The sequence below is a fragment of the Macaca nemestrina genome, chromosome 11 (assembly GCF_043159975.1).
Source record: "Macaca nemestrina isolate mMacNem1 chromosome 11, mMacNem.hap1, whole genome shotgun sequence".
In the NCBI taxonomy this organism is placed as follows: domain Eukaryota; kingdom Metazoa; phylum Chordata; class Mammalia; order Primates; family Cercopithecidae; genus Macaca; species Macaca nemestrina.
Window position 1 is genome coordinate 71,340,875 of NC_092135.1, and position 72,089 is coordinate 71,412,963.

At 41.0% G+C, this 72,089-nt stretch overlaps 1 long non-coding RNA gene and 2 pseudogenes across 1 annotated transcript in view; all 3 read right to left on the minus strand.

Moving 5' to 3' along the window:
• Positions 1-4,606, minus strand: part of LOC139356981 (uncharacterized) — a 5,530-nt gene extending 924 nt beyond the window's left edge. The window contains exon 1 of the long non-coding RNA XR_011609579.1: positions 4,468-4,606. This is a non-coding gene — a long non-coding RNA (uncharacterized lncRNA). The remainder of the gene's footprint in view (positions 1-4,467) is intronic.
• A 21,104-nt stretch (positions 4,607-25,710) lies between these two features.
• On the minus strand, positions 25,711-26,124 carry LOC105483364 (protein chibby homolog 1 pseudogene; annotated as a pseudogene).
• A 7,471-nt stretch (positions 26,125-33,595) lies between these two features.
• Positions 33,596-34,090, minus strand: LOC105483222 (peptidyl-prolyl cis-trans isomerase A pseudogene; annotated as a pseudogene).
• Between the last annotated feature and the right edge of the window lie 37,999 nt (positions 34,091-72,089).

The following is a 72,089-nucleotide window of genomic DNA, read 5'->3' on the forward strand; positions in this document are numbered from 1 at the left end:
TGGGGATAAGTGGAAAGAATGGGTAGGAAAATGAAGGTTGTGAGTGTACATGTGTTCAAGAGAATTGGCTGTTTCTTTGGTAGAGGGGGATGGTGAGAAGAGGGAGATTTGGAAAAGAAAAGCCGTGTTTAAGAAGAATAAAAAATGTTCAAATAGCAAAAGAACAATTTTTTTTTTTTTTTTTTTTTTTTTTTTGGCTGGGCACGGTGGCTCATGCCTGTGATCCCAGCTCTTTGGGAGGCCAAGGTGTGAGGATTGCTTGAGACCAGGAGTTCAAGACAAGCCTGGGCAACAAAGGGAGACCCTGTCTCTACAAAAAATAAAAAAATTAGCTGGGCATGGTATCGGGCACCTGAGGTCTCAGCTAGGCAGGAGGATAGCTTGAGCCCAGGAGTCTGAGGTTGCAGTGAGCTGTGATCACACCACTGCACTCTAGCCTCGGTGATAGCACTAAACCCTGCCCCCCCAAAAAAAAAAAAATTAAGAAAATAGCTGGGCGCAGTGGCTCAAGCCTGTAATCCCAGCACTTTGGAAGGCCGAGACGGGCGGATCACGAGGTCAGGAGATCGAGACCATCCTGGCTAACACGGTGAAACCTCGTCTCTACTAAAAATACAAAAAAACTAGCCAGGTGAGGTGGCGGGCGCCTGTAGTCCCAGCTACTCGGGAGGCTGAGGCAGGAGAATGGCGTAAACCCGGGAGGCGGAGCTTGCAGTCAGCTGAGATCCCGCCACTGCACTCCAGCCTGGGCGACAGAGCGAGACTCCGTCTCAAAAAAAAAAAAAAAAAAAAAAAGATTTCTTTTTCTGCGTGTGCTTGTTTCTAACTTGCTGCTCTCTTTCAACAAATCATCTGCTCATTTAACATTTATAAAGAACTTCCATGAAGAAAGGAAGCTGTTTATGCTCACACAGTATATTGGGAAGGCATTTGTAGACATAGCATTATGTATAATTTTGCTCATGATATTTTAATGAAAAACATTTAACACTGGAAATAATAGTAAAAATGACGGTAACTCTCCCCAGATATGCAACTTAATATGAGCACCTCAAAGTCCCTTTGGGGACTACTGAACTGTCATAATAGATAAAACAGACTGTTTTTTATCATTTAGTTATTATTTTTTGAGATGGGGTCTCACTGTGTCACCCAGGCTGGAGTACAGTGGCACAATCTCAGCTTACCACAGCCTCAACCTCCCAGGCTCAAGTGATCCTCCCACCTCAGCCTCCAGAGTAGCTGAGACTACAGGCACATGCCACCATACCTGGCTAATTTTTTTTAATTTCTTGTAGAGATGAACCCTTCCTATGTTACCCAGGCTAGTCTCAAACTCCTCAGCTCAAGCGATCCTCTTGCCTTGGCCTCCCAAAGTGCTGGGATTACAGGTGTGAGTGGCCACACCTGGGCTCCATCAGTCTGTTTTATATCTAGGGAAACTGAGGCGAAGTACCTGACAGGAAATGGGAAATAATTGTTTACGGAACTGAGGAAAGAAATTAAGTCAGTATTCCTTGGGTGTGTAGAATTATTTTTCAGGCTGGCCCTGATCTAGCCACCACTTAAAATTCCTCAAGCAGTTAACCAGGCCCCCTCCAACCCTCCGCAGTTTCTACACCCCTCCCTTCTCCCCAGACAGCTGGTTCTTAGTTATGCCCCCCAGAGCTGACCTAGACCATTAAACCAAATTAGGATGAAGGACCAGATACTGCAAAGTCTATCTAATATGTCTTCAAACTGCATTGATGGCAGCACGTCTGGCAAGGTGGGCAATCTTTCACCAAGAAGAACATCCTTCTCCTTCTAGAACCTTCTGATTAAACAATCTATTAGACAAATAGGCTGCTGTATTCCTCTGCAAGGCTGCATAACAAAGTACCACAAACTGGGCAGCTTCAACAGCAGAGACCTAATTGTCTCACGGTTCTGGAAGGTTACAAGTCCAAGATCAGGGTGTTGGCAGGGCTGGTTGCTTTTGAGGCCCGTGAGGGAGAATCTGCTTAAGGCCTCTCCTGAGCTGCTGGGGGTTTGCTGACAAGCACTGCTGTTCCTTAACTTGTAGAAGCATCACCTGACCTCTGCCTTCATCTTCACGAGGCGTTCTCCCTAGAGAGACTGTGCGCGTCTTCTCAAAATTCCCCCTTTTCATAAGGACACGAGTCATATTGGATCAGGGCTCATCCTAAGGACTTCATTTTAACTTCTGCTAAAATGTAAAGGTCTATATAAACCCTCCCTACAAATACTGTTATATTTTGAGATACTAGGGGTTAGGACTTCAACACAGAATTTTGAGGGAACACAATTCAACTCCTAACAGCTACCAAGAGCTGGACACAATGCTATAAACCTGAAGGAGAGGGTGGTAAAAAGATGGATAAGATGGCCCCTGATCTCACACCCTCACAGTTCAGTGAAGAGGTGGGTTGATGTGTACATGAGGGCAAAGAATATCAGTATCACGGGACTCATGGCTCACTGGGGCTGTACTGAGCCTGAGGGACCGAGAAGCCCAGATAATTTGTTCCTAGGAAGAGGGGAGGAGAGTGTAGTGAGCCAGGCCTTTATTTCAATCCTTCCTGGAATAATGGCCCTGAAGGGACAGTGGTCCCCATTCCTCCTGGAAGTTGTTTCTGTGGGTGCCCTGCCAGAGAATGGGGCTTCAATTCTTAATGCCTCACTGTCAGCCAGTGGGGGTGTGTATTCGTCTGTTCTTGCATTGCTGTAAAGAAATATCCGAGACTGGGTAATTCATAAAGAAAAGAGGTTTAGGTGGCTCATGGTTCCACAGGCTGTACAGGAGGCATGATGCCTTCTGGGGAGGCCACGGGAAACTTTCAATCAGGCAGAAGGCAAAGGAGAAGCAGGCACATCTTACGTGGCCAGAGGAAGAGGTGTGGGGAGAGAGGTGCCATATACTTTTAAACAACCGGATCTCATGAGAACTCACTCACTAGACAGTAGTACCAAGAGGGGATGGTGCTTAACCATTATGAAGGATCCACCCCGTGATCCAATCACCTCCCATCAGGCTTCACCTCCAACACTGGGGATTACAATTGAACATGAGATTTGGATGGGGAGCCAGATCCAAATCTTACCAGAGTGACACCTGATTTGGCAACTAAGGTGGGCCGGTGTACAGGGCACCTGATACTTGGGGTCAGAAGGAAGGGAGAGCACCAAGGGCAGCCACTATGTGGATGAGGGTCCTGGATTCAGCCCAGGTGCCCTGGGAGCCCATGGGGAACCCATGCTGGGGGCAGGGGACAGGGGTCTCCCTCAGCAGTCTCCATGGCTCTGTAGCCCTTGGGGAAGACGGGGCCCAGATGTTTCATGTTTCTCTCTCTCTTTCTTTCCTTCCTTCCTTCCTTCCTTCCTTCCTTCCTTCCTTCCTTCCTTCCTTCCTTCCTTCCTTCCTTCCTTCCTTCCTTCCTTCCTTCCTTTCTTTCTTTCTTTCTTTCTTTCTTTCTTTCTTTCTTTCTTTCTTTCTTTCTTTCTTTCTTTCTTTCTTTCTTTCTTTCTTTCTTTCTTTCTTTCCTTCTCTCTCTCTCTCTCTCTCTCTCTCTTTCTCTTTTTCAGATGAAGTCTTTCACTGTTGCCCAGGCTGGAGTGTAGTGGTGTGATCTCGCCTCACTGCAACCTCCACCTCCCAGGTTCAAGCGAGCCTCCTGAGTAGCTGGGACTACAGGCGTCTCCCACCACGCCCAGCTAATTTTTTGTATTTTTAGTAGAGATGGGGTTTCACCATGTTGGCCAGGATGGTCTTGCTCTCTTGACCTCGTGATCCACCTGCCTCAGTCTCCCAAAGTGCTGGGATTACAGGTGTGAGCCACAGCACCCGGCCTGGCCCAGATGTTTCTTCAACTGTCTTCCTACTCTCTAACCAAAGTCCTTACTGCTGGGCCATTCCCTCCTACCCTCTCCCCAGTGCAAATGGAGAAGAGCAGGGAACTCGCTGGAACTGCAGGATGCTCTGGAGACTTGAACCTCTTTACTGACTGTTACCAAATTTCAAAGATTTTTGTTCAAAAATTCTTTGGAAGATTATTTGAGTTTATTTCGGAGGGAAAGGGAAAAGGTGGGAATGGAAAAGATAAAGGAAAGAAAGAACACAGAAATTCAGGAATGCAAGGGGTTGGGATGGCCACAAAAGAGAGGGGAGGTGGAGGGGGGGCTTGTACAAGAGCCGCTGAAATCTGAAATCCCTTTCTAGACTTTCGCTATTCTTTTCTCATTCAAATCTGTTCCTCACACCAGTGATCGGGATTACACTTCCAAAACACAGGCCGATCCTCCAGCCAGTCCTCTTCCACCCTCCCCGGCCTCTCTGGGAGAGCCCTCGGACGTCTTGGCTGGCCACCCTGGAACCTCTGCGGGCTGGCTCCTGTCTATCCCTCCAGCTTCGCTCCCCATCTTCCCTACCCTACCTCTACCCCTGCTTCGCAGAATTACTTTCCATACCGAACCTAAGTCATGCTAGTTCACACCCGAGAATCTTGCAAATGCCGTTTTCTCTATTTAACTTTCTGGGCTTCCAAAGTAGCTCCTCATTTGAGCATGCCACCTCCTTCGCAAACGCTTCTCAGAACCCCAGGCAAGGTCGTCACATCTCTACCCTCCACTGAGTGGCACAGCCTTGTTGCTCATCAGTACAGTACAAACAGCATTATGCTGTCATGACATACTTCTCTCCTGTCTCCCCTGTGGGACTCCTGTGGGAGGGAAGCTGTCTTAGGCATCTTGGAGGCCCCTGTGCCCAGCACCAGGCCTGGCCACATAGCAGATGCAGAGTAAACCAATGCTGAGTGGATGAATATTTGCAAGGCTTAGAAGAGAGAGGGAAAGGAAGAAAAAACTGAGACAGAAGGCAGAAAGACTAGGTGAGGGGAAGGGAAAGACAGGTGAGGAAGAGCAGGAGCTTCTAATTCTCCACTCTGAGCGTCTGCCCTCCTCCCACCCCCACTCACTGAATAACTGTGGCCCTCTTAGCCACGAGGCACCCCTCTGGGAAGGGGGGATATGGACATGTAGGATGTAGTGTCCGTGGTAAAGGGGCCCCCAGTCTGGGTGGTATTGCAGGGGTGGCGTGAGGAGATGATGAGTAAAAGGGCAACCAATGAGCAAATCAGTCACAAGGGGAGAGAGGCGGAGGGTGCAAACACCAAGCCTGCAGGAGTGGAGAGAGTTTGATAATTGAACAGGTTTGTTGACCAAGGATAAGGAGTAGAAAGCAAAGAAACAACAGTATGGCTGGGCGCGGTGGCTCACTCCTGTAATCCCAGCACTTTGGGAGGCCGAGGCGGGTGGATCACGAGGCCAAGAGATCAAGACCATACTGGCTAACACGGTGAAACCTCGTTTCTACGAAAAATGCAAAAAATCAGACTGGCGTGGTGGCAGGCGCCTATAGTCCCAGCTACTTGGGAGGATGAGGCAGGAGAATGACATGAACCCGGGAGGTGGAGCTTGCAGTGGGCCGAGATTGCACCACTGCACTCCAGCCTGGGTGACAGAGCGAGACTCTGTCTCAAAAAAAAGAAAAAGAAAAAAAAAAAAAGAAAAAGAAAAAAAAAAAAGAAACAACAGTAGGCCAGGCGCGGTGGCTCATACCTGAAATCTCAGCACTTCAGGGGACTGAGGCGAGGCAGTGTGTTGAGACCCCCATCTCCACAAAAAATAAAACAAAATTTAAAAAAGAAGAAACAATAGTAACTGTTAATTTTTTAAAATTTTAATTCAGAGTGCCAGAATTCTAGTAACTATTCATGTTTGATTTGTAGAGGAAAGTCTTTTAAAATAAGTATTCTAACAATTTTTCTCTACATTTGAAACTAACAGAACTTGCAGAGTATTTCTTGAGATATAAATTTTCTGATTCTTTCTAGAATATTTATAAAGATAGTTGAGGTATTTGAGATTGGCCAAGAAATATAGGAATTAGGCCCATGAGCAATTTCCTAAGGTTGGATAGTGTTCATTTTATTGTTTATAAAGCTTTTACAGAAAAGGTTTATAATTTTATTTTGGAAACTCACTTTCTTTTGTTTTTCATCCTCCTCAATTAATTTGGGTTTTTGTAAGTGAAGCAAAGGAAGAGAGAGAAAGATAATCATTTTGAATCCTGTCTTCCACACTCACTTACGCCCAGGGTCTGTGTCCCCTGGGGAGAGCTGAACTCTAGGGGCAGAGATACCCACTCTCCCAGTAAAGGCAGCAGCAGCGGCTTTCCCAGCATAGGGAATAGCGCCGCGAGCCCACATCACACTGCAGTTTCTTTAGAAGGATTGGAGATTTCAAGCTGGCATGATTTGCTTTTAGGCTCTCTCTTTTGAGTCTGTTTCGTGTGACTATAGTCTTTTTTGACACTCTGAAAAAAGCTGTACTAAACTGATAAAAGATAATGCCATTATTCCCCCATTTTTCCATGTGGCTGATAACAAGACATACCCCTTCCCTTACAGGATGTGCATATCAATGTGATTAATATGAAAAAAAATTAAGAGTCTAAGCCCCTTTCTTTTCCAGCTCCCCTCTCTTTTTTTTTCCTTCCTTCTTTCTTTCCTTTTTTTTTTTTTTTTTTTAAAGCATTGCCCTTTTCAAAACAAGGGGAGATTCAGTATCGTTCCCGTGCCACAGTGATCCAGTGGTGTCACATCACTATGGCAATTGCTGCCCAGGGCAGGAATGCAGAGCAGCTGTAATTGTGCAACGCCTTATTGCTGGTGCATGTCAATCAGAACCTATGAATTGAGAAAAATTTGCTCTGTTCATTCTGTTAAATGATGTATCCAATTAAACCTGTTAGAATTCATGATCTTCAGTCAAGGTTAAATGAAAGTAGTTACTCCTGTCAGCTAGGTGATTAAATGCTGCCTACATCAGGCACATTTATGTGCAAAATTAAAATTTTGGTATAAAGCATGAATCTTTATGCATGCCAGTTAATTATCTTGCGGTTCCTCCACTTATTAAATGCCCACTGCATTTCTTCTTAATCATCAGCTTCCTTTCAAAACTTATTTCATACTTCACATTACACCAGATTTCAATGTTGAAATGAAATGCCTTACCAGTGAAAACTTCCTCTTTTTGAGGGCTTGGCTGTACTATGCTACTGAAAATAATCACGACGAACAGTTTCTCATTATTATATACAAGTATTTCTAGAAGCCAGGTTGACTAATGCCAAGGCATTCTGAAAGTGATTCTGTTCAGGCTGGACCAAGGCTTGATTTTGACCTGGGATTCAGCTTCCTGCATGCCCCTTTACTTCACCACTGCAGGTGGCCACTGCGCAGTGACTCATGCTGATTGTAAGGCACTGCTTCTTTTTCCTGTCTCACATACTTTGAGTACATATGAAATGAATAATGATTCATTTTTTAATAATAACAAAATGATTTACATCCAAAATACATTAGGGCTGGGTGCAGTGGCTCAAGCCTGTCATCCCAGAACTTTGAGAGGCTGAGGTGGGAGGATCGCTTGAGGCCTGGAGTCTAAACAGCTTGGACAATATAGTGAGACCCCGCTGTCTCTACAAAACAGTTTTTAAAAATTGGTCAGGTGTGGTGATGTGCACCTATAGTCCCAGCTACTTGGGAGGTCGAGGCAGGAGCCCAGGAGGTCAAGTCTGTAGTGAACCAAAATAGCACCACTGCGTTTCTGCCTGAGTGACAGAACAAGATCTTATCTCTAAAACAAGTAAACAAAATACATTAGAAATAGATGGGGAAAAAATACTGCTTTTCTAAAAAATGAGACAAAGACCTGACCGTGTCAAGTCTCAGGCATACACAAATGTTGCTTCTTCTGTTGGGTATAAAAATGAATGAAAACTACAAAGTAGAAATGACACAATTCTATAGTACCCGTGGTTCCCAAATGCTGCATTATCAGAGCAGTTAAGACGCCATGAAACACTCCATCAAATACTTCTCTTAGAAGCATTGCACACTACAGAATCCACCTTTTTTTTGACCTTTTATTTATTTTCACTAAGAAAAACTCAATCATAGTTGTATAGAATTAAAAATTTTGCAACACGATTTCCCCTGCTGATGTTATTATTCCAGACATTTATTTCTTTCTGTATGAGGCAGATGAAAAGCTTACACGTTTTCAAATGTAAAAATAAATTCCTACTATTTAATTGATTTATAATAAATAATACCAATGGAGCCAATGGAGCTGAAATTAATTTCCTTTTTGTTTAATTCTCTGTGTCATGTTTAATAGTTTCACAATCTTTTATACACACAAAGCATTCACAAACCACAAGGAAAATACCTTTAAAGATGAAAGGTTTAAGTCCTCCATTTAGTTGTAGCAAATATTTAAATAAAAATACTTCCCACACTATAAAGTTATGAAATATTCCTCTTAAATGGACTTGAAAGGGACTGATTTCCATAAAAATGAAAATAAATTTAATAACAAATGAAATGGAAGAAATGTTTTTTGCTGAATAATATTAATGTATTAGCCAGGGGTTGGTGACGCTGAGCAACTGCCTATAAGAAAATGTGTTGGAAATTAATCTTCACTGCAAATACGCCCTCAGACACACCCTGTGTCAATAAGGATGTCCTATTATCCTTCCTGATTTTATAGCTCTCGATAATACATACTAATATTCAAATGTCGACATTTAAAAAAAATGGAACTCAAACCAAAGCGTTCAAGAAATGATGAAACTTGAGCTCAAGTGAATATACATCCTTTCATTTGTTGCAAAGACCAGACTTACATGGGTGGGTGGGTGACTCTCTTCCTAGGGAGGGAGTGGGGCAGTCTGTGTGGCAGAGGTGATTCAGGGAGTCTTAGGGAGCAAGACTACCTCAGAGCCCTCCAGTGACTGTAACCCTTATCCCAGCCTCAAGAGAAGTGCAGGGTTTAGGTGGCTGCTCAGCTTGCTAATGCTCTTTGCTTCTGATACTAGTGCCCTCTCCTCACTTGCTCCTCAATTGTTACTGCTTGGATCCCTCAGTTCTTCCCCATGGAATCAACCCCTGTGTCAGATCTCAGATCTATTCAGAGCTGAGGTGGGATAGAACATTAGAATTGGAATGAGGGTTGAACTGGGCAGGTGGTACTGGAGACATCCACTTTTAAGGACTTTTAAACAGAGTAGAAATGGAAGGGATGGAGAAAATTGTATTTAGGATGCATTTCAGGGAGAATAGTGTGTCCTGTTGGAAGGAATCTGTTGATATACCCTTTAGGGTAGGGAGAAGGTTTGGAGAACTCTCTGGTGCGAGGAGCATACTTGAGTTAACCACAAGTAGTGAACAAAGTGCCCCCGAGAAGGGGAGGGCCAGCTAAGTTCAGGGCTTTGGTATTATGCAAAGGACTGTCACGGTGTCCTCTTATGCTCTTCTCCTATGCAGCACTCTCTTTTTTTCACTATATGAATGCTGAGTGATTCTTTAAAGGACATTGACTTAAAATGGTACCAAATCATGACCCAGGAAACCCACATGTCTCATTCTGGCTCTGCGGAGGTGGGTTGGGGGGGGGTTCTGGCAAACAGAGGTGTAAGCTGGAGCTCGCCTGAGTTCTGTCTGGAGGGCTGAGAGGCCAGGGGAGCGAATGCAATACAACTGTTGGACAAAAACAGTGTGTGGGGTGACGCCAGCGGCCAGTGAAGAGCAGAGTGAGCAGATACCTCTTTAAGTTAATCTTATAAACTGGCCTTTTTTTGTGTGTGTCACCATATGTGTATATTATGGATTAAATGTCAGAAAAGCAATATATTTCCTGAGAGACTCTTTCTTTCTTTCTTTCTTTCTTTCTTTCTTTCTTTCTTTCTTTCTTTCTTTCTTTCTTTCTTTCTTTCTTTCTTTCTTTCTTTCTTTCTTTCTTTTTCTTTCTTTCTTTTCGTTTCTTTCTTTCTAAATCATTTAGAAACAGGAACAATTTTCTGTTCAAATGGTTGCTGTCCCTAAGTGGCTTAAAAACTCCCAGTGGGAAGGACAACAGCCTCTCAGAGGCAGAGTGGCCTCTGTCTGTGAGAAATATTCACCTACGGGTATGCTTTTCTGGCTTGCTTTATCGCTGGCTTTGCAACTTGGAGATGTAACGTAGCTTGAAATCAACCGTGTGTTTAGCCCTGCTTTGGTCAGCCCACCTAGTGACAGATTGGGCTGTTTTGTAGCCCTGCTGTTTTCCCGGGTCACACAATGCCATGGCAAGTAGAAGGACTGGGTCCGATTTAATCAAAGGCTTTTGATTGTACAAAGCTTAGAGCCTCGTTCCAACAGGGAAGCCTCTTCTGGGACAGGGGAAGAAAGGGCTCGGTGTGTAGCACATACACACTGGTTTAAAGCTCCATGCAGAGAGATTGATTCACCTAAATCTGCCTGGCAGCAACATCAGCAGACCATCACCACTGCACACGGGTCACCCTGGGAATGGCAGGAAGCCAGAGGAAGGGCCACCACTTCCTTTCAGGGAGCAACTGTCCGGACAGCGTGGTCTGCAGCTCTCACGATCTCACACTGCCGCCATCAGGCTAGTTAACCTCCAGGTGAGGGTGAATTAAACAAGAACAGGTAGCATCACCCCTCAGAGCTGATACGCAGGTTGGCATACACTGGCTGGCGCACCCTTTTGCACTGCATATCAGAAGGGGAACAACTTCAAAGGTACGTACTGGCAGCAGGGAGATCTGTGTTTCTAGCCTGACAGCCTCTTGACCTGAGGTCAGAAAGGAGAGTCAACCAATAGATGCCTCCCCCCCCAACCTAACTTTTTGTTTTTGTTTAAATTGAGATAAAAATAATTTCCTTTCCAGTCCCTTCGGGTGTACGTCGGATGGCTTATGTAATGCCTGCAAAATAAAAACCCTGAGACTCTCATTGTCTTTATTGATGTGCTATGAATAATTTTCCAGTGAATGAGACGTTGACGTTGAATGTTAAGTAAAGAAGAAAAAAGCAAAGTCCACACATAACAAAGCAGACACTGTAAAATGGACAGCTAGCAACTTTCTCTGGTGGTCTTTGATTCATCTCATGAACTCACGGTAACCTGCGATGATATGTGTGTGGGGTTATATGGCTTTATGGGCAGATAATCAGTTATTTTAAGACAGGAGGTGCTCAATCTTTATTTATGAGTGAGACAATTCTTAGTGCTCTTGAGTTCGCAGTACTCGAGGGTGCTACAGAAAGAGAACAGAAAACAGTTAAATGTGGGTGTGGTTTGAAATAATTTGTGTTTTGCCATAAAGATATTTACTAAAATATCTTTTTCATTTAAAATGTGTACAGCATGGCAGTGGGTACATCCAAATTGCATTTATTTATTTATTTATTGAGACAGAGTCTTGCTCTGTCATCCAGGCTGGAGTGCAGTGGTAGGATCTCAGCTCTCTGCAGCCTCCGCCTCCTGGTTTCAAGAGATTCTCCTGCCTCAGCCTCCTGAGTAGCTGGGATTACAGGCGCCTGCCACCAGGCCAGGCTAATTTTTGTATTTTTAGTAGAGACAGCGTTTCACCGTGTTGGCCAGGCTAGTCTCGAACTCCTGACCTCAGGTGATCTGCTCACCTCAGCCTCCCAAAGTGCTGGGATTACAGGCAGGAGCCACCGCGCCCAGACCTCAAATTGCATTTAAACTCAAGAAAATGACACTAGATCGCTATAGTTTCTTGATGTATTTCTAAAAGGTTTTCTGTCACTTCCACCAGGCATGACCTGGTGTAGGGTAGTTTGTACTGTTTCTGTAGGTTTGAAGAAATATCAGCATTGGGAAACTAGAAAACAAATTGAATACAGAAGAAAAGGTAGAAAAGGGTTTTAAAGAAAGAGAAGAAGCCAGTGCACTGTGACGACTAATACACACTAGAAAGGACAAAGAATCCACTTCCTGGCTGTTTGCTAGACTAGAAGAGCTCGGCGACACACTCAATTAAAGATCTGGTTGCTGCTTTCCCTGTGACAGGGATAATAGAACAGCGTTTTCCCCTCCAGTTTTCTCACACCCATTTATGCCATTAGGCAGGAGGTGGTGTTTTGGCCCTAGGAGGTGATGGGGTGGGTTTGAAGGTTTCATGAAGATCTAAGCTGGGGTTCATGTATGAGACAGGAAGTATTTGGTAGAATACACGATATGGTAGAAGCAGCCTATCTGCTACCACCTGTACTCCCCCAAAAGAGTTAAAGAAGAACAAAATAGTTAGAAGTTAGTGACCGTCTCTCCCACAGGGGTTCTACGCTGTTCCTGTGTCCCATACACGCAAGTGACAGACCCTCAGGTAAGTTAGCAGCTCTGCTTGCCTGGCCTGCAAGGCAGTGCAGAGCTGCGGGTGTAGGCAGAGTGGCCTCTTACTCCTGTGCAGCGTGCGGGCAGCTGGGGCTGAGACCGCCTCCCAGAGCATTTTCAGGTCCTGAGAGGACACAGAGGCCTGAAACCCTTTCCTGCATGGCCCGCAGCCGTTTAGACCTGTGTCAAGAGCTGGCAGAACTGGGGTGTCCTACAACTGGTGTGGGGGAAGGCAGCCACAGGTGCAGGGTGAGGAGCATGGCTGGAGGCCAGATGAGAACATCACCATGCTGGTGGGAACCCGCATGAAGAGATGAGGACAGCAAAGAACCCGGCAGGATCCCTACGTTTCTGAAGATGCCCAGTGGACAGATAGAGGCTGAGGACCCGAGGCTTCCCCCAAGGGGAGGAAGCACAGTTGATATATCTCCTCTGGGTGAAGGGGAGACTCTACGTTGACCAAATTTACCGTGAATCCATTAGACAAGCTCTGATCTGACTATGTTTCTATGAATTGGAAAACATTTTCCTTTAGAGGACAGAAGGGAGACTGAAGTTTCTATTGAGACAGATTCTCAGTTCAGTTGCAGAAAAGTAAAGAGAGCTACAGTTTCGGAAAACCTGAGTGTGGAGTAAGAAATATTAAGAAATATCATATCCGTTTTAATACCCACTCAATACTGAATTTTAAACAGGTATTTGGAGTAGAAGAGACACAGCCAAATGCTTGAACTTCATATGAAAACCTTTAAGATACATGATTAGCATAGCCTCACAATTGTAATCTGTGTGAGGCCGAATTTATCTCATTTTCCTTTGAACCCCAAATTTTAAAAATTTATTTATTGGTTAAAATGCCTATTAATGGTTGCTGTCCCTAAGTGGTTTGAAAACTCCTAGTGGGAAGGACAACAGCCCTCTCAGAGCCAGAGTGGCCTCTGTCTGCGAGAAATATCCACCTATAGGTATGCTTTTCTGTCTTGCTTTATCACTGGCTTTGCAACTTGGAGATGTAACATAGCTTGAAATCTACTGTATGTGTATTGTATTTATATACATGTACAGATACAGGGAGGATAAAGTCACATAAAATGTCTTCTTTGACCTCAAAGAGCTTAAAGTTTATTGTTTTGCAAATAGTGTATAGATGTTTCACTCAACACATTTATGCCACTAGAGTAAAATTAAAGCAAAATGACAAAAAGATCATTGAATGTAAGTAAAATCAGAATCCTAGCTTAGACTTCATGCATATTTAATGTACTACCATTAAATGAAGAAGTTCATTAGGAGTTATAAATACAAGAGGCAGCATGGCAGAATTAAGTCCACGAGCTCTGGAGTCAGGCTCCCTGGGCCTGGATCCACATACTCACTAGCTATGTGGTTTTGGGCAAGATACTTAACCTCTCTGTCTTTCTGTTACCTCAGTTGTAAAATGGAAATAATAGGATTATGACCTCATAGGGATTATTATGAGATTAAATGAGTTATCATATATAAAGCACTTTTTACAGATAGAAAGAACACTAGATATATGTATGTATTTATGCATCTGTATAATACATAGCAATGCATGTATTTCTTTTAACATGCTCTTTCTTTGCTGTAACCTAAAAAACTATTCTATTCAGTTGATGCTGTACTGCAGAATATAAATACATCTTTGGAAAGTCTTTTTATTTAATTTAGCAAATGAATTATATTAATCCCATACATTAAAAGAAAGGTGAACCAAATCATCCTCTTAATATTGTTTTTGCAGTTATGCATCCAATATGAAGTCCCACTATTTGGAAACTGCCACAACATTAAGAAACATACATAGTAAAATACTTTTAAAATGAAGCACCGGATTTAGTTAAATATATGTCTTTTTGAATTAGCTGTGTGATAAGAAGGAGCTGGTTGATAAAGGACAAGAGAAATGCTAAATATGCATCATGACAAACAGTGAAAAATTAAGGATTGTAACTAACATTAATTACATTCCAGTAAGATGAATAGGCTGCTCATCATTAATGAGAACATACACCTTTGTCTAAGTTTCACATCCACCTGTGATGAATGTGCTAATGGGGATAAAATACATCATAGTAACATTTGAATTAACAGCACACTAATAGATTGACATATGAGTATGAATAAAGCATTTAATCATATAAACTATACCACACCCAAGAGCAAATTTTTCTATCTTGCCTACATCACATCCAAGTGAGTGTAGAAAACATTAGAGACTTATTTTAAATTATATATTTAAGACACCATCCACATTTTGTAATATTACAGAAAAAAGAATTTACTTATTGCATTCCAATGAACTTAACTAAGGTGAATAAAAAGATTCAATCTAACTCTGATCAGATAAAGGGATGTCAAATCCTGTGTTACGCAAGCTATAGCATTGTGTCTTGTGTATGTGCTGCTGATGAAATGTTATAAGCTTAATACCAAACATAAAGTGTACTGAGCTAAGGTCAGCCTTCTGTTTTGGGGCGAGTTCTATGAGAAGTCAAATCTATCCTTTTTGTTGCTATCTGATATCATTTCTATAGCAGTAGACTAGTACCTCATAAATAAGGCAGTGCCACATTATTTTGATGGATGTTGGATTTCTAATATATTAAGTAATATTATTTAAAGCTGCACCTACTGTGATTAAATATTCTTGGAGGAGAGCAATTATGCATATATCACAACAATGGGGATAACAAGCATATGTGTATAATCTAAATCCATTTGTGGTGAAGAAAATAAGTATGCTATATGATATTTTCAAGCAATCCCAAGATCATGTATAAATCACACCAGTCTTTATTCTTATTTAAAAGTTATGAGTTAAAACCATTTGATTGCATAACAATAATAGCTAGAAGCCCTTTGAAAGGTATTATAAGCCATCAATCATTTATTCAGCCACTGAACTCCTATTAGGTCATGTACAATGGCAGTTCTCGGATAGGTATGTGGACACTGAAGACAAGGTTTTGCCCCTTGAGGAGCAAATATACTCATTGTGGAGGACAGAAGTACCAGCAAGTGTGCAGAAGATCTCAATCACAGACCTAAGCTGTGTGAATCCTAGCATGGAGGGAGGACATTGCTTGGAGGTAGGGTAATCACTTACAAGAGGATAGAAGGATCTCCTGGGGGAAAGAAGATAATTAAAAATTTTTTAATTGACAAACATTTTATAGATGTATGTACAACATGATGTTTTAAAATATGTATACATTGTGAAATGGTTAACTCAAGCTATTAACATGTATTACCTCACATACTTAACCATTTTTTGTGGTGAGAACACTTAAAATCCACTCTCCGCATTTTCAAGAATATAATACATTGTTATGAACTACAGTTACCATGTTGCATGATAGATCTCTTGAACATATTCCTCCTATCTAACTGAAATGTTGCATCCTCTGACCAACATCTCTCCAACCACCTCCTGCTCCCAGACTCTGGTAATAACACCATCTGTTCTCTACTTCTGTGAGTCTGACCTTTTTTTTTTTTTTGAGATGGAGTCTCGCTCTGTCACCCAGGCTGGTGAAACCTCGGCTCACTGAAACCTCCGCCTCCCGGGTTCAAGCAATTCTCCTGCCTCAGCCTCCTGAGAAGCTGGGATTACAGGTGCACGCCACCAAGCCAGGCTAATTTTTGTATTTTTAGTAGAGATGGGGTTTTACCATGTTGGTCAGACTGGTCTCGAACTCCTGACCTTGTGATCTGCCCCCTTCGGCCTCTCAAAGTGCTGGGATTACAGGCATGAGCCACTATGCCTGGCCTGAGTTTGATGTTTTTAGATTCCACGTATAAGTGAGATCATGCAGTATTGGCCTTTCTGCTCATGGCATATTTCATCTAACAAAATGTCCTCACAGTTCATCTGTGCTGATGCAAATGTCAGGCCTTCCTTATTTTGTTTTATTATTATTTTTTTTAAACTACTCCCTTGAAACAGCATGAAACTTCCTTATTTTTTTTTAAGGTTGGATAGTATTTCATTGTACATAAATACTACATTTTCTTTATGTATTCATCCACTGCCGAACATTTAGGTTAGTTTGATATCTTGGCTATTGTGAATAATGCTGCAATAAATATGAAGGTACAGGTATCTCTTGGAGATACTGATTTCATATCCTGTGAATACATTCCCAGTAGTGTGATCACTGGATCACATTGTAGTTGTACTTTGAATTTTTTGAGGAACCTCCATACTATTCTCCATAATGGCTGCACTAACTTACATTCCTATCAACAGTGTGTGAGGGTTCTCTTTGCTTCACATCCTTGCCAAATCTTTCATCTTTTTGATAATAGCCATTCTAACAGGTGTGAGGTGGTATGTTATTGTGGCTTTAATTTGCATTTCTCTGATGACTAGTCATGTCGAACATTTTTTCCTACACCTTCATCAATTTATGAGTCTTTTGAGAATTGTCTATTCTCCTTTACCCATTTTTTAATTGAGTTACTCAGTTTCTTGCTATTGACTTGTTTGAGTTCCTTATATATTTTGGATATTAAGCGTTTGTATTAGTCCGTTTTCATGCTACTGATAAAGACATACCTGAGACTGGGAAATTTATAAAAGAAAGAGATTTACTGGACTTACAGTTCCACATGCGTGGGGAGACCTCACAATCATGGTAGAAGGCAAGGAGGAGCAAGTTACATCTAACATGGATGGCAGCAGGCAAAGAGAGAGCGTGTGCAGAGAAACTCCCATTTTTAAAACCATCAGATCTTGTGAGACCCATTCATTATCCCAAAAACAGCCTGGGAAAGACCAGCCCCCATGATTCAATCATCTCCCTCTCGGTCCCTCCCACAACATGTGGGAATTATGGGAGTTACAAGATGAGATTTGGGTGGGGACACAGAGACAAGCCATATCAGTTTTTATCAGATGTATAGTTTGAAAATATTTTCCCCATTCTATAAGTTGTCTTTTCACTCTGTTGACTGTTTTCTTGATTGTACAGAAGAATTTTAGTTTGATACAATCCCATTTATCTATTTTCACTTTTGTTACCCATGCTTTTGAAGTCATATAAAAAAAATAATAGGCTGGGTGCAGTGGCTCATGCTTGTAATCCCAGCACTTTGAGAGGCCGAGGCAGGTGGATCACTTGAAGCCAGGAGTTTGAGACCAGCCTGGCCAACATAGTGAAACTCCGTCTCTACTAAAAATGCAAAAATTAGCTGGGCATGGTGGTGCACACCTGTAATCCCAGCTATTCGGTGACTGAGGCATGAGAATCACTTGAAGTTGGGAGGCAGAGGTTGCAGTGAGCCGAGATCACACCACTGCACTCCAACCCAGGCAACAGAGTGAGGCTCTATTTTAAAAAACAAAACAAAACAAAACAAAACACCAAAACGTCATTGCCCAGACCAATGTCATTGAGATTTTCTGTTTTTCTTTTTCTTTTTTTGAGACAGGGTCTCACTCTGTGAAGCCAGCGCAGGCTGGAGTGCAGTGGTATGATTTTGGCTCACTGCTGCCTCAGCTTCCTAGGCTCAAGTAATTCTCCTGCTTCAGACTCCTGAGTAGCTGGGATTACAGGCGTGCACCACCATGCCATGCCAATTTTTGTAGAGACAGGGTTTCACCATGTTGCCCAGGCTGGTCTTGAATTCCTGGGCTCAAAGAATCTGCCTGCCTTGGCATCCCAAAGTGCTGGAATTAGCGACATGAGCCACCACACCTGGCTGGAGCTTTTATTTTTATTTTTATTTTATTTTTATTTATTTATTTATTTTTTGAGACGGAGTCTGGCTCTGTGGCCCAGGCTGGAGTGCAGTGGCGCGATCTCGGCTTATTGCAAGCTCCGCCTCCCCGGGTTCACGCCATTCTCCTGCCTCAGCCTCCCGAGTAGCTGGGACTACAGGCGCCCGCCACCACGCCCGGCTAGTTTTCTGTATTTTTTTACTAGAGACGGGGTTTCACCGGGTTAGCCAGGATGGTCTCGATCTCCTGACGTCGTGATCCGCTGGCTGGAGCTTTTCTAAAAGGGAAAATTGGAGTTCATCATGCAGCTTTTCCTTTTGGCCTCCTTCCTGAGACTTATGCTCAAGGGACTGAACAAAGACCAACATTAAAGTAGTCTCCTAAAATGTCTTGACCTAGAGGAGCTCAACAGTGTAGCCTAAAAACAGAGTGCATCTGAAGTCCTTCATCCACTAGGGGTTACAGGTGGAGTCCATGGGAGTGTGGAATAGACAGAGTGGGAAATTGGATATGAAAATCAAATATACACAAATAATTACAGTGAATATATTACAGTAACAGAGGTAAATACAACATGCTATAGGTAGACAGAAGATACCAAAGAATCCTGTTCTTAACATTTGTAGACATTTTCACAAAGGAGGTAATATAAGTTGCATCTTGAAAAAAGGATAGGAGTTCTTCAGATAGAGGAAAGAGGAGAATTCCTAGTAATAGAAGAGAAGGCACAAGGCCAAGGCCATGGATATGTAGAAGAGGGCAAAGAGTTTGATATGATTGGCATATAGGCTGCATGAAGCTTGAAGTGAAAGAGATAGGACTGGCTATAAATGTAGAGTATATTATTAAAAAATATATGTTCTTGTTTTTGAGAGAAAATATTCATCTCCATATCTATAGGAAGACATTTGAGGAAAAACAAAGCAGACTAATTTATTTACCTATTGCATAGTGCTTTCATTTTTTTTTCCAACAAATATATGGAATATTTTCAGCAAATGTATCAGATTTGAGCTAGTTGCTGAGAATTATCATAGGAAACAAGGGACAATAGGGACAATGTCTATTCTCCAGAAGCCTGAAGTCTACTGTGGATCAGAAGAAAATAAACAAGGAGAGTCAGTCAAAGGAAAAACTTGCCAAAGCTATGATGTGGTAGGCCTAGGTGTTATAAGCTACAGTAAGAGAACTTAAGAAGTCTGAAAGTGAATGGCATATAAGGTAAACTTTCTAGAGGAGGAAACATTTAAGTTGACATAAGAAGGATGGTGAAATTGGATAGGTAAAAGTATAGAATTAGGTCGGGCACGATGGCTCACGCCTGTAATCCCAGCACTTTGGAAGGCTGAGGTGGGCGGATTACGAGGTCAGGAGACAGAGACATTCCTGGCCAACATGGTGAAACCCCTTCTTCACCAAAAATACAAAAAAAAAAAAAATTAGCTGGGCATGGTGGCATGCGCCTATCCCAGCTACTCAGGAGGCTGAGGCAGGAGAATCACTTGAATGAATCCAGGAGGCGGAGGTTGCAGTGAGCTGAGATTGTGCCACTGCACTTCAGCCTGATGGCAGAATGAGACTCTGTCTCAAAAAAAAAAAAAAAAAAAAAAAAAAAAAAAAAAAAAAGAAGACGAAAAAGTATGGAACTAAAACAATACATCTTTGAGGTCTTAATTATCTTTCTACATCTTTGAGGTCTTAATTATCTTTCTACTCTCCACCTCATTAATCCCAGTGCCTTACACACAGTGGGCACATGCCTACTAGTCGCAACTGCTATTGTTGCATGAACGAACCCCTCCAAAACCTAGCCATTTTATTTATGGATTCTGTGATTAGATATTTGACACAGCAGGAACAACTTGTTTCCATTCCCTGATATCTGGGGCCTCCATGATATTTGAGAAGGAGCCAGGTGTGACCAGATGTCTAGGGGCTGCAATCATCTAACGGTGTCTTCACTCATACGACTGGGTGATGCTGGCTGTTGGCTGAGGCTTTAGCTGGACAGTCAGCCAGAATATTCACACATTAACTAGCTATTGGAATACCCAGAGGTGCCCACTGGGTGGCATCCACCCATGTGTTTATTGATTGGTGTTGGCTATTGGTCAGAGCCTTGGTTGGACTGTCAGCCAAGATAGCTACATGTGATCCTCCCACATGATCTCTCCACATGGGCTAGCTGGGCTTGCTCATCACACGGCAGCTGGGCTCCAAGAGCAAGCCTCTCAAGATAGCAAGACAAAGTGCTTGGCATTTTAATGATCTAGCTTGAGAAGTCACACAACAGTCGTTTCACAGTACTCTCTTGTTCAGGAAGTCACACTCACTCTGATTCTCAGAAAAGGGACATAGACCCCTCCGCTTGACGGAGGAGTGTCAAGGTCACACTGGACACAGGCTGTGTGGGATGGGAGGTATTGCTCTGGCTGCCTTCGGAAAACATGATCTATTCTAGCACTCAACAAGTATCTGTTGAATGAATGAATAACTTGTAAAAATTGTGTTTGAAACTAATGGCAGATCATGAAAGACTAATAGACCTTTTAAAAAGGACATTTCTGAGGCCATAGCCATCACTTTTTAAGAAGTTGTCTCGCCGTGATTTAGACATGTCCATCATGTTAACTACTTAGATCAGCATTTCCCAGAATCTGTTAGGTAGAATAGTCTTACAGAGAAAAATTTCATAATCAAATAAAATGCACAGAATACTGCATCTATTTGCCCCTGTATCAGTTGTCTATTGCTGTGTGACAAACTATCCCCCAAATTACTGGCTCAAAGTAGCAACCATTTTACAGTTCATGTTTCTGTGCATCTGGAATTTGGGTGGGGCTAAACAGAGACAGTTCATCCCTGCTCCTTGGGCTACTAGGTGGGGTGGCTTCACGGGGCTAGGCATCTCAGATGGTCTCACACTCAGATTTAAAAATTTTTACTTTACCTTTTCTTCCTGCCCCCTCCCCCAGCCCAGAGTTCCTTTATAGCCTTATTTAAAATCAGTGCTCCAGAGACTACAGAAATGGCATGTATTTAAATTCTGCTCCAATTGTATTTGTCTGGGCATCAGAGGCAAGAAATCACCCATGGCAGAGTTAGCTGTGTAATATCAGTCAGTGTTGAGACAATTGTCTCAACTTTAGTTTAAAACTGAAGTCTGCAAAAATGGTGTACAGGGTGTGCAGTGCTGGTCATGCCTTTGCATATGCGTGTGGGTGTGTGTGCACCCCTTCTTCCCCCCATACTCATGAGGCTTTCTTAGAATGATGTGATCTCCCCAATCCTTTTGTTTTCTTCCTGTGAAGGGAACTCAGAGAATGTAACTTGTGGCCTCTCTATGCCCTTTTACCAACTCTGCCCTACAGAGGTGGGATGGCTTATTTGATTGGTCAATTTGAGAAGAAGCTGGCCTTGCTTGGTTCCTTCTTCCCTTTTGGGCATATTGCTCTTCTCCCTCATTGATGTAAGCCCCTCTGGCAGGACCCCTCCATACTGCTTCCCAGGGCTGAGAGCACAGGATGGCCAGATCTGGGGTTTAATGTTAATGTCTATTTTCCTGAAAGGCCTAATACTCAATGTCTTCCAACTCGGCCTCCATCAATTATAAAGATAGCACTTCCATCCCCATTATTGTTCTTTTGTTTTATTTCTCAAATTGTTCAGAGCTGGGCTGAAAAGAGGGTGAATATTGAGGCGACCCCTTTATAGACTGATCGTGGTTTCTGGGTTCAAAGTCTAGTCCCTTTTCTTGCTAGAATGATGACTTTGAGCAAGTAACTTAACTTCTCTGGGGCTCACTTTCCTCCTCTATAAAATGGGAATAATAATAGTGCTTATCAGGTTATTTTGAATATTAAATAAAAAGTACTGATATACTGTAAAACAGTCAATACATTTAGCTATTATGTTTTCATGTATTCATCCACTGATCAAATTATATTTTAGGTGGATTTTTCTGCATGCTATGGATAATAAGACAGAGAGGGTGGCTACATTTGTATCATTTAGAGTTTAGTAGGGAGAGAGGCAGTGAACAAGAAAATTTCAGAGAGTGATAGATGTTATGGAGTAAAATGCTGGGGGATTGGGTGGGGTGTGGAAAAGGAGTGCTCTAGCTGGGGTGGTCAGGGAAGGTCTTTCTGTGATTCTCATGCAGTAGCTGTGAGTGAGGGCCTCAGAGGAGAATGGATGGTTAGTAGCGAAAAGCACAACTACCCCTGCAAAGGCAATCTGCAAAGCCTGTAACAGAACATTCTTTTGCTTTCCTCATGAAATTAAATGCTGTCAGTTATCTCAAAACAGCTGTGGGTGGTTTTGTGCAAAAATTTTTAGGTTAGTCTCTGGGTTCCTCAGATGGTTTCCTTTGCCTAAGACTGATTTTAGGGGTGTGGGGATTAGCTCCTTATCAAGATTAACAAGACATCAAGGGCTATCATATAGCCAGAAAAGGAAGTGCAGAGGGTTTAGTGAACCTTTCAGAGCTCTTCCAAGGACCACAAATAGTAACCTAGTAGCACGAATTGGAGCCTTGGGAGAGTGGCCTCATACTCATATAGGTCAGCACAGAGGTTAACAAAGACTTGAAGCTAAAATCTCCACAAGAGGAAGCCGGAGAGGAACATCTTGCTCACCAACCTGTCCACCTCCCCACTCAATGGAGGGTAACTCCTGACTGGCTGAGGTTTAATATGTCCTGCTGGGTGTTTACAGTAGAAATTTCTTGCTCGGCATATGAGCATATGGGTCTGCTTACTTAGACTCTGGCTACTGGGTTTGTTGGGGATACATACCAGTTCCTTGATATGATAGTGCCCCCTACTCTACCTATTATGGTGTTTCGCCAATTTACAAAGCACACTGGCAGATTCTTCTTTAAAGAACATATTAGCAGCATGTGGATAAATGAAAATCTAAATGACCAATACAAATTCTTTAACAAGAGGGCTGATAAAGGATATCTACCTCCAAAATATCCAGGTAATATCCAAATAAGAAAAATGACAAGTAACTCAAGAATATGTACTAGAAAGGGCACAGATCTGGGTATTAGCACCTTAGTTCTAGCTCTGCCACCTGTTAGTGGAGCAAGTAAATTGGGAAGAAAAAAAGATTTATTGGGTGCCTACTATATGACAGATTTTGTGCTAGTAACTTTATATATAAAATATTGCATTTAATCTTGATAACACCTTATAAAATAAGTATTAATCCTCCTATTTTATAGATGAAGAAACTGAGGCATGGTGAAATTAAGTGTTCACACAATGAGGAATGGGAGGCCAAGTTTGAAGCTTAGGGCTGTCACATCCACAAGTGGGCTCTTCCTAGGATACTATGTTTTCATTAGACTCAATACTGCCTGTGGTTACTTTTACATTTTCCCATTGGGCCATAATGTACACTCTCTAATGCTTTCTTCTAGTTCTAAAGTTTACTCATGGCTGGCTGAGGTTTTAGTTGAACCTAGAACTACTAGCTCTAAAAATACTCAGAGTATTTTAAAAGTGTTTATAATCTGTTGGTTTAAAACATATTCACAAGTTCTTTGACAATCTCTTAAAAGATAGAGCCTTATTTACCTCCCCTTGAATGCAGCTGGGCTTAGCAACTTGCTTCTAATGAATGGAACAAGGTAGAAGTGGCGGCATGTGACCTTTAAAACTAGGTCATAAAAGGCAATACTATAGATTCTTCCTTGCTTTTTCTTAGATTTCTTGCTCTGGGAAAGCAGGCCATGCTGTAAGGACACTCAAGCTGCCTAATGAGAGGTGCCCTTGGTGGGGAACCCAGGCCTCTTGTCAACAGCTATGTAAAGGAACCCCAATTAAGCCCTCACATGAGACTGCATCCTCGGCCAGTGTCTTAACCGTGACCTCATGAATTTCTGACCCACAGAAAATGTGAGCTAATAAGTAATTGTTTTCTTAATCCACTAAGTTTAGGGTATTTTGTTACACAGCAACAAATAACTAATACAATAATAAAGGGGCCAGGTATAAAGTCAAACATGGCCTTTAAAAAGTGTTATATACTCATTGAAGATATATTAAGGAAATCTGAATGGATTAGTCAAAAAATACAAGAAAAATGAGAAGGAGAAGTTTATAAGGTCATCTTATACTTTTAACAGCACCAGTCCCTTAAGTCTAAAGTTGTGGCCCAACAATATTCATGCCTTTTTTGCTGAAAGGCATCAGTATGGTAAGAGAAGATTTGGTATAAGTACTTGGGTGAATTCTATCTATTTGTGATTGTCTTTAGTGCTCTGCTCATAAAATACAAATCTCTGGATAAGATGGGAGGAGAGAAAACGCGATAGTGTTGACTTTCTACCCCACTGTATTCATAAAATCTAGCTAGATTGTGTCTACAATATAGAATATCAGTGTTGGGAGCAACCTCAAGAATCATTTAATATTTTCATTTAAGAGATTTAGGAATGGGAGCACTAAAGCGTAGTGGTTGCCCATAGTCACAGGGCAGGTGGGTGTTCTTCCTGAGACTCCAGGTGACTGAATTCCAGAGCCGTGCTTGTGCTTCTACTGGAGGCTGCTTAGGGTCCGTTTGCTGAAGTGACTTCTGTAGGTATATTTATCTGAGCAGAGGTGACAATGTGGCTCCCAGTGCTTCTACAGATTCTCCATACTTCTCTTCTCACACACCTTGCCATGTGTCTTGGGTAGTAGGATTTGCATTTTGTTGGGAAGCCTCTCCTTTGATCATAGGGAAGCCTGGAAGATCACTGATGGAAGCTAAAACCAACTCAGATGGGCGTTGATGAAAGCAATTCAAATGTTGGAGAAACATAGCATTGCTCAACAAAATGCTCCAGAGTCACTGATTTTAATGATTATTTCCTTAGAGCTAGTGGCCTTCTTACTACTGGAGGACTGACTAGTGACATTCCTAAGAAAGACATTTCTAGAGAAATTCTGAAACTGACTCAAAGAAACACAAGACTTCATTTTCATGGACTTAAAAATAATTTTAACATCAATTATTTAATGAAAAAGAAGTAGTGCCAACAGGAAGTAGCACAAAATACAGTGTTGCAGTGGAAGATTGGTGCATGCTGCTGGGAAGAGGAAGCTGAGGAGGTTGTGGATGTGGGGAACAAGTACTCTGTAAGGACAGGGAGAGAGTGGTCAGAGGGGCAGAGAACCAACAGAGCCACCCATCCAAGCAGCCCAAATACAGGCTCTTTTGAACTGGCGTCGTGCCCCAAACACTAAACGCGCTGAGATGATGAGCTCCAGCTGCTTCTCCCAATGGTGTCTGTCCAACATGGTGATTCTGGGACATAGACATTTGCATGCTTACATGTGTGGAGGGCACCCCAAGGCTTATCACCACCCCCAGACCTCCCTGAGGTTTTCTTTACAGGCTAGCATCCCTAGCAGTGCATCTGGAGCGCTTTCCTAGTTACTGCCCTGGCCTGGAGGCCTGGTTTCCTCCATTAAATTTCACCATCTTATTGCCAACCCAAGGGTATCAGTGCCTGTTGTCCCCATTATATGATACTGTCTCCAGGACCTAATTCGCTAGTGTGGCTAAAAAGTAAAAACAAACAACCCCTCCCCCCGCAAAAAAACAAAACAAAACAAAACAAAACAAATTTAAAAAATCTGCTTAGCCATATCCTACTCCCCTGATCGGTGGCTTTCTCCCTGTTCTCCTAATGAATGTCTTTAGGGTCTTCCTTTTCTCCTCTGGCAGACACTCTTCCATTCATCCAATTCCTTCTCCATTAAAAGAGATTTAGCAGTGGTCTCTGAAAACATGTCTAGCAGGATGTCCACTTTCAGCTGCAAGAGACTGTTCTCTTCCTCCAGTTGCTGGTTCTGCCTGTGAAGGCACTGGGCCTCCCTCCGGTCCACACCTCCACTAACCCCTGTCTCTGCTATCCACTGGTCATTCTCAAACTTCAGGCTTTGTGTTTGCTTTTGTTTTATGAACCTTTTCCAGGTTCATAGTGGGAATTCCATAGTCCAGGCCCAGCTCCATCTCCTGGGTTGACTGATCCAAGGATTCAGGTTGGAGAGAGAAGCAGAATTCCAAGGAGGCATCTTCTTGGGACTAAACATATTCCCAAAGAGGGGCATCTTTGGCTTGATGATGGAAAAGCCAGTGCTCCCTTCTCCTGACATGTCCCAGAAGCCAGGGATACCTTAAGACTTCCTGCAAGGACCCTGTCCACGTCCCCATCACCCACTGTGACCATAGTCTGCCAGCCTTCCTCATGGATTATTCTAATTATTAATTGGGAAGAAGTAAAGTGAATACAAAAGGTCTCCAGAAATGCTGGAGACACTGTTGTTGACTCTTCTTTTACTCTCATACCCACTTTTGGTCTCTCAGCAACTCTTACTAGCTCTAACTGAAGATTATGTTTATGTATGTGTGTGTGTGTATGTATATATATACAAAAAATAGTGATAAGAGCTATTATATATATAAGAACTAATACATATATATCCAAAATTCTGGCACTTTTCGCTACACCTTACCCCACTGCCACCTTCTTGGTCAAAGCCACATTTCTCACCTGGATTACTGTAGAATACATTATAGCAATACTGCAATTACTAGGTTACTTTCTGTAACAGATTATTTTCAACTGACCGCCCACTTGCACTTTTGCTGTCTGTAATCTATTCTCAACACCACAGCAGAATGATCGTGTTGAAAGGAAGCCATTTCTCTGTTCAAAACTTTTCAAAGGCTCCCCACCTCACTCAAAGTGAAAGCCCAAGTCCCTTCCGTGACCCACCAGGCTCTGTCCTGGCCACTGGGCTGCCTCACACCCCTGTCATTCATGACCGTTCTGAGCTAATCTCCTGCCTCTCCCACCCTTTAACTGCCCCAGCCACAGGTGTCTTCTACTGGTGCTTGAATGAGCAGGCATATTCCCATCTTAAAGCCTGAGACCCCCATAGCTGCGCTGGCTCAAATGTCAACCCCTTCAATCCAACACTTTCTACCCGGACTCCTTGTTTTACTTTTTCTCCTTAGCTCTTATCACCATGAAACACACTATATATCTAACTTATTTTTCTTGTTTGTTGCTCTTCTTGTGGTTCAAGGGAGAGAAGACAATAGTGTAGATTGAACAGATTGCAGTGGAGATGACAAGAAGAGTCTGGATTCAGGGTAAATTTTGAAGGTCATGCTGACAGGACTTGCTGTGGGGTTGAATGTGGAGTTGAGAGAAAGAAATCCAAGGAGATGACTCTGGTTTTGACCTGAGAAATTGGGTGTATGGTGGTACTAAGATAGGAAAATAATTTAGGATGATTTTTTTTGATAGGGAAGATCAATAGCTCAGTTTCAACCATGTTAATTGAAGTCACCTATTAAATGTACAGAGATGTAATAAAGATGTGTTTATACATGCAAATCTAAACCTCAGGAAAGAGGTCTGGACTAGTAAAATGAACTTGGGTATCATCAACATTTGGATGATATTTGAAGACATGGGGGTTTTTGTAACCACTAAAGAAAAAAGTGTAGCCAGAGAAGAGACTTACAAAAAAATTGCTGGAGGAGCTAGTGCTTAAAGATTTAGTTTAGGAAGGAATAGATGACACAGAAAAGAAGAAACTGTTTCAGGAGCCCAGCTCACGAGAAGGACAGAAAACTGGGAAACAGGGCACACGTTTACCAGAGCATGTGACTACAGATATAAATAAGTTTGTGGAATGAAGGTGGGAAGTTGAAATGGTTTTCACATGATTGCATCTATATTTCTGCATGAAATATACGACAAGGTCTTTGGCTGAAGTTGGGTGGGAGGAGATGTTGGAGACTTGAGGATTGAGAAGAAAGTGTCTAATAGTCATCTTGAGAGTAGGTTAATGAATTTACTAGGGAAGTTTAGTTGTCAGATAGTGTTGAGTGCTCACTGAAGATTTTTGGTCATAAATTCGAAATGGGTCCTGATAGCGTTGGTTGTGTGATTTTTCCCCAGCAACATTTGGCTGCTTGCGTATGGGGGTACAGTAAGCGATTAGTTGAGTTGAAGAAGCGTTGGAGTGGGGAGAGGGAGAAATGGAGAGAGTTGCTATTTAACGGGTGTAGCTGTCATTACGCAAGGTGATTAAGATTGAGAGACCTGCTGTACAACGTCGTGCCTGTGGTTAACATTATTACATTGTATACTTAAAATTTGTTAATAGGGTAGATTTCATGTTAAGTGTTCTTACCACAATTAAAAAAATATATAAAAAGACAGGTTCCATACAATATCAAATAACATTAGATTTGGTTGCAGAGCTCAGAGAAAATTTCTAACTCTGGATATGCATATTAAAACATAAAAGTAAAAAGCTAAAGAGTAAAATAAATAAATAAACCTTCAAATAAAGGTTCAGAAAAATAAAGTTCTGGAAAGCAGATTTGGATAAATGAACTTTATAAATTAGGAAATAGAATAAAATGTACAACAGACAACTGGGTGCCATGGCTCACACCTGTAATCACAGCACTTTGGAAGGCAGAGGTAGGTGGATTGCCTGAGCTCAGGAGTTTGAGACCAGCCTGGGCAACACCATGAAACCCCATCTCTACTAAATACAAAAAAAATTAGCCAGGCGTGGCAGGGTGCACCTGTACCCCAGCTACACGGGAGGCTGATGCAGGACAATTGCTTGAATCTGGGACGTGGAGGTTGCAGTGAGCTGAGATAGCTCCACTGCACTCCAGCCTGGTCTGGATATTTGAGCAAAGGTTGGAAGGAAGGGACTGGAACTGACATACAGATGTCTCAGGAAGAGCAGTCCAGGCGGAATGACAACAGATGCAAGGTAGGCCTGTGGCTAAAGCGAGGTGCCCTGGATATCTCGGAGGGCTCATACTCTGCAAGGGAAGAGTAGTAGGAGAGGAGGTCAGAGACATGATGGGGGGAAGGGATCAGATTGCATGTAACATGTGCCAGCTTGAGGAGGGCTTTGCAGGCCATTGCAAAGATTTGGCTTTTACCTTGTGTAAGATGGGAAGCCACTGGAGGGTTTGGAACAGAGATGAGACATACACTTAGAAGGACCACTATGCCTGCTGTGTTGAGAGGAGACAGAAGAGGGACAAGACCGAGGGAGGGAGGCCAGCTGGGAAGCTCTTACAATAATCCAGGTGAAAGCAGATAGTGACCTACACCTGGCTAGTAGCGCTGGCGATGGAGAAGAGAATCTGGCCAGAGTTTGGATGCGTTGTGAAGGAAGAAGAAAAAGGGTTTGCCAGTGGGCTGGAAGTGGGACATGAGGCAGAAGGGAGACAAAGGAGAGTCTAAGAACTTTGTCCTGAGCAACTGGAAGGTTGGAATAAATATTTACTCAGATGGAGAAAACTGAGGGGGAGTTAGATTTGGTTTCAAATCAGGTTTTGGTTTTGTTCATGTCAGGGTTGAGATTCCTTTTAGACTTGAAAGCAGAGGTGTGGAATAAGCAGTTGGCTGTATAAGACTAGAATTCAGGGTTCTGAGTTCTAGCTCAGTTCTATTTTATACTGAAGATAAAAATTTGAAACTCATCTTAAGCCATGAGACTGCATGAGATCTTTACAGGAATGTGTGTGGATAGAGTACAGAAAAGGCCGAGAATACAAGAGGCATACCAATGTTCAGAGGTCAGGAGAGGAGAAGGAACCAGCAAAGGTTGATGAGTGGAAAACAAGGAGAATGTGGTGTCTGGGAGCCAAAGGCTGCAGTTATTGGCAATGGCAGGGTCTAGGTTTCACATGGTCTACGTCTGGTGAAATGGTGGAACACTATTTTGAAGATGATATTTCGCTAGACCTAGACCAACGACCATGTGAGTGGATGGCTAAGGTGGGCTGGAGGAAAAGGTCATTGGAGCAAAGAAGGACAAGGAGTTGAGTCTCAGGATGTTGGTTGACTCCAAAGTCAATGATGGGGTTTGTGGTAAGAGAAAGGCAGTGAGTAATAAGCTGACACCACCCATGACTCCATGAACCAGGAGGCCGCCAGCACACAGCGATGAGAGGCTTGTGAGGCTGCATAGTTTGGTGATTGGCTTCAAAAAAGCTGGGGTTTTTGGAGGAGAAGGTCAGACATTTGAGAAGTTACGAGGGTCACCAGATGAGCATTTGCCCCTCTCCCAGCTTTCAGGTGCTTGGGGAAGAGGAGAGGCAGTCTTTAGCTGAGAGGGCTGCTGGAAGTAGAATCCTCAGAGGACAGCCTGGCTTCCCTGGGCAGGAAGATACATTTATTTTTAAATTTATTTTTATTTTAAATTTGTTATTTTAAAATTTTATGGGTACTTAGTAGGTGCATATATTTATGGAGTACATGAGATATTTTGATATAGGCGTGTAATGCATGATAATCACATCAGACTAAACGGGGTTTCCATCCTTCAAGCATTTATCGTTTCTTTGTGTTATAAACAATCCAATTACACTCTTTTAGCGATTTTAAAATGTACGATAAGTTATTGTTGACTGTAGTTATCAAATCCTAGACCTTATTCATTCTATCTAACTACATTTTTGTACTCATTAACCATCCCCACTCCCCTGCTCCACTATACTTCCCAGCCTCTGTAACCATCATTCTGTCTCCCTGTGTTCCATTGTTTTAAGTTTTAGCTCCCATGAATGAGTGAGGACATGTGAAGTTTGTCTTTCTGTGCCTGGCTTATTTTGCTTAACAGAATGTCCTCCAGTTCCATCATGTTGTAAATGACAGGCTCTCATAGGAAGACACATTTAGAAGTGGAAAAAGGTGTAGGAGAGTTTGCTGATCAGTGAGTTCCTAAGGGTGCAGTGGAAAAGCTTGGGAAGAGAGGAGGGTTTGTATTAGATTAGATAATACCTGTCTGCTGAGGGATGATCTGCTGGTGACCCAGGTTAAAGTGTGTGTTGGGAAGGTGGGTGGCAGGAAGGAGCCACAAATGGCTGGTATTGGTATGAAGCATTTGGGATTAGTCCAGAGCAGCGAGGGGCAAGATCTCCAGGCAGCTGGTCTAGCCTGAGGCTGGAGACATCATGGCAGGAGGAAGACAAGATGATTGAAGACCCTCCTGAGGCTGATCACACCCCATGTGTAGGGTGGTGGAGAGTAGAGTAAATCTCTCTATGATAGCTAATTATAATATTGCTATAGTCATCATGGTTGAGGGAAATTTATCAGCAACTAGGCCATAGGCTGAGAGAAGTTTATCTGCAACTAGGCCAAAGACAGATGAATTGCTCTTTGTCCCCACCCACTGACTATCCTAATAAGTGTTGACAAACATGAACCAAACTTTTGCTGATAAAAAGAAGAGATATTCAAGGAAACCTGGAGAAAGAAAGAGGTGAGCCTTTTACAAACTTCAGGAAATGGCCAGACCACTCTTACCTTTAGTTTTCATGGCAACTGTTGGCCAGTAAAGTAGAGCTGCCCTGGGCTTCTGCGTCTGTCTCATCCCCATCAAGGGTCTACTGAGGAGAGAGATTCTAAAGGCTCATTTGACAACAAAAGGTTGGGATGGCCAAGAGTTGCTTCTTTTCCATTTATTTCCATTTGCTTTCATTTTCAAGCCTCATTCATTGTGACTGTGGGACTCTATTGCTCATGAAGGGCAAACGGGTCCTTCTCTGTATTCATCATGTGGGTTTTCAGAAGGGCCCCTGGCCTGGCAATTAGGAGACAGGACCCAGTTCTGACTCTTTTCCTTACCTCCCTTGTGACCTGAGCCAGGTAACTCATCCTCTCTAGAACTCAATCTTTTCACCTGAGGTCCTTTTCACCTCTCATATCTTATGTCTTAAAGTTACTTGAGTCAGCAGGAAGTGAAAGTAGAATCTGCAATGTCTTGGTACAAACTAAGGAGAGAGCCCAGGATTTTGATTCAGAATAAGAAACTCATTATTCACTCTAGGGTTAATCACTTTATAGCAGCTTGACTAAGGGACATCACTTCTCTGAATCCATTTAAAAATTGTATTAAGCAGATTGATATTTGCACTTTTCTTGGCTTCTTAAGAGAGATTTTGATACTATAAATAAGATTATTGGTAGGGACAAATATGGAAATGATAAAGATGCTTCCAAAATTCTTACAGGTACCATTAACTGGCATAATATCATTGATTGTTGATTGAATTGGCAACCAATCAATCAGTAGTAAGCATCTATTTTTTCCATCAAAGTGTATCTATTGAGGGGCAGGATCATGCTGGGGGAATATAGATAAAGTAGAATCACATAGTAGTACCTCACAGCTGGGGTCACTGAAATGAGATAACTTCTTTAAGGTCATACACTACTAAGAAGTAAGTTAGGATTTGAACCTCGATTTGTCCGCCCCAAGGTTGATGATCTTTCTAGCCAACCCCTAGCCCCTTCTCATATTTATACGTCAAGTACGTGGCAGGCACTGTGCTAGGAATTAGTGTTGTCCTGACAGCATTTGGCACTGGAAATGGGATCTTATTTCAGTCAATCATTAGTTGTCCCATTAATTAAAACAGGCTGTATTATTTTGATTCTTGGCTTAGTCTTAGAGTCTTATGATAATAATTAGAAGCTGACATGACCAACTACAAGGGTTCTTCAGTGAACATTCATTTTCTGCAATAAAATGAGCATCTCGGATGGTCTTTTCTCAGTGGGTGAGTGGTATTCCACATGTTCCTCTCACTGATAGCCTATGGGAGAATGGAAGTTAGAGCGTGAAGTAAAAAATCAGGACAGCTAGAGAAAGCCTTGTCTGACCCAAATCTAGCCTTATATGGGATACGTGGATATAAATATTCCACATAAATAATGTGCTTGTGTCATTTACTTACATTTTGCTTTTTAAGAGAACCAGAATCACTGTGATTCATACTGAAACATAGACACACAGGTATCCACACACAAACCCACACTATCATCTGGCTAAATTACCAACTGCCCAACCTTCATCTAACAGTTGTGGAAAGAGAAATGCAAAGAGTTTACTGCCTTGTAGAGAGTTCCCAACTGAAAGAGTCAATTGGTGTAAATACGGGCTTCATGACCTCAAATTCCTGGGATTTATTTCAGGCAGAATTGTCTCTTTTTTATCATTCAAGAAAGTAGAGAACAGTACAGTGTATCTGTTTAGATTCTGGCGTCTGAGGTCTTTGTGGACTTGAATGCTGATAGGGCGATAATGCACCTAAACATTTAACTCAAGGGCTGCCAGAGAGTAAAATTGTAATTAGTTTATTAATTTAATAACTTCTTGCATCTTCAAGTAGAATAAATGGCTTAATGACTTGGAGTAAACCAACTTAAGAAATTAGTGTATTCTACTAACCATGTAGTTTTGGGACAAGGATTCATCTTTCTATCTTCAGTGCCTAGAGGAATGCCTGGAAGTGAATGTTATTTTTTGTTGTTGTTGTTATTTAGTTTTCATTTCATAATCATAAGCATAACTCTGCAGTTCAGCTAGGCATGGAAGGGAAAAAGGAAAACCCGGAACCCAAAGGGAACTGCAGCGAGAGCACAAAGATTCTAGGATACTGCAAGCAGATGGGGTGGAGGGTGCTCTCCTGAGCTGCAGAAGGAATGGTCCGGTGGTTAAGATAAAACACAAGTCAAACCTTTTAGAGCTGTCCACAGTCAGCAATGGTGATCTTCTTGCTGGTCTTGCCATTCCTGGACCCGAAGTGCTCCATGGCCTCCACAATATTCATGCCTTCTTTCATCTTGCCAAAGACCACATGCTTGCCATCCGACCATTTATTCTTGGCAGTGCAGATGAAGAACTGGGAACCATTAGTGTTGGGTCCAACATTTGCCATGGACAAGATGCCAGGACCTGTATGCTTCGGGATGAAGTTCTCATCATCAAATTTCTCCCCGTAGATTGACTTGCTGCCAGTGCCATTATGGCGTGTGTAGTCACCACCCTGACACATAAACCCTGGAATAATTCTGTGAAAGCAGGAACGCTTGTAACCAAGTCCTTTCTCTCCAGTGCTCAGAGCACAAAAGTTTTCTGCTGTCTTTGGAAACTTGTCTGCAAACAGCTCAAAACAGATGTGGCCCAAGGACTCACCGTTGACAGAGATGTGGAAGAACACAGTGGGGTAATACATGGCTGGTAATACAGAGCTCCTGACAGCTGCATCTGCAAAGTACTCAATGACTGTTTATGGAATAAGGTGGAGTCCTGTTCCCTCAACCTTGCTACTACTGTTTCCCACACTCACTTTCCAGATAAATTCCCAGGCAAGTTAGGGAGGGATCCTATGGAGAAATATATATTTCTCCAAATCCATTGGTAGTAGAAAATAACCTTGGACATAGGTCTTCAATGAATTGGTATGTAATTATTCAGCATCTGAGTCAAAATGCAAACAGTAGCTCCAGTCTACACAGAGTTATCCAAATTAAATATAGTCATATTTGCTGTGCTGACATCCATGTTGTTGAGAACATGCATATATATGATGCAGCTCAAATAGCATAGGGAGAACAATGGTTAAACACGAAGGCTCTTGGCTGCCCTAATGAGATGGGGAATGGGGAGTCTGGGCATGGAGGTGCTCATTATGTGAAAGATAATATTTCTATTCAGCATCCCATAGAGCATTCATTTCAGCTGAGATCTCACTCTGGGAGCTCCTTTTCCATGCAAAATGTAGAACATTCAGAGAGAATGCTTAGAGAGAGAGGGGAAAGCTCTAAGCCTGTAACGGTGGGAAAAAAGGTCTTTCCTAGCTATAAGTAACTGGCAGCAATGTCCAGTAGAGAGCATTAGAGCAAATCTTATGTTATAAATACAGTTGATAAGTAGACTGCCCTTTACTTGGACTTGAAGCTATTCCAGTCAGAGACTGAGAATTTCCTCTAAATCCTAATGAGGGCCATGGTGCAAGGAAGCTTTGAGGGCTGAGAGCAGTAAAGGGTGCATAAGAGCACTTCACGTGAGCCTAAACGACAGATACAATAGAGGCCTTGGGTGGGAATCAGACAAGATTATTTCACAGATGCTTAGGATTTCCATTTGTAGGAAACTGGGAACAATGAGCAGAATCCCACCATTCAGCCTTGCTGTATATACTTAGGCTCAAAACTTGGTGACTTAGAGTTCTTATTTATTGTATCAGTAATTCCCCAACAATTCTATTCTTTAATTTTGTTTTCTTAAATTTTCATTGAAGAACAATCAGCTCATGTATTCATACGCTTAAGAGATAAATGCTGAAGTAGTTAGAGGCAAAGTGTCAGATGTTTGTAGATGACTATCAAGTTGTACACACACAGAGACAAAGCAAGTATGATTGCCATCTTTTGAACTGTAATTCTTCTTCTAACTTTTTATATGTTAAAAAAATCTCATACTAAAAAGTAGAAAGAGAAAGCCATATCTGATATTGGTACAGACAGATATCTAGACTAAGTGCAGCCCACTTGTCTATTTTCATCAAGATTTGACTGCCCACAGTGATCAATCCAAATGGCAACAACTTTTTTTTTTTTTTTTTTTTTTGAGACGGAGTCTCGCTCTGTCGCCCAGGCTGGAGTGCAGTGGCCGGATCTCAGCTCACTGCAAGCTCCGCCTCCCGGGTTTACGCCATTCTCCTGTCTCAGCCTCCCGAGTAGCTGGGACTACAGGCGCCCGCCACCTCGCCCGGCTAGTTTTTTGTATTTTTTTTAGTAGAGACGAGGTTTCACCGTGTTAACCAGGATGGTCTCGATCTTCTGACCTCGTGATCCGCCTGTCTCGGCCTCCCAAAGTGCTGGGATTACAGGCTTGAGCCACCGCGCCCGGCCGCAACAACTTTTATAGAACATTCCTCTACAAAGGCTTATTTCTGTCAGTTCCATTCATTAATTCATTTATGTATTGTTGAATGTCTACTATATACTGGGCACAATTCTAAGTCCTGGTTATATAGCAGGGAGCTTAATCCTCTACACTTATATTAACTATTATTTAACAAAAATACCCTTTAGAGAAAGTAAGTCTTTTGGAAGGTATATAGGTTTATTTTTAATAATGTCTTCCTTTTAAAATACCAGTTCCTTTAAATGTCCTTACTAAACCTATGTATTACAAGAAAAATGACTTGAGTTTCGCTGGAAAAGCACTTGTAAAATGTACTTTATTTCTCTCTTTATCGTTTTCTGGCTGCTGTAACTTAAAATATTGCCCTGGGGAGACAGGAAGACCAAAAATTCCAATCCTGTAAGAATCAGAGGCAGGAAACTAGGAAAAGTTGTTAGTTTAGTCAAGTTAAAATGAGAAGGAACACAAAGGTTAGGCTGGTAATTATTTTAACCAGAAGGGATAATCTGAGAGTAAAATGAACCTGTTTACATTTCATATCAAACTTATAAAAAATCCCGACGTACTCAGGAGGCTGAATTGGGAGAATCACTTGAACCTGAGAGGTGGAGATTGCAGTGAGATCCCGCCACTGCACCCCAGCATGGGTGACAGAGTGAGACTCTGTCTACAAACAAACAAACAAACAAACAGACAAACCCCATGCACAGAGGTGCATAGTGTTTCTAGGCACATTTGAGGTATCCAGGGCAAGCTCTTCACGGCAAGGGCGTTTTTAGATACTTGTGACTGTTTTATCACTTACTCCTGAAGATCAGCAATTCATAAAACTTAATACCTGCCGATTTCAGCCTGCTGTAATGTCACCACCCCAGGGCATACAATACCATTTCAAATGATGTCTTTGGTTTGCCAGGTTTCATATGCCAAAGAACTTTCAAATGGTGCATCCTACCCTCCACACTGCCTTTTACGCACTCTTCCTATAGTGGACCAGCAGGGGATCTACTCCTTACCATGAGCAGGAGCGTTTTAATAGCAGAATATGGGAAATAATGATTGCTATTTTGGGTTTATATGTTTTGTTTGCAAAATAATGGGTTTTAGGTTAAATTGAGGCAGGTGTGCAAATGTTCTGGTGAAGTCCATGCAACCTCCTTCCAAAACAGCAAACTATAAAAAGACTGTCATAATAGTGGTCACCAGCATCAATAATTGTAACAAGGGGCTGGAATATCAATCACAGGAAAGACAAGCATTTTGATAGCATTAATCAGAGCTGGTTTTCTCCTGCAAATCATGCCAAAGCTCTTGGATTGCTGCCTGTTTCCATTGTTTTCTGTCTGCTGGTTTGTACACAGATTCCTCTCCCCTTCCCCAGTGTGGCCATAATGAAATTGGGGAATTAACTCAGAGCAGAGTTGTTCTAGTTTGGATGTGAAGGTAAACACAAATGGAGAAAGTTCAAATTTTTGAGAAGAACAAACAGCCCTTGTTACTAAACATTAGCTGGCAAATGTAACAGACATGTACAATGGGCAGATATCATGGATGATTTCTCATACTGGCCAAGAGGAAAGATGGTCACAGGCTATAAGGCCTATGTGTAGTATCTGCAGAAAGAGTTTTTTAGGTATTTTCATTTTCAGCAGCCAAGGCAATATATTTAGTCTTCTGATTTTGAGTAACACTCTGCCATCACTAACAAAAAGAGATGAGGGGAAACTCACGTGCTTGAATCTCTTCTATTATCATCCTGCATTTAGTTCTATGCAATGCTTAGAGATTCCATGGGGACTGATCCAATCTTTTTGCTTCCCCTTATTGCTCATTAGACCCTCCTCCAGATATGAAATCTGTACAGGTCTATTTACTTATTTTGGGTCCCAGTCGGACCAGTTACAAATGACAGCCAAGAGCATGACTTGGAAATTTAAGCACTGCAAGACTGGAATTTCCCTAAATCATAAACAGCTTAAATATTGCTTGAACAGAAGTAATGATTAATTTTATGATAAAAGGAGAATATGGCATAAGAGGGAGGACTTTTCAAAGAAATACACATCAGTGAAAGAAGATGAGTTAAAATAGAAAAATCTGCCCTTTCCATTGGAGCCTTCATTCCAAGTCTCTCTGTCAAAGTGATACTTCCTTTGGATTCATTCAAAGGAGGTATTTTATTTTATTTTTTTGAGACAGAGTTTCACTCTGTTGCCCAGGCTGGAGTGCAGTGGTGCGATCTGGACTCACTGCAACCTCCGCCTTGCAGGTTCAAGTGATTCTCTTGCCTCAGCCTCGCAAGTAGCTGGAATTACAGGCACCTGCCACCATGCCTGGCTAATTTTTGTATTTTTAGTAGAGATGGGGTTTCACCATGTTGGCCAGCCTGGTGTTGAACTCCTGACCTCAGGTGATCTGCTCACCTTGGCCTCCCAAAGTGCTGGGATTACAGGCATGAGCCACTGAGCCTGGCCCAAAGGAGGTATTTTTAAAAGTCCTTGAAGACAAGAAGCAAGAGCAAGGCCTTTTACCTGCACATATATCAAGTATACTGTGTATAAATAATAGTAGAATTATATATCTTTCTATAGGATTAAAGCCATTGAAATGAGAAAAAAATCCATGTATCATAAGTGCAAATGTATGTACATTTCTATGCCTACACAAAACCAAAATAATTGTTAAAAATGAGATTCAATAACTCAAACAATCATTTTGATTAATATTTTTTTCACTGAATTGACTGATATTTTGTAGTGACGAGAATGAATTGTGACTTTGTATAGACATTTCATATATGGAACTTGTCCTTGAAAAATTAATTGGTCAGATTTTGCTATAATGGAAGAACAACCTATGTTAGACATACCGCACATGAACAAATTATTATTCTTTATAGCATACATTGACTAATCAATTTTCCAGGGAGCTACAAAAGTCCTAGATAATATTATTAACTAGTGGTAAATGAAAATGTGTTTGTTTCCAGCTACCAGGGAGGCTGAGCAGGAAGATTGATTGGGTCCAGGAGGTCAGGGCTGCAGTGAACTATGATTGCACCACTGCATTCCAGCCAGGGCAACAGAGTGAGATGTTGTTTCAAAAAAAAAAAAAGAAAGAAAGAAAGAAAGAAAGAAAATAAAATGTGTTCAAATGTCAAATGCTCGAGTTTCTTATGCTTTTTATTTCATAATAAGGAGTCCATTTTTTCTAAGTGCCAATAAATTACTGTCTTTAAAAATGGAGTATATATTGGACGCTAGCTCCTGACTTTGTTCACTGTTCTTTTCCACATTAACATAAGTTGATCTTTAGATATGAAACACACACACACACACACACACACACACACATTCTAGATAGACTTTCGAAAGAGTAATTAAATTGTTATGAAAAGAATGTTGCCCTGAAATTATACTGACCTTAATTTGAAAAAGACAAGGAAAATATGGAAAATGAAAGAGGGAGAAATGGTTAATTTGGTTTATAATCTACAATGATAATAATATGTAATCTTGTGCTTCCAAGAAATTAAAGATTAAAATAATTAACATGGCTAATATATTAATATTAATGTTTTTTCTCAGAGGGCCTCTTTGTCTCAGTGCCCAACATAGCTCCATCCTGACAGAATTTTTTCTGTTGTCCTATTCGGGCAATCAGTGCCTCAATGTCTTTGTTTGTCTGATGAGGTTCTGTTTTCTGAATGGCAAGTTTAGACTTTATATCTTCCACCTGAATTATTACAAGAGAGATTTGGTAATTAAGTTCTAACAAGATTTAAATGATATTAAAAACAGTCAGTTAAAAGGAAACACAGCCTTGGGCTTTGTTGTAAATTTGTATAATTATTTTTAGTCCTCTAGAGGATGCATAATTATGTTTCTGTATTTATAAAAATACTGCCTTGGAGGCACCAAAATGAATTTTACTGTTTGCTAATTTACATATTAATGTTACTCTTTGTATGTCAAAATTTCTTTGGGTGGATAAAAAGAGATTTTCTAAGGAAATTTGCAAAGTAATCATGAAGAGTGTAAAGTCTTTTGATTGGTAAGTCTGGAAAAACCACTGTTCAGGGAGAAAGTCTGACAGTCCAAGAAAAAAGGAAACTTAAGAAGGCAGACATATAACCTTAAACTTCAAGTTTAATTTTATCTTAACTTGGAATGGGGCATGGTGGCACAGCCAGGAATAATACCCAGTGACTCACCAGGTGCTAAGTGAGACCTGGTCACTTCACCTGCTTCATGCAAGGATCATAGAGGTAGGTACTAGTGCTTATTGTTCCCATTTCAAACATGGGAAGACTGAGGTACAGAGAGATCAAGTTAATGGCTCCAGATCGCACAGTTAGCATTTTAACCTAGGCAGTTTGATGCCAGTGCCTCAACCTCATGATTAATTAATAGTTGACCAATTTTCTGTGTTGTTTTCCGAACAGAATCATAGGGAAGCACCAAGGGCCTCTTTGTGCTGTGATGGAGAAACCGTTTTCCCATGAAACCCACACGAGATGGCCGCTAGGTCCGAGTGCAGTACTGGAAACACCAAACAATCCCAGGGCGTGGGCTCAGCTTTCCCTGCATGGACTCTCTTCACTATGTTACAAGCAAGTGAGCTCTCTGCACCAGATTTAAGCTCCTCCGGAGCTGGAACTGTTCTTTGCTTCCTTCTATACTTCTCCCTTAGGGTTCAGAGTTGGCCTGGCTGTTCATTGAAATGGAATTTGGGAGTGAGTCTCAGGAAACGCCTGTGGTCTTTCTATGATAGGTTAATTTTTTGTTGTTTTTGGTGGTAAAATATACATAACATAAAATTTACCATTTTAACCATATTTAAGTGTGTAGTTCAATGGCATTAAATACATTCACATTACCATGTGACCATCACTACCATCCCCTTCCAGAATGTTTTGTGATTCTCCTGCCTCAGCCTCCCGAGTAGCTGAGACTACAGGCACGCGCCACCACACCTGGCTAATTTTGTGTATTTTTAGTAGAGATGGGGTTTCACTGTGTTAGCCAGGATGATCTCCATCTCCTGACCTCATGATCTGCCTGCCTTGGCCTCCCAAAGTGCTGGGATTACAGGCGTGAGCCACCGCGTCCAGCCTGTTTTTTCCCAAAGTAAAACTTGGTACCCATTATATACAACAACTCCCCATTCTCCTCTCCCCACAGTCCCTGGCAACCACCATCCTACTTTCTGTTTCTAGGAATTTGACGACTCCAGTGGAATGGTTAGTATTAAATTGAAGGTAATTTTTACATTTGATGGGATCTCCAGTATTTTTATGCAGGAGACAAGTTCTTCTGTTGGCTTGAACTGTGTTCCAACCATGTAAAGGAAATTGGTGGAGCTAGGAAAGATCAGAAGGCGCGGCTGAGGGTCAATTTCCCTTCCCCTGTTGTTAGAGTCGAAGGATCAGAAGGATTGGTGACAGCCATTGACCATGACGGCACAGTGATGGGCAACTGGGACATCATTGTGGAGGCCAGAGAGGGAAGCCAAGGTGAAGGGTCATCTGGGGCTTGTTTCTGCACCCAGGTGAGGCTGCCTACAGGGTGCTGGAAATAACTGGGAAGTCCTATGTGAGGGGCATTTCACAGTGAAACAGCTACACACTACACAGCCTTGTGCCATTGTCACTTGGGTTATGCATGTGCTTCTTCATTTAATGCTCCCAACACAACTACCAGTTGGTTGGTTCATTGCTATTTTGTAGGTGAATGTAACGTGATTTAAAAAAAGAGGTCAGGAAACTTGCCCAAAGTTACAGCTTCAAATGGTAGAGCAAGGATCTCAACCCAGATCTGACTCCAAACCCCACGTTCTTTCCACTCTGGCACTCTGCTGCTTCTGGGATTAGTAAGGAGGCTGCAAATCCTGTGTGTATCCTGCCAACTTTTAAGGTCAAGGTGAGAACTAGAATATTGGCCTCTGAGAAAGTGCTCTGACAAACCTACCACATTGCTCTAGAAGTCTACAGCTTTAGATTGGAAGGGAATGCTCAGAACCATTGTTTGGCCCAACTCCCTCAGGTTGTGGTTGAGGAACCCAGGCTGCCAAGGCCACTCAGAGGTTGGGTCACTGAGGTTGGTGCAAAAGTAACTGCAGTGTCTGCCGTTGAAAGTAATGGTAAAAACCGCAATTCCTTTTGCACCAACCTAATATAACCAGAACTCTATTGCAAGATCCTAGTCTGTGCCTTTGATTATATAACAAAAGAAGAGCATTCAGTATTGGATTCATCTATCTTTGAGGCCCTCTGCTTGCATTTCAACACTCCATCCACAGGAGGCTACTCTGCAGCATCCTGCTTTCAGCTGGTTGTCATTTAACATCTCTAAGATTAGCCAACAAGAAAAATGTTACCTTATAATACTTTCAACCCCTTCAAATTCCCTACAAGGAAAAAGTTTCCTACAAGGAACTTTTGCCTTTTAACTGAAGCCTATTAACATATTCCGGATGAAAGAAAACACATTTTATGAGGAGAGAATTACAGGCAGTCGAGTAGCCTATTTTGGGCAGGACTCTTTCTGTAATTGTACTATGTCTGTCTACTTCTTTTTTGTTAGTTTGTTGTTTTTGTTTTAAGACAGGGTCTCCGTCTGTTGCCCAGGCTGGAGTGCAGTGGCCTGATCAAAGCTCACTGTAGCCTCAACACCCCCGGGCTCAAGTGATACTCCTGCCTCAGCCTACTGAGTAGCTGGAACTACAGGGGTGTGCCACCATGCCTGGCTAATTTTTAATTTTTTGCAGAGATGGGGTCTGCCAATGTTGCCCAGGTTGGTCTCAAACTCCTGGTCTCAAGCGATCCTCCTGCCTCAGCTCTCAAACTGTTGAGATTACAGGTGTGAGTGACTGGGCTTGGCTTCTGTCTACTTCCAAAGCTGTGCTAAGGAGTAGGAAGGCCTTTGCTGAAATCTCTAATTCACCACTCACTCATTACTTATATGACCTTAGGCTTCTCTGAGTCTCAGTAATCTGCTTTATAAAACATATTATTAATAGCACTTACTTTGGGGGTGGTAAGAATTATATGAATGTGATAGGTAAAGTGACTAAAATAGCTGCTTAATAAATGTTACATCCCTTTCTTTTCTCTCTTGGAATCTATGTGAAGGCCCTTTGTGAAGAGGTGCACCTATTACAAACCCATTGCTTAACCTAGTTCCCATTGTATCTTTCACCACATTGCATTTTATTTCTATTTGCACAGGAGGAAATAGAAGTCTAGGCGTTAGACAGAATGGCCTGGTTTTTGGCTTAGTTACACTGCCCCCAAGTGTGAGTTCCTAAGGACCTACTGCTAGGGTGACCGAACGTCCTAGTTTGCCCAGGACGGAGGGATTTCCAGGACAAGAGAATGCAGGCCTAAAACTAGGAAACTCTCAAGCAAAGTGGGACAAATTGGTCACCCTCCCTACTATATCCATATCTAGATAAAGCCTTCATTACTTTCCTAAAGATAAATGCCTCTGAAATCCCATGCTCATTTCATGATGGAGAAGTAAGAACAGTGATCGTTCTGTGCCTGCATAAAAAGGGAGACCTTAATTCAACTGGCAGGGACAGGGAGAATAAATCTAATAAGAAATTGCTGGTAACCATTTTAATTCCATTGAAGTGCCAACAATATTATTTGGGGATGTTTTATTTATGGAAATATTAATCACGATTATTTTTTGGCTGTGTAGAGTGTAGTGAAGAATGAACGATTCCTGAATCGAACTTTTCTGTACTATTTGGTTAACTCTCCTATTTATGCAAAATTGAAATTTTGTTGCTAAGATATACAGGATTGTTATGTCACCAAAAAGATCTGATTGCCTGTGCTGCCTCACCACCCCTGCAATTCTAGGAAATCCTATTTTTTCGTTCACTACAGTTGTCAATAATTTCTCATGTTGCCGATGGGAGATTTAGGTACAAAAGTGTCCATTTCGTGCCATTGGAGTCACAGCCAGGGAAATGGTTTCACTAGACTTGTGGCTTCTTAAAGATGCTGGAGAAACTGTGGAATTGCTTATAAGCACTTGGTCTCTTGATAAATGAGGTAGACAAGTATCTGAGAGTTAAGAACTCTTTTCATATTTCATTTTCAAATCTTCTCATTTTCTGGGTCAATTCCCTCTTCAGACATGTAAGTACTGGTAAGGCTGGATAAATGCGAGTACCTGAATGAGGAATAGTTATACTTTCCTATGTATTTTATGTCAGTGCTTTAGGTGACTTCATTTATGCTCTTCTGTGCCAAGGCAATGTAGACACTAGTGAAAGTCTTCACTTGAGCAACGAAAAGCAATCTGGGAGTACATGATTTCAGCAAATTCTCAGCAGCCAATATTTAAACAGTTCTTATTTACACATACTGGGGGCCTTGATGATGGACTAGTGGCCTATATCATTTGCTGACTTGAAAGATTTGTGTAAAGACAATTCTAGTCATCAACAGTAAAGATTAAGATATATAAAATGCTGTTGGGGATGGATTTGATTTTTCAGAAGTATATTAGTAAGAAATTGATGCCCTGAGTTTGATCAATAACAGCAATACATGTGCATGCCTGTGTACTCCCTTATTAAACCTGCTGAACTGGGTCTGGAAAACCAATATCTATTTCAAACCACTCAGTGTTAGAAAAGTCTTTCTCAGCCCTGAGTAGGTCTCTGTCAAGCCTGCACAAAGCTCCATATGCCCCAGGATTATCTCTATTCTGGACAGAGCCATCTTGGGGTAATAGATCGTTGGAGCCCTAGGCTTGGTTGATGCATTACTCCAATGTGTCAGAACAACATCTGGCTCAGTTTCTCTCTCCTGAAAGCCTAGCAATAGCTAACTACTGTGATGGATTACATGTGTGGTATAGCCTATCGCAGTAATACATCAAGATATGGCACTCATTTGAAGGTGAATTAGTCAAAAGATGGAGTTCTTGTAAGCTCCAAACCCAACAAAAGGAATACTGTTTAATTACAGAATGAAAGACAAAGTAACTGGCATGAGGGCTACAACTGCCAAATGTGGGGCAGTTTCTAAGATACGATCCACATTAAGTGTGCATCATTACCAGATGAGGTTTTATTGTTGCTCTGCTTTCTTGAGGTGTGATTCATTTCTTCCATCAGTACTCCCACTCCCACCAGAGCAGCTGGACTGCAGTTTGGGCATACTTTTTTCATGTGTCTTTGTAAGGACTTTCTAAATCCATCCCTACTATAAATAACCAGATTCCCTCTGTCCTAAGTTCAAGTGCTCTTTCAGTTTCTTTTTCTTCCCTTATACCCCTTTGCTCTAAATCCCTATAGAATAAAATGAAACTATAAAATGAAGAAGGCTGTGCCCTTCTGTCTCTCATGATGTGGTTGAGCTCTTTGGCATCAATTCGTTCAGTTATTCATTTAATAGGACTGATTGTGCATTGAACTTGTTAAGATGTTTCAGTTTCATGTAATAAAAAATTGATTGGTTAAAAAGTAAGGATATTTATTATTTCACATGATAAGATGTACAGAAAAAGCAGTTCCACGGTTCAGTGGCTCAGTGAAATCATCAAAGATTCAGGTTCTTTCTGTCTTTACGTTCTGTGGTTTTTGTCTTTAGGCGTTATTACTTCATGGTTGCAGGATGGCTGCTGCAGTTCCAGCCATCACATGTAGACATAATAACACGGATCAAAGGAAGACACAGAAGAAGGAACATTCTCTTATATTCTTAAGAGTGAGAAAAGCATTCTTAGAAACTCATAGCAGACTTCCCCTCAAGTCTCACTGGCCAGAATTGTGTCCTTTACCATGTCCAAATCACCACTATAAGGAGAATGAGACCCTACTCCCTGAAGTACATGGCTGCTTGGCAAAGCGTGGATAAAATGGAGATTTTTGGAAACAAGGAAGAAGAGGAGTGGTCATTTGCTGTTCAAAAATTAATGATGTCTGGTTGTTCTGCCTATGGAGTAGCCATTCTTTATTCCTTTACTTTCTTAATAAACTTGCTTTCACTTTACTGTACGGATTCGCCTGGAATTCTTTCTTGTGAGAGATTCAAGAACCCTGTCTTGGGGTCTGGATTGGGACTCCTTTCCGGTAACATCTTTTGGGTGACCATGGAAGGGACAACACTGAGGAAACCCCTGAGCCAAAAGCTAACTTTGGATAAGTGGTGGGGTCTGGTAACATCTTTCTGGTGAACCCCAAAGGGACAATACTGAGGAGACCCCCAATCCAAAGGAAAAACATCTGGGTGCACCAATTGCCTGACTTTGGGTAAGTGGGGTGCATTTACCCACGTAAAGGATGGGATTGGGTTAGAGGCCCAACTTAAGGAGGTTTGAGCTAGTCCTAAGACAGAGTGGGTTAAAGGCCCCACTTAATAAAAGGCAAGGACGCTTGACCGAACTTGGGTTCGAGGCTCAGCTTAGGAAGGTTAGAGTCCTTCCTAAGACTTAGGGGGTTAGACGCCCCTCTCAGTAAAGTCCCTCTTGACTAAGAACTAGTTTGGCAGTACAGGATGTAAACTGCTATTCTCTTTGGATTAATCTGCCCTGCACTCTTTGCTTATAGCTATGGGTGACAGGATTAGGCATGTACATGGGACATGGAGAGCTTTTTCTCCCCAAAGGAAAACTTGAGAGCCGATGTGGCTACTGGGAAAGACCCCTTTGTGACTGACAAGTGGCTGCCTGAGCTTTTCAGTGTCGCTGGGATGGTTGGCCCTTTCTCCGGTCTCCGTGAGCTGCTAGCCATCCCCATCCTGCCGAAGGTAATGCTTTTCTCTATCTCTTTTCTACCTTTTCTGTTAATCAGGGCGACCATCTTGCCCGGAGACCACAAGTTGAAACTCCTGGTCGGAGATTGGATTAACAAAGACAGGGCCCAACCGGGGCAAGTTTGAGCCTTACCAGTTTCATATTGGGTCCTAAGCAATTGGGTCCTAAGCAGAGTGGCTAACGTCTATGTTTTGTCACATGTATTTTGCTCCGGCCAGCATGGAAAGGAAAAATTTTCCTTTGAGTTGTGGCTTGGTCCCGAGAGCTGTGGTGCAGCCAGCTGGGTCACTAAGGCTGTTCAGGTAAAGGGAACCCAGAAACCTGGCATGCTGGCAAAAGGGTAAGAATTTCTTTCTTTCTTTCTTTCTTTTTTTTTTTTTGAGATGGAGTCTTGCTCTGTCACCCAGGCTGGAGTGCAGTGGCACAACCTCGGCTCACTTGTAACCTCCACCTCTGGGTTCAAGTGATTCTCCTGCCTCAGCCTCCCGAGTAGCTGGGATTACAGGCACGTGTCACCACGCCCAGCTAATTGTTGCATTATTATTATTATTATTATTTTTTAGTAGAGACCGGGTTTCACCATGTTGGCCAGGATGGTCTCGATCTCTTGACCTCGTGATCTGCCCACCTCGGCCTCCCAAAGTGCTGAGATTACAGGCATAAGCCATAGCACCCGGCCAAGGGTAAGAATTTCTTACCAGTAAGACTTCTGGTTTCTCTCTGTCTCTCTCTCTCATGTCTATGTGCAAACTAGTTGAATGAATGGTAAAAATCGCTATTCTCCTCTGTAAAGTTTTGATTAATGGAAAAAGGATTTGTGAGGCTAGTCATAAACTGCAGTGAATTTGGTGTGCTTTGTGTGTCTTTCTGTCATAAAGAGGAATACATGGGCTTAGGACCCATGTACTAAGACAGAACATAGGCTTAGCACCCCATAAGCCCACCATTCAAGACAGCCCAGCAAATTGGTTGTCATGTCCTTGGGAGCTTGACCATGTAACCATGTGGCAGTACTTTCTCTTGGTCTCTGCCATGACAGTGGTGGCCTGGGCTCAAGGTTCAATTCCTGGCTTAGGGAATGAGTCCTTTATCTTCTGTCTCTCTGTGTATTTTTATGTGTTGTGTATATGATATAAAAAAGCTTTAATTGGTTTTAAAATAATAAATGCTTAAAGCAAATATTTCGTCAGGAAAGTAAAAAGTTCATGTGACTTAAGTAATCTTTGGGAAATAAAAACAATTCTACATGCAAGCTGTATAAGGACAGTGAAATATGTTTTTGGTAAAAGATTGTAAGAAGTCATGGGAGTGTGGATTTCTTGCCTAAGTTTAGAGGGTTAAAGGATTGTTTTAGGTTAGGAAAAAGCTAACTGTTTGAGTAAGTTGAAAACGGCTTTTGAAGGGTTAATCTTGTAAAAAAAATTCTATGCAAACATATTGGCTAAAAGTAAATGGGTATTATTCAGTTTTTCTGTAAACTGAACATTAAAAGCACAACAGGTTTGGCTGGGCATGGTGGCTCACGCCTGTAATCCCAGCATTTTGGGAGGCCGAGGCAGGTGGATCATGAGGTCAGGAGATTGAGACCATTCTGTATAACATGGTGAAACCCTGTCTCTACTAAAAATACAAAAAATTAGCCTGGTGTGGTGGTGGGTGCCTGTAGTCCCAGCTACTCAGGAGGTTGAGGCAGGAGAATGGCATGAACTCAGCAGGCAGAGCTTGCAGTGAGCCGAGATCACACACTGCCCTCTAGCCTGGGCGACAGAGTGAGACTCCATCTCAAAAAAAAAGAAAAAAAAAAAAAAAAAGTACATCAGGTTTTTCTGAGAGCACCGCTCTGCTCTTTAACAAAAATTGTAAAAGTATAGAAGGTTTGTGAAAATCTTACCATATGGTCATACTGATTAAATTGAACAGATTTGTCTATAAGATTTTATTAAAAATTAGATTTAACATTAGTAGTATACTAATGTAAAGGTGAAATTTGGCTTATTTGATATTAAAATCATACAGGAAGCATTGTCAAATGTGAAATGGTGTTTGGCTTTCTTTGGGCTATATTTGTATAAATACATTATTGGTATGTGTTCTAAAATTATGGAAAACTCTTATAATCCTGATATGACATAGTGTATGTTATTAATAACTATAATTTTTATGCAAAATATTGTATGCCACAGAAGTAACCAAATTTTGTTATTTGATTGTCCTAAGACTTTTTATCATCTACAGACAATTATTGTCTTGTTTTAGTCCTCTTCAAAACCTGGTTTATAATTAGCTATAAGACTTTGACAGATGTTCTTAAATGCAGGTTTCTGGTGACTTTGGAGATTGTGTCATTAGAATAGGGACAAAACTTTCAGAACTCTCATGGAGAGCTGGAATGTTTATGAATATCAAACAGAACAGGAGTAAACTGCATGGACTGAACTAATAGAAGACTAAAGTAATCTTTTTAACTTTGCTTAAAACGTTGCTGATCCTTTGCTGTTTTTTCAGAATCAAGAAAACTTTTCTTTTGAGCTATTTACAGCTTTTAATAATTGAGTAAATTAGACTCCTGTGAACAAAATTTAGAGCATATTTGTTTCTTTCTACCTGATTTCTCCAGAATTTGGAAACTGTATTTTTAACTTATGGCAACATAGTTATTTGCATAAGTGTAATAAGAATCAGTTTTCTTTTGCACAATTGGAGAAACTGGTTATTTTACCAAGGCTTTGACTGGAATGGTATGCTTTCCTTTAAAGGATCAAATTTGACTTCTAAAGCCAATAAAAGCCCCTTTGGAAAACTGGCCTCATACCTTGTCTACACAGTCTCTGTACAGGGTTCCTGACCTATGGTAAGTAAGGAATGTCACTTTCTGGCAGGCCCAGAAGCCCCAAGTTGTCTTGGGACCTCAAGAGGAGAGGAATTTACCAAACTCATAGGTATTCGAGGGTACAAACTCATGGCAGGGCTCAGCTTTAAAAAGTCTTATCTGAGATTCCTTCTAAGGAACAGAGTTCCATCAAAGCCAATTTGAAAACAGTTTATGTGAAAAATAATTATTCTTGCTGCACTTTATACAAATAATCAAGCCAAGTGTAAGACTAAGGCTTCCTTTTGCAAACAAATCAGTCTTACCACGACTTGTCTTCAGTAAAAATGGGAAACTGGAGAGAGAAAAAAATATGTTTCAAAAACTATGGTATACTTGTTATTAAATTTTAGTCTCATCAGTTGTTTTTAAGGTTTTTTTCCTACAATTTAGACTGACTGCTTATTCATGTAAACCAATCAGTGGTCTCTGACTGCAGCTCAGAAGAAACAAGAGGGATGGGTAATGTAAAAATCTGAATCAATATTCTAATTCTGGGCACATATTGGCATTGGCTAGCAACCCCATATCAGCTTGGTTTCCAACAATTACCCAGTTCATGGAAAGCCTTCTTACTGCTTGGAATATTTCTATTTATTTTGCTTTACTGTTGTGGAATATATTGCTATTGTACTCTGTGTAGCAATGCAGGATGATCTCACCTCAGTGATCTCTCAGATTGAACACTTATTAATCTTCCAGATATCATCTTCTTTTGGAACTCAAGAACTGTGAATGGCACTCACCATACTGATGCTTTCTGACTGAGCTCCTCTCTACCCTAATTACAGGAGACCCTAATAGTTAGGCAGGAACATCGTCACTCCTATTCATTATGAAAAAATTACAGAAGATGGATCTTCATTCCTCTGCAACCCTTAAGATTAAGGGTTCTCTTATAAAAGGGAGGTGGGGAAATGTCAGAGGGGTTTGAACCAGAGTGCCTCCACCTTGGATAGGAGTTAGGTAAAATGAGGCTGAGACCTGCTGGGCTGCATTCCCAGACGGTTAGGCCTTCTAAGTCACAGGACAAGATAGGAGGTCGGCACAAGACAGAGTTCATAAATACCTTGCAGATAAAATAGCTTGCAGTAAAGAAGCCACCAAAGCCCACCAAAACCAAGATGGTGACAAGAGTGACCTCTGGTCGTCCTCAGTGCTATACTCCCACCAGCACCATGGCAGTTTACAAATGCCATGTCAATGTCAGGAAGTAACCCTATATGGTCCAAAAAGGGGAGGCATGAATAATCCACCCCTTGTTTTAGCATACAATCAAGAAATACGATAAAAATGGGCAACCAGCAGCCCTTGAGGCTGCTCTGCCTATGGAGTAGCCATTCTTTATTCCTTTACTTTCTTAATAAACTTGTTTTCACTTAAAAAAATTGATAATGTCTGTTATAGGTTTCTAGCCCTGAAGTCCAGGTAAAGTCTTTCTTTAGATCCTTGGGAGTGCCTGGAGGGCAGTTTGTTGTAGGCAAAGTTATGCACTACCCAGATCCCTCCTTTAGGAATAAAGAACTTATTCTACCAGCTACTGGGCAGCATCAACTGTCAGTCCTCTGCAGAAGAAGGCTGCCTTGCCCAAGGTCATGCCCTTTCCAAGGTCAGCCTGCATTCAATGACTGATCAACACAAAGATAGAAAGGTCTGGTCCCCTGGCTACACTTGGAAAAACTCTAAAGGGCCATTTGTCTTCAGGGCTCCTGGTCACTAAGGACTTCCCTATACCTGCATCATAGCTCAGTGTCTCCTTCTGCCCAATCCCACTTCTTCCCCTCCCACCACAGGTGTTGGTCCCAAGAGCACTCTGTATTAAAAATCATGTTTGCTGATCTCCATGTCAGAGACTGTTTTCTGGGAAATCTGCAACACAGGGTTTCTGACCTAAACTTAATGTTTCTGACCTGAGTCCCTTGAGACTTTTAACACTAAACTACCCAGAGAGATGGCCAGTTTTTCATGCCATACATGCAGTAATTTGGAGTATTTCAAACAAGTGGAGCATTCCAGATACAACCGAAAAGTCTAATCTGCTAAGAAGATTCTCCCCACACCCTAATAATAATAATAATAATATTAATAATTTATTACTCACTTCGGCTTCCTAAGGAGGAGCAAAATGTGAGAACTCATTTAAGCTTAGAGATTGGCCAGAAGCATATCTGTGTTTCTGCTGTTGCCCTGAGAAGTAGATCAACAAATAGGTCATTGCCCATGTGGTATGTCATGACAGCACTCTGGTCCTTGCTAGTCAAAGCAGGGTCCGTGAACCTGCAGCATGGACATCACCTGAGAGTTTGTTAGAAATGCAGAATCCAGGCCACATCCTCAGACCCACTGAATGAAAATCTGCGTTTGAACAAGCGATTCACATGTGCTACTTTCCTACCTTCCCTCCTCCAGCTAAGCCAAAAAGATTCCCTGCACTTAGTTACCACAGGCCCTGAATTTTTAGTATTACTGTTATTACTCTTGGGTTTGGATACTTTAAAAAGATTACAAATGTTTTCAAGGCTAACATATGCATTCACTAACACTTTATTTGAATTAGTTTATCCAAGTAACCCAGGTTTCTTGAGTATTAGCTCTGTGCAAGGCTCTATGCTTTGTCAGACTTTTCTCCTCTTCAGGAGCATCAAAAGGCAGTTGACCACCTAATGGAGAAGGAAGGCTAGACAAGAGGCCCCAGGGTGGAAAGGTGCTATGGGAGGCTCCAAAGTCAAACTTCACAACTTCCCTCAAGGACAGAACAGTGTTTGATGCTTCTCATTGGTGAAATCTGCAGGCGTGAACTCCTAACCACAAGCACCTTTTGGCTCATGGAAGCATTCAGCTTTCTGCTTGTTTGATCATTAAGTTGAAAAAGGCAGATCATGGGCCAAGTTCTCACTGACACCTCATTTCAGGGAGGGCGTGAATGGTATCTGGCATGGGAAACAGGCAAAATGACTTCAGTTTAACTATGGAAGGTATAGTGAACATTCAGTACAGAAGCAGGCAGAACAGTTCTGCTGCCGCCAACTGTTTATCGGGAATGGTGGCCACTGGACTGATGCTACTGCCCTCCCTGACAGCAGTGACTCAGAGGCATGTGATGCACTGAGGCCAGGGCGATGGCATTGAGCACTTGCTACAGGAAGGCAGGTGAGGGAGGGTTCTGGGGGGCAATCTCTAGGACCCTCAGCAGTGGTCAGTGAGAAAATAGCAAGGCCCAGTGTTACAGGAAAGGGTCCCGATCCGGACCCCAAGAGAGGGTTCTTGGATGTCATGCAAGAAAGAATTCAGGATGAGTCTGCACCACAAAGCAAAAGCAAGTTTATTAAGAAAGTAAGGAAAAAAAAGATTGCTGCTCCATAGACAGAGCAGACTCGAGGGCTGCTTGTTGCTGATTTGTATGGTTATTTCTTGATTATATGCTAAACAAGGGGTGGATTATTCATGTCTCCCCTTTTTAGACCATATAGGGTAACTTTCTGATGTTGCCATGGCATTTGTAAACTGTCATGGCGCTGATGGAAGATAGCAGTGAGTAGAGCAGTTGAGTGTCCTCAACCAGAGGTCACTCTCGTGGCCATTTTTGGTTTCTGTGGGTTTTAGCTGGCTTTTTTATTACAAGCTGTTTTATCAGCAAGGTCTTTATGACCTGTATCTTGTGCTGACCTCCTATCTCATCCTGTGACTTAGAATGCCTTAACCATCTGGGAATGCAGCCCAGTAGGTGTCAGCTTCATTTTGCCCAGCTCCTATTCAAGATGGAGTTGCTCTGGTTCACACGCCTCTGACACCGGGTCCCAGAAATCTCCTGCCAACTGAAGGGCCTTTAGGACATATGCCACTCTGAAAAAACATTGCATTTATGGGGCCCCTCACTACTTGAGATCCCACGTTTTAAGGGTCTTATTACTTGGATCCTGAGGGTCTTGACCCCTCCTGGATCCTTCTCCCTCCCAAATTCATGGCAATACCAATTCTGAGAGTAATTCACTTTGTCTTAGTTTCCTTATCCATAAAATGGGCATAACTGACTTCACCCTGATGTAAGTTTCTCAAAATGTAAAATATTCGAAAGAAATTTAAAAATTTCAATGTAAGGGTCTTATTTTCCATTAGTAGCCAGGAAGTTAGCAGGAAGGGCAGCTAGGAATGAGGGTGATTGTTGGTAAGCTAGGAAGTGTGACCCTGATCCCTAATAGAGAGATCCCAAGCACTATGGCACCTGAAGAGTACTAGAGATAAGTCAGGGGCCCAGGCACCTTCTATTAATGTATTACTGTTCCACCTTTCATAGTGTGTTACCCTTATGGGCATGTCCTAAGATGGTGTCTACCACATGTAGCCAATGGGAGGTAGAAGGGAAGGACATGTTCATTTTTTTCAAAGGCACAGTCTATAAATTGTGTTAATTGATTCCACTCATATCCTACAGACCAGAACTTACACACATGTACATCTTTACCTGTAAGAGAGGATGAGAAATGTAGTCTTTTTTTTCTAGGAGGCCATGAACCCATCAAAAACCAGAAGTTCTACATCTTTGAGAGAGAAAGGTAAAAGTGATTTTGGAGGACAGCTAGCAGCCACTGCCATAGCCAGTCCAATTCAAAATAATGAGACCATGTGAGAAACAACCAAAGAGAGAACAAAAACACATCTTTTTCTCATTCCTCTTTCAACAGCTCCTAACGAGTATGTAAGCCTGGATGACAGGACTCTTTCAGAGTCCAAATAAACTTCTTTGCATAATTCATTCCATTCTGTATTTAGAATGACAGAAAAAGTCTTCTCTTCTAGCATAATCTTAACATCAAAGTAAGATTATTTCTAAATGGTAAGAGTAAAAAATTCCCTGGGTGACAGGACAAGATGCTCTTGGAACTGAATTGATAAAAGAGAGTGTAAATGAGGGTGTTTGAGAATTGGAAAGTAACTGCTATGTCTTCCTCTTTTAATTGTTCTCAGAAGGAGAAAAATGGAAGTTAGTGTTCCTCCAAGATCATACTTAAGCCAACAGACACCATTATTGAGTCACAAAACTCTAAAGTTTGAGTATGGTTTGTGCTCCATAGAAAAGTGAGCAGTCGTGGTAAGACATTCTAGGGAGTGGCAATTTGGGGAATCTGACACTTGCCCACCAGCAAAGGCGGCAGGATTAACACAGAGGTTCTAAAGAAGATATTGACAGTTAGCTTTGAGACAGATGTCACTTAGATTGCTGTGCACAACAGGGAGAATGATACAAAACAACATGATTAATAACCAGTGGGGTCCGAATCACTAGGGGCCCTTACACACACTTTACAAAGATGAACAAAAGCTTCTGCTGTAAGTAATGCAGCTTTAGCTGTGAACATTGCTTGGCATGTCCTTAGCTGTGGCAGCACATTGCTTTATTGTTGTTGGAGATTTTGCTGGGGAGATGAAGCAGGGGGAGAAACAAAAGAGACACAGAATGAAGCAGATGAATATTAGAGTTTTCATGTTTGGCTCATAAAGACACAGTGCATATGGGTCAATCATGGAAGTATGCAAAGCAAGGATAAAGCCCCTGGGTTATTGGCAGGGAGGGAGAGAAGATGGCAATTATTGAAGCTATTTCATCCTTTCTGGCTATCTTTTAGGGCACCATTATGAATACTAAATGACTTTCTATAAGACACCCATAGTTTATTCCTCTTCTCATCTGCTTGTATTTTATAAGTCAGGGAGCTCACCAAGAATAAATATTATACCAAGGTAAAAGACAATTATTGTGGAAACAACAAAGAACCACCATAGGTCATTTGATGAATTTCCAGAGAAATGATATACATGGTTGAGCATTTAATCATACCTGGTAGTGTATTTTTCACCACTGAGCAACATGTTGCCCTAAGAGTCAGTCTTGCTTATGTGACTATTTTGGATTTAGTCTTAGCCCTTTCTATTGTTTTAAGGCACGTAGAGATTTAATGGAAATAGAAAGACTCTTGGAAGATGGAGGGTGGAGTAGCTTCCCGGGGAGGAGACAGGCTGATCAAATACATGTGAACTTTTCCAAAGGCCCCCCATCTCTCTCTACCCCTTCGCTGCTCCCATATTTAAAGGGCACTAACACGTGTCACACCTTGGGGAGACAGAGTTGAATAAGCTGTTGTCCATGTCCTCAGCATATTCAGTCAAATGGAGAAGAGAGACCTAGAAACAAACATTACAATACACTGAACAATGGGCACAAGGAACCATGTACAGAATGTTCTCAAAGCACAGAGGATGGAAAGGATGGCTGAACTACCTGTCTTCAGGAGTGACATTTGGGCAGAATTTTAAAGCACAAGTGAGAATTTTCTGGGTGGGAACTGAGAGGTCTCTTCTGGGAAAAAGGAAGAGCAAGTAAAAAGGTTTAAAGGCTTGAAACAGTAAGATGTATTAGGGGAACGTCACCCAGGCCATTGCAAATCGAAGCAGGACATGGATGGAAGTTGAAAATGAGGCTGGCAAGGGACCTTGATTCTCTGCTAAGCAGTCTGGGTTATTTGTTTTTAGATTTATGGGTGTTAGGATTGTGGTGGAGGGCGGCGGTCGGGCTGACTGAGTCCCTGAGCAGTGGCAGGTGGGCACTGCTGCTCACTTCCCAGCTCAACCCACTGGGATCCTAGCAAGCCAACAACGGGGGCCACTGATGACAAAACAGTTCTAGAAAAGAATTCCAAGCCGAGTACTGGTAGGTGGCCACTGGTCTGGTGACGCAGAAAACAGTTGCTGTGCACATCAGTCAGGGGCCCACAGGAGGGTGAATCCGCGCCAGATAGTCAAGGCAAAGAGACTTATATGAAAGACTCCCTCAGAGCTGTGAACAGGCAAGGGATATGGAGCTCTCAGAAACTGGCCACAGCAGGAACTATTCCGTGGGCTGAAGAGGCAAGGGAAGGACATCATTAGCAGAGTAAAGTGAGGAGCTGCCCAGAGGAGCTGTAGTCATGGAGTGACAGAATTAGTGCCACAGACATAACCCAAAGCAGGAAGGAAGTTGGGGAGAAAAACCCCATCTCTTTCCCCAGGCCTTTGATCCCCTGCTGGTGCCTCCATTGGTCAAACCCAACCAGAGCCAGCTGATAAGAAAGTCCAGGTGATACAGTTCATGGGCCCTCAGTACAGGGCCTAGAGAAGGGCAAGGAAGGATGAAGAATGAAGCTGAGTTGGGAGCGGAGGCAAACAGAGGATAGGTGATTCACCACTTATCTGCTCTCTTCCCCCAAAGACCTTCAGGGATGGGAAATTGACTCCAGTGGTCATCTTGGTCCTTTTACTTTTTTCATCAATTGATCCCATACAATATCTGTTTTAAATCTTTTTGTTTGTATGCCCCTGTGAGAATCTGATGAAAACAATGGGCCCTTTCTTAAACACACACACACACACACACACACAAATAAATAAAACACATATGGATGAAATTTGCATTCAATTTTTATATCCTCTAGAATCTTGTGACTCAGAGTGGTCCATGGGCCAGCAGAATCAGCCTCACCAGGGATTTTCGAAATGCAGGCTCTCAGGCCCCACCCAAGTTCTGCTGGATAAGAATCTGCATTTTCATAAACTCCCAGGTAATTTTTATGCACCTGAAAGTTTGAGAAGCACTGCTCTAGGAGTCATTGGAACCCAGCTTGATCATGGCTGGTTGAGTGAATGTAGTTATGTCAGTTTAGGATGTAGGTTTAGCCACCAATAGAAGAAAATCCAGCCAAACTACTGCTTCAACAAAATAGAGGTTTTGTTTTTCTCACATAACAGGAAATCCAAAGAGAAATCCAGTTCAGGGCTGGTGTCCTGATTGCCCCACTCCCTAACTGAATTTCCACTCAGCCATTTTTAATCTGTGGCTTTTGTCTTCAGGGTTGCCAGATGGGCTCTAGAACTCCAGGCAGCATCTTTGCATCCTAGGCAAAGGGCAAAGGATGAAAAGAAAAAAACCACTGAGCCCGTGTAAATATCCTTCCCAGAATTGCCTCCTACAAACTCCCGCTGGCCATGATTTCAAATAGCTGCCTCTGGCTGCAAGCGAAGTTACAAAATGGAGTTTTTTGTTTTTTGTTTTTTTGTTTTATTGCTTTGTTGTTGTTGTTTGTTTGTTTTAACTACTAAACAAAATAGGATTTATGTGGGAAAGAAAAAAGGGGGAAATTGATATTGAAGAGGCAGTTATCTGAATCTATTATCATATAACATAATGAAAATTATTAGTTCTGAAAATCTCATTCCATCTTGCATTGCTGCTGAAAACCTATTACGTGCATTCTGTACTTTGGAATCTCCTTTAGTAAAATAAGGGGAATTCAAAACTTCTTAATGGGGACAAAATAGAATATAGAAATAGAGAAGTGGGAGATAAAATTAAAAACTGATCAATTTGGGCTTCAGTTGTTCATAATTGGTAGGAATTTCTCTGGTTTTAGAACTGAAATAAACTTTTTTCCTATAAGAATAACTGCCTAAGTAAAATAGAAATATACCTAAGAAGACAATTAAAGGATACTTTATATTTTTTAAAGAAATTGTGCCCAAGTTTCATTTGTGTGGGCTTTTATGTCTTTTTCTGGAAAGAAGGTCTATCGCTTTCAACCTACCCCCATTAGTTAAAAACTACTACTTTAGAATTTTTGTTTACTTTAGAATTATTGTTTACAAGCAAATGACATGCTAATTCCATATCTGCATTACTTGTTTTTTTGAAGATTTTAATTTAATTTAATTTTTGTTTTTTTGAGACAGAGTTTCGTTCTTGTTAACCAAGCTGGAGTGCAATGGCATGATCTTGGCTCACCCCAACCTCTGCCTCCTGGGTTCAAGTGATTCTCCTGCCTCAGTCTCCCGAGTAGCTGGGATTACAGGCATGTGCCACTATGCCCAGCTAATTTTGTATTTTTAGTAGAGACAGAGTTTCTCCACTTTGGTCAGGCTGGTCTTGAACTCCCAACCTCAGGTGATCCACCCGCCCCAGCCTCCCAAAGTTCTGGGATTACAGGCATGAGCCACTGCGCCTTGCCAATTTAATTTTTAATTGACAAATAATAATTGTACCTATTCTTAGGGTACATTGTGATGTTTTGATACTTATCATGTATAGTGAGCAGATCAAAGTAATTAGCATATCCATCATCTCAGACATTTATCATTTCTTTGTGTTGGGAGTGTTCAATATCCTCCTACAAGCTATTTGAAACTGTGTAGTATATTATCATTAACTCTATTCCTCCTACAGTGGTATAGAACACTAAAGCTTGTTTCTCCTATCTAGCCATAATTTTGAATCCTTTAACAAATCTCTCCCTCTTCCCCTTTCCCCTACCCTTCCGAGTCTCTATTTTACTTCTATGAAAATAAACTTTTTTTAGCTTCCACATATGAGTGAGAACACGCAGTCATAATATCCTCCAGTTTCATCCATGTTGCTGTGAATGTCAGGATTTCATTCTTTTTTGTGGCCGAATGGTACTCCATTGTGTATATAAACCACGTTTTCTTTATCCAGTCATCTGCTATCACACTTGGCCTTTACTGGGTTCTTATTGCAGGTACTTTCAGAATTCTTGTAGCCCATTCATAGTAGTATATACTATCTAAAAGAAATAAAACTCTGACTTTTAAAAATATTCTGCATTTCACAATTTTTTTACTAATTCAGACAGAATCTCTCCAATTAATCTAAATTAGTAATTTTTACTGGATTCAAGTAGCCAACTTCTCCATGATCTTTGAACTGGTATGGTTCAAAGATAAGGTATGGTCTGCATGGTATTACACAGTATTGTCTTAAAAGTCACCCAGATACAGCTGGATTCTAAGGAAACATTAGACTTGGATTAATGATCTGGATTCTAAAAAAAAAATTGCCCTCAAAATACTTTCAATGTTTTATTAACCTCCATGCAAGGACATTTGAAAATGGTTTGGGTCTTGTTTGGGAGGTTTTTCTTCTCTGAGGAGTAAAGGTCCCAGCTAGACCCTAAAGGAATCTTAAGCATGAGAGTCAGGCTCAGCTGACAAAAGCTTTCGGAAAAAGACTCTGCATCCAGGACTCAAAAACAGGCTTTTGATCATCAGCTTTTGGAGCCAAAAGGACTCACCACAACAATATCACGAGACTTTGGGCAACAGGTGTGTTCCAAGATATGTGTGTATTTTTGTCATTCTGTGGTTTATTTTGCCATCTTCTCAGACTAAGAATATAGAGAAGTACTTAATTGGGTGACTCCACTATGGTTAGTAGTTTCATTCATTCAGCCAGTGTTCATTCAACACTAGCTATATCGATGTCTCTCTGCTTGAGCCTGGTAGGAGGAAGAGAAGATGCGCAGACAGCTAAGGAGCATGCATAGTCCCTGCCTCCAAGTGATGTACATGTACAGAACTGGTCATGCATAACTGATATACACTAAACGTTAAATATTTTGCAGATGTGTAAAGTTTTTCCATTCTCCCTAGAAACCCTGGTCTAATGCTGAATACATAAAACAAAAACCTATGAGATTTTGATTCAGCTTTCTAGTTTATAGATACGTTGGAAAAAGGAGGTAGAGGAGATAGCCAATATTGAACCCCTATTAGTAAATATTAGTAACTGCTGGTTTTAAAGAATCTGTACTAAATACAGTCATCCCTCAGTATCTGTGAGGGATTGGTTCCAGAACCTCCTTTGCATATCAAAATTCAAGGACATTCAAGTTCCTGATATAGAATGGCATAATATTTGTATACAAGCTAAGCATATTATCTGTATACAGTCACACATCACATAATGACATTTCAGTCAATGACCAATTGCATATACAATGGTGATCCCATAAAATCATAATACTATATTTTTATTGTACTTTTTCTATGTTTAGGTATGTTTAAATACACAAATACTTACCATTGTGTTAGAGTTGCCTTCAGTGTTCAGTACAATAACATGCTGTACAGATTTATAGCCTAGGAGCAATAGGCTGTATGGTACAGCCGAGGTGGGTAGTTGGCTATACTATCTAGGTTTGTGTAAATACACTCTATGATGTTTGCACAGTGAGGAAATTGCCTAAGGACTCATTTCTTAGAGCACATCCCTTTCAGTAAGCAATGCATGATTGTACTTTAAATCATCTCTAGATTACTTAAAATACAAGTAGTACTACTATGTAAAGAGTATTTACATATTGCTATGTAAATAGTTGTAATACTGTATTATTTAGGAAATAATAACAAGAAAAAAATCTGCAAGTGTTCAGTACAGACACAATTTGTTTTTCAACTTCTTTCAATCCTTGTTGGTTGAATCCATGGATGTGAAACCCACAGATATGGAGGGCTGACTGTATTTACCAGGATATCTTTTCAAATCTAAATAAATTCATCAAGTTTGTGCAATCCAAGTAAGTCTACAATATTAATGGTCAGTTCAGCTGTTTTTGGACAGCTGGATTACAACTTTTGAGAACTATACTACTCATTCTTATCATACCCAACTAAAACAGAGTTGCAAGTCCAGGAAGAAAAGCACTCAGGACACATACCATTGCTTCAACAATGTACTTCTCTGCAAGTCTGACTGCTGAAACTGCTTGCTGTAACCTGAAACCAGTTTTACCTCAGGGCTACTGAAACTACCTGCTGCAATCTAAGACTAGTTTTGCCGACCACTACAGTTCACCAATCAGAGCTTGCCAGCTCCCCGAAATCTTACTAGTTCAATGAACTTTTCTGAAGAGCAATACATACTATTTCTCCTTTTTATTAAACCTCTACCCTTCTCTTTGTTCTTTGGACATATCAAAGACTGCCTGGTCTGTGTGTATGCTCCAAATTACAATTCTTTCTTCCCAAGTAAAACATGTTAATTTCAGAGATTTGTTTCTATACATTATTTGACTTGAGCAATACTGAGGTGATGTTACATTCCTCACCACACTTTTGAAAAGCAGCCCTTCTAACCTACCAGGGTTGCCATGTTATATGCTGTTCAGACATTCGGGCATGATCCATCCTGTTTCCAAGGCTTCCGTGGTGTTATTGGCATGTTAATTATTACAGCAAATGATAAAATGTGCAAAATGGTACCCCCTTCTTAATGACATAAATAAATGAAGCAATTAATTTTACACAATAAAAACAAGCAATACAATAACTTACAAATTTGGAGTTTCTTCATTATTACATCAAATTGCAAAATGGAAACATGTAATTTCAAAAGGCTCATAAGTAAAAATGGAAACACAGCTGATGCTGCGTCAGCTTGTGGGCTGCAAAATAATGTGGGGCTTGCACAGTGTGGAACAGTCAACATCTTTTAGATATACCAGGCCAGATATGATTCAGAAACTATAAATCTTCCTAGAGCTGAGCCATCCCAATAAGCTAAGCCATTTATATGCTGTAATGAAAAACAAAACAACTTTTTCTTATTTCCCTTGTATATTAGTTTGGAATTCCAGAAGTTACTTTGCTTAGGATCCTCATCTCCACGTATCTGCAATTACAGAAGCTGGAAGCCTATGATTGATCTTGTAACTTCAATATCTAGAGAAAGATAAGTAGGAAAGCAAATTTGCTGGGAAAGCTGACAACAGTTTTTAAAATGAAATGTGCATACACCAAGCCTGACATACTATATTGCCCACCATGTTTGAAACCGTCAGTTTCAGGGCTGACATTTGGTTCTGTGTGTTTGTTTTGGTGAGTGAGAAAGTAACACATATTTTCTTTGACATCTTGTGCAATTTTACAAGTATTCAGGGCACATTCCCTGCTTTGCATGGAAAATGTATTTGCACAGTTGTCAGAATGATGGACAGGGGAGCGAATGATAGGACAGAGCGCTGATCTTTGCTTGTTATTACATACAATAGCTTGGTAGGAATCGTGATGTGTTGGTGAGACAAACTGTGTCCCATTCTGGAACATATTAAGTTTGTCTCCAGGACACACATGACTTCGCTAGGGTGTCGAACCTCATTCATAATAGATGCTAATCTTTTCAGGGCTGACTGATGACAGCACTTCCTGCCCTTCACGGAATTAGAGCTGGGTTTTATCAAAGGACTCAAACTGCCTGCTAATTAGACTAATTCCCTTCATCATGAATTATTTATTTCCATTGGTAACCGATCACTGTGACATTAATGGGTTCTGCTCAACTTAGTTTCACACTAATACACACTAGGAGTTAAATGTTTAAAAATTCCTGATACTTCACTCCAGGTCAAGTGTATCTTTGTCTAATATTTGACAGATTCAATGAAGTTTTGATAATTATGTTTTAGGTACAAATAAAATGGGACAAAATTCCAGATTTTGTTGATAAGGAAACAAATCCATTTCTTTCTCTGCTCAGGTGTCTCCTGTCTTAGCTAGAACAAGTCGTCTTATTCTGGGACATGCTGTCTGTGCTACATAGTATTTTATCAAGGTCAAACCATCACGTAAATGTTCTGGTGATCCTCTTCAGTATCTCAGAGTTGAACTAGACATAATGTCGGCTAGCTAAATTGAAATGATGCTTTATTCAGTTATTGATATCTGTTGACAAAATCAGTGTAATATCTTGTTTACTTATTTGTAAAATGCAGGGTGCACTTTTAAAAAATGGAATTTACAGATTATATAGCCCAAAGGTACACTTACTTATTATCTTCTGAGGTTGTATAGATCAGTGTTTCTCATGTAATCAAGGCATCACCTGTATCCTGAAAGTATTATTAAAATTCAGATTTCTGGGCTACATATACAGCCTGTTAGAATCTCTGGGAATAGGATCCCAACATTTGCATTATTACAAGTTCTGTGATTCTTGAGCAGTGGTAGAATCATTGACATTGGTTATCCAAAACAACCCTATAAGTGATCAATATTTTATCAGAAATACTGAATCAGTTCATCCAACAGGTGGAGGAAGTCATCCTATAAGCTTAGTAGTGCCATCTGGAATTGGCGTCTGCTGTAGCTTCATCAACATATATAAAGCACACAACATTTATACTGACTGATCATCAGGTCAGATCATCAGGGAGGTCTGTGAATGGTGGGCATCACACCTTTGCTCAGAGGACACATGGGAAGAAGGTGTCAAGGGAGAGGCATACACAGTCACGATTCAGCAAGGCAATTGGTATCAGATGGGAAGGCTTTCTGTACGCACCCCACTGAGGCACACGATTGTGCTCGGTAGTTCTGCTATTAAATATTGAATTGTGGAAAATGGTAAAAGAAAAAGTAAAAAGTTAGCAGCATAATAAATGGAAGCTGGAGATTAGATGACAAACATTGGACAAAGGCATTATGCAGTCCACGATACAATGAGGCAAAACCACAAATAATAGGTTCTATTAAAAGCGGCTACAGTTCTAAACCAAAGATTGGTTTTTACATGTGTCCCACATGTCAAAGATTACTGGTCTCAGATCACATACACCTGGGTGGGTAAAAAGCAATGCTTTTGTCAGAATTAAGGTTGAATATAAAAAGCAATAGGTTATACACACTGATTAACCCCTGGTAAATTTGTCATACTTTTATTTTGAAGCATAGGTGATCCATTCTTTCAGATTTTCTAAGGAAAGTGGTAATACTGCATAATAGGAGTTTTTAGTAGTCAAAGACACCTGAGACCTATGTAACCAATAAAGTGTGCTTTGATTTATAGTTACACAGTACACTGTATTATTATCGTCAGAACATCCATTCATACATTCAACAGATATTAATGAAATACTTATTAGGCTCTAGGCACCTACATCTGATAAAAATAGGCTTATAAAAATATACGTGGAGAGATGATGGATTCATGAAGAGTTTATAGATGTTTTTGGAAATATTTATGTGTGCTAGTGTCTCATTCTACCTGAAATTGCAGATGTTTTACAAGTTTAGAAAAAATTGGGAAACATAAGGTTATTAGTTAAATGGGGAAGTGTTTTTATTTTGTTTAGTTTTCTTTTTTTCTCATGGAAATACTCAGATGATGTTAGCTCTGTATTTTCACACACACACACACTTACTCACGTATATTTAAGTCAATCTTGAATCTGATTTCACTGTCTTGCACCCCTCCTTAAGTCACTGTTTTTTGATTCATTTCATTGATCTAACCTTGTTTACCAAATTGTTTTCCTCTGTCCTCTGCTTCCCTTTTCATCCCTTCTATAAGTCAATCACAGCTAGAGTAATTTTAACTTGAGAAGTTAATTCATATGTTAATATTTGGTATTTTGAATGGATCTTACCTTCGAAACTTCTATAAGGCAGAGTATCAATTAATACATCTCAGATATAAAAATTTTTCTTAAAAAAGGTATCAAGGGCTTCTGGTTAGGGATTGCAAAAGTATCCCATGTGATGCTGGCCTGATGCATTCTGCTGGTTCTCACATAATTGGAGGAGATCAGCTATCAAGAAAACTTCCCCAAAATACTTTATGTTGTACATGCTACATGCTAAACATGTATTAAATTTACCAAAGGTTTCTAATGGCTTTAGTAAATCATGTCCCAGCCTCTCCTTGTCTGTACCCTGAGATTCTGCCTGACCTCAAAAGAATTCTTTCTTTGTTTTTGAATTGTATTTTTCTTACTTAAAAAATCTCATTAATGCAATGTTGAAAATGTGACCAAGGAAAGGCAGTGGGGAAAGATCTGAGGTCTGAAAAGGAAATTAGCCTGTAGCCCAGTACTGAGCTCTGGGTGTCATGGAGCCTTCAGACACCTGGAGCTAGAGGTAGTAACTGTGATTGCAGATAACACCATGTTTCACATTCCTCCCAGGAAAAAATAATGTGACCTACCAACTGGTGAAGTCTGGAACCATTTGGTCACCCATGCAAACATCCCTGATTATTCTTTAACATAATCATGGAGGCGACCTAAAAATTACAAAATTCCTGTTAGTCAGTTAACTGGAGGCTTAGAGTATTGAATGGAAAACCTGCTAATTATATTAATTTGGTGCCTAAATATTGGGAGAAATTTTGCAGCATTGTTTCCCCTTGTAACTAAATTTACAATCAATATGAGATACTTAACTATAAGTAGAAACTAAGCATAAATCAACAATTCAAATTATAAATCCAAAGAATAAACTAAACCAAACTTGTTGGCAAGATGAGTCATTTGGAGAAAAACAACTATATTAGAAATGTGCTAAACCCATATAATTGTTCTCTCTAACAGCTTACATATTCCTCGATCTAGTTTTAAGATCATGCTCCTAAGGCAAAGTTTTCCAAGATGTATTTCAAGGAATAATAATTCCTAAAGACATTAATAGGTATTCTGTCAGAAGTGTTTCACAGCCAAATATATTTGGGAAATGTTGAGATAACTTTCAAATAAAAAATATTCCTTGTTGGCTTCTGTTTCCTTCCAGAATGGTGTCATAGGGATCGGATTTACTTTTCTACCATAAACAACTAGCAAACTGGCAAAGTCTATGAAACAACTATTTCCAGACATTAGACAGAGGCAGCTCAGGGCTGTGATTCCTGACAGAAGGGAGACAAATAAGGTAAGTCCCACTGTCACCTTTTTATCTGTTTGGAGGCAATTTCCAGACAACTGTGCAGGAAAGAGAATCCCAAGCAGAGTATAATGGCCTTGCTGAATTAAGGGGAATGGTATCAGGGAGATTGAGGAGACTGAAAGTTTCTAGACATCCACAACATTCATAATGTTCAGAATATAATGTTAAAAAGTCACTAGACTGCCATGAAGTAGGAAGATGTAACCCACAACCAGGAGAAAAATCAGTCAATAGATCCAGGCTTGTTCAATAGGTAGAACTACCAGGAAAGGATATTAAAACAGCATTTATAAATATGTCCATATCATTAAAGAAAGGCATGAACATAATGAGAAAAATGGAAGATAAAAAGAACCAAATGGAATTTCTAGAGATTATAAATACAATATATGAAAAGAAAAATTTACTGGATGAAATTAACAAACGATCAGGCACTGAAGAAGAAAAGATAATTGGACTTGAAGACATAAAAACAGAATTTATACAAAATAAAGGACAGGGAGAAAAATCACTGAAAAAAACCCAAAGCAGAACAACAGCGACTTGTGAGATAATAAGTGATTTATCGTACATGTAATTTGAGTCTCAAAGCAAGAGGAGAGAAAAGAAGGAAACAGTAGTATATTTGAAGAAATACTAACTGAAAATTACAAATTTGGTGAAAATCATGAACCTTTAAATAAAAGAAACTCAATGAACTTCAAGCAGGAGAAACATGTACACACACACACCACAAACCATATCATAATAAAATTCTTTAAAGCAAGTGATTAAGAGAAAATCTTAAAAGTAGACAGATAAAAGATGTTACATAAAATGAACAGAAACTAAGACTACCCAAGGACTTCTTTCCAGAAAATATGTAAGGCAGAAGAAGATAGAATGGCATCTCCAAAGTGCTGGGAAAAACAAGAGCAACAACAACTATAAACTTAGAATTTTATATCCAGCAAAAATATCCTTCAAAATTTAATGCAAAATAAAACTCTTTCACACAAGAACTGAGGGAATTTATTGCTAATGGACATTTACTATAAGGAATGTTGAAGGACATTCTTCAGGCAGAAGGAAAATTGTATCAGATGGAAACTTGGATTACATAAAGGGATGAAGAGTACTAGAAGTGGTAAATATATGAGTAAATATAAAGGACATTTTTCTATTTTTTGTGTTTCCTTCAGGATATTAATAATTAAATGATTTGAGCACTCCACTTAAAAACCAGAGATTGTCAGACTGAATTTTAAAAGTAACAATATGGTTTCTATAAGAAAACCACTTTGACCATAAAGATATGTTAAAAGGTAAATGATAGAAAAAGACATAATCTTAAAAAGTTAAACACAAAAATGGCAGGTGGCTATTTTAACATTAGACAAAGTAGATTTCAGGACAAATAATATTTCTAGAGATAAAGAGGGGTACTTTATGATGATTAAGGAAATAGTCTATCAAGAAAACATAAACTTCTGTAAGCATGTGTCCCCAGTAACAGTTTCCAAATACGTGAAGCAAAACGAGACAGAACAAAAAAGAAAAAAGACAATCACAGTTACAGTTGAACATTTCAACAGTTCCTTCTCAGTAATTGACAGAAAGGTAGACGGAAAATCAGTAATGATACAGACCACTAGAATAATGCTATTAAGCAATTTGATCAAATGGACATATAGAGCATTCTATCCAACAGTAGCAGACTATACACTCTTTTCAAATGGACATGGAAAATTCACCAAGATATATAATGTGTTGGGACCATAAAACCAGCATCAATCCATTTAAAAAAACTGAAGTCATAAAGAGTGTGTTCTCTTACCACAAGGGAATTAAATTAGGAATGCAGCCAGGCGAGATGGCTCATACCTGTAATCCCAGCACTTTGGGAGGCCGAGGTGGGTGGATCACCTGAGGTCAGGAGTTCGAGACCATCCTGGCCGACGTGGTGAAACCCTGTCTGTACTAAAAATACAAAAAAAGAAATAAAAAAGAAAAGAAAAAGAAAAAAATATTAGCCGGGTGTGATGGCACACACCTGTAATCCCAGCTACTTGGGAGGCTGAGGCAGGAGGATCTCTTGAACCTGGGAGGTGGAGGTTGCAGTGAGCCGAGATCATATTGCACTCTAGCCTGGGCAACAAGAGCGAAACTCTGTCTCAAAAAAATAAATAAATAAAAATAAATGAATTAGGAATGAATGGCAGATATCTAGAAGATATGGCTAATGTTTTACTCCCCTGGACAAACATTTTACTGGCTTTAGAGGTCCTACTTATTTCCTAGACAAATATGTTGTGTATTATCCATACTTCTTTCAAATAGCTTTTTGAAGTTGCTAGCTTATGCCTACCAAGTTCAATTTCCCCGCTCCTGCGGAGTTTCCAGCATCTCATCTCTCTAAGGGAGTGTCATGAGGCACATTGCTCCTGCTGACCGTAGAGCAGATCTCAGGCATAAATGAAAGCCTGGAAGTCTGATGTGTTAACTTGATGTGCGGTGGTCCTCAGGCTCAGCCCTTGCTGCCAGCACTCCTCTCACTCTTTCTTGCAAGTAGTTCTTAGAAACAGCAAAGTCCTGTGGTCTTTTTTCCACAGTAGTAGCCCAGAGCCCAGGCCTGAAACTAAACACATCCTCAGGAGTGACAGGACTCAGTGAATCAGGACAGACCTACTGAAAATCAGACAGTGGGCAGGCGAGTGGTCTCAAAGCACCTGTCATTTGCTTCACAGAGTAACATGCAATTTAGCTCAGTCACTGGAGCATAATTGCCTTATTTTTACAATGCTAGTATTCATATAATCTGCCATTCTTCTTGTCCTTTTCATTAAAATTTCATGGACTTTTGTTTTACCTTTTTCAGAGGACTCAGGACATCTCTTGAAAGCAGTTGTTATATATTAGTCCATTTCCATAGGCATCAGGCGATAAAAAGTGAGAGGACTTTGAAGATTCAGGGGTTGAGGACATGAGTAATGCAGGTAGGACAAATGCAGCAGAAAGTTTAGTTATTTAGGAGGCAGCCACGGTGTGGTAGTGTGGCCTCAGAAGGAGCCAGGCCCAGCTCTGTCTTTTACTTGTTATGAGATATTTGGCAAGTTTCTTATACCCTGAGCATTGGTATCCTAATTTATAAAACAGTGCAAAAATATATGCCTTGTGAATATGTCCTAAGCAAAATAGGCCACACATTTACACACGTATAATGTAATATTATTTGCTTAAGGAAGTAATATTTTTAAATTGCCTATTATTCCTAGGACATAGAAGGTTCACAATAAACAGGAGCTGCCATCACTGTTTCCAAAGCTACTGTAATGGTTTAAAATAATAAAAATTCCTGTACCCCCCGAATCTAAAATAAAAGTAGAAATTGTAAAACAACAAAAAATAAGTGAGAGCATAGAATACCTTCATAGAACGAGTTCTAAGAGAGTCTCAAGAGAGGCTCTTCAAAAACTTTTGCTTAAGATAGAGGGGTAGAAAAGAGAGAGAATTTAAAATTAACAGAGCTCTCAAGAAAAACTGAAAACAATTCCACATTATTTTCAGAGGCAACCAGATCACACCTGGATCTTCTGGGAGGCATAAGTAACTTCTTTAAAGTGTTCTTACAGTTCCGTGGTTCTAATAGAAAGCCCATTTTCTCTTAAAAGCAGATACTTCTCTGTTCCTATGCAATGGTGTCCCCTGAAGATAAATGCACCATTTAGAGCTCTCTATACATTCTGTAGCCTGCACATGCTTTCTAAATATAGTAGCCAGATGATTACTTAATTTAGCTAGAAATGGCAGATTGTTGACAAAGAATCCCTGCTGAGTTCCAATGCCTTGAAATGCAGCTTTTATAAAGCAAATCATATCTGAAGAAATGACTAACAATGCCATTTGCTTCATATAGTGACACAATATTTAGCTCTGTCACTGGAGTATAATTGCCTTATTTTTACAATGTTAGTACTCTATTGATAAATATAGATTACCTGGAACAAGTCAGTCCTGCTGTGGGGGGGTATAGCAGTTACAAAGAGCAGAGATTTTAGACAAGGAAACTATCTCATTCAGACATATCATCTGTTCTCCATCAGTTGGTTACTCAAATGATGTCTATTTAGTTCGTATGCAGGATCAACTCATAGAGGATTATTTAATTGACATGGAACTTAATAAATGTTAGATAAAGAAATATAAACAGTTTCACAGGACAGCCAGAGATGGGAAGAGACCTACAAATATAAATCCTGTTGCCATTTTGCTACTTGGTCATAATATGTGCTGGGGGCTGTGGGTATTACAGTCAACATTGCCCCTACCCTCTCATACATCCAGATATGTGCTCTCCTATGTCTCCTTCCTCCTGGAGTTAACGATTGTTTGATAATAGTGTGTCACCCCTCAGGAGTATGGGAATATACGAGGGTGGAGAGAATCCATGGAACTAACTGAATTGTCCAGGTGTTCAGATAATCAGATCCATCTGTATGTGTCTCTATCTCTCAAGTTTGCTTTCCTCATAGGTGGTCCATGAATACAAGATGCCCTTGGATAGATAGCATGCTTACAGCTTGCAGTCCCAGTAGAAGAATAAACGTAGGAATTTAGGAAGCCCTCTGATCGGTCTGGCTCGGGAGACAGGATAAAGTGCTCAGTTTGGCCAGGCCAGCTTTACCTGACCACTCCACTCCTGGGGTGCATGGCTGGGTGGCGAGGCACTTAGCCCTTCCAAAGCCACAGGGACTGAATAGGTCACTGTGGACTGAGGGAAGAGCTGATGGACAGGTGAAGGAGATGGTACTAACTGTGTCTCCGCAGGATAAAGGGAGAGTAGGGAGAGCCAGAGTGCTGTGAGGCTTCCTGAAGGAAAGCTTATCTTGGATGCAGGAATGTTTTATGGAGGAGGGAGTCTCTGAGATGGGGCTTGAAGATGGATAGGATTTACCTGGTTGAAAAAAATTGTCTTTGTATACTTTTCTGTTAGTCTGTACAACACTAGACCTCTAGAATTATTTAATGAATATGGAATTGTCTCTCTAAACTGTGAAGTCAAGAGTCATGCCTAATACTTCTCTGTATAGAACCCAAAGCAGGCACTCCATAAGTACAGCTGTACTTGTTAGAACTGGAGCTCTTCTGGCAAACCTACTGCTCATGCTTGTGCTTTATTTATGTCAGTGAGGCCTTGATTGCCCCGTGTTTATGTGTTAGGGCAGAGAATCTCCCGTCTCTTCAGAGCAGACACTGGATAGTGTCTGTTAAGCATTAGTCGTTGTCTTCTTTTTTTTTTTTTTTTTTTAAATTTTATGAGATGATGTCATCTCTTTGTCTTGCTCTAATTGTTAATGCATGTGACTTTGCCCTTGATCAGACACAATGAATATCTACACCTCAGATTATTGCTGGAGAATAAAATCTCAAATTACTCTGTTCTATTAAAAGCCCAGTGGTACAAACTATATCACCAGAAGATTCCCTAAAGTTACATCTAAACTTCTAAACATCTATTTACGGTCCCCACATCTAAATAGACATTGTAAATTGCCTGGCTGGACCAAGGCAGATAATTAAAGAGCTCGGAGAGTTTTGATTCCTCCCCCGGAGCTGCTTTTGCTGAAAAGTGCTCTGAGGTTATACTATCAGCTGCATTGACATGGTTCCCAAAATTTGCTCTTGGGAATGCTCTGTTTCCCCTTCATAAATCACTACAGGAAAAAGTTTTCTCAAGAAAACTGTTCTTTCCAAGCAACCACTTGTGTTTGTTTCTTTACTTTCCTACTTTTCTTTCTTTCTTTCTTTTTTTTTTTTTGAGTCTCACTCCGTCGCCCAGGCTGGAGTGCAGTGGCGCAATCTCAGCTCACTGTGAGCTCCACCTCCCGGGTTCACGCCATTCTCCTGCCTCAGCCTCCCGAGTAGCTGGGACTACAGGCGCCCGCCGCCACGCTCAGCTAATTTTTTTGTATTTTTAGTAGAGACGGGGTTTCACTGTGTTAACCAGGATGGTCTTAATCTCCCCTTTTTTTGTTTTTTTAAGTCCATTGAACTTTATGAATCTTTTAGAGACATGTTTCTCACTTTGCCTAATTTAGAAGGTCAGAGACAAATTTGTTGTCCACCTATGGCAACTGCTATAG